The sequence below is a fragment of the Scyliorhinus torazame genome, chromosome 14 (assembly GCF_047496885.1).
Source record: "Scyliorhinus torazame isolate Kashiwa2021f chromosome 14, sScyTor2.1, whole genome shotgun sequence".
NCBI lineage: Eukaryota > Metazoa > Chordata > Chondrichthyes > Carcharhiniformes > Scyliorhinidae > Scyliorhinus > Scyliorhinus torazame.
In genome coordinates, this window is record NC_092720.1 from 127,709,029 (window position 1) to 127,781,117 (window position 72,089).

The 72,089-nt window shown below is 47.5% G+C and overlaps 1 long non-coding RNA gene and 1 pseudogene across 1 annotated transcript; one reads left to right on the forward strand and one right to left on the reverse strand.

Moving 5' to 3' along the window:
• Positions 1 to 16,394: 16,394 nt before the first annotated feature.
• On the reverse strand, positions 16,395 to 52,494 carry LOC140390029 (uncharacterized). Its single transcript, XR_011934538.1, has 2 exons — positions 52,249 to 52,494; positions 16,395 to 17,781 (listed from the first exon to the last, which is right to left on the reverse strand). It is a non-coding gene; the product is annotated as an uncharacterized lncRNA (long non-coding RNA).
• Positions 46,312 to 46,549, forward strand: LOC140390924 (U2 spliceosomal RNA; annotated as a pseudogene).
• Positions 52,495 to 72,089: the final 19,595 nt, after the last annotated feature.

Sequence of the window (72,089 nt, forward strand, 5' to 3'; positions counted from 1 at the left end):
TATTGAGATGGATAGAAAGCTGGTTGGCAGACAGGAAACAAGGTTATGAGATTGGGCGTAGTGTATTGAAATGGATAGAAACGTTAGCAGAGACAAAACGAAGAGTAGGAATAAGAAGGTGTTTTTCAAAATAGCAGGCAGTGACTATCTGGGTACAGCAGGGATCAGTGCTCGCACTAGATTGATGATTTAGATGAGGGACCTAAATGTAATATCTGCAAATTTTGCAGATGATGCAAAGCTGGATGTGAGGGTGAGCTGTGAGGCGAATGCAGAGATGCTTCAGTGTGGTTTGGACAAGTGAGTGAGTGGGCAGATGCAGTATTATATGGATAAATGTGAGGTTATCCACCAAGGCAGATTATTATCAGAATGGCAATCGGTTGAGGGGAATGTGCAATGAGATCGAGGTATCCTTGTACACCAGTACCTGAAGGTATGCAGTAGGCAGTAAAGAAGGCAAATGGTATGTTGGCCTGCAAATGGTATGTTGGCCTTCGTAGCGAAAGGACTTGAGTATTGGAGCAGGGATGTCTTACTGCAATTATACACAGCCTTGATGAATATTGTGTGTAGATTTGACCTTATCCGAGGAAGGATGTTCTTGCTATAGGGGGAGTGCCGAGAAAGTTTACCAGACGTCATCCAGGATGATGGACTGATGTACGAGAAGAGATTGAGTCTGTTTGGATTATATTTGCTGGAGTTTAGAAGAATGAATGGGGTCTCATGAAAAACTATAAAATTCGAACAGGACGAGACAGGGTAGATGCAGGTAGGATGTTCCTGCTGATGGGGGAGTCCAGAACCAGGGGTCACAGTCGGAGAATACGTAAGCCATTTTGGACTGAGATGAGAAATTACTCCACCCAGAGACCGGTGAGCCTGTGAACTCTATACCACAGAAAGCAGTTGAGACCAAAACAATTGATGCATTCAAGAAGGAGTTATGTATAGCACTTGGGGCTAAAGGGATCAACAGATATAGGGGGGAAAAGGCCCTGCTCTTGCCCGCGCCCCCCCATCTCTGCTCCGCGCCCCCCCTCACCGCCTCCCTCACCGCCCGGGGCGCTGCCAGCACCCCCCCCCCCCTTCCATCTCGCCTGCCCTTGACTTTCTATTTTGCGAGATTAAGTTATACAGACAGCTGGTGCGACTGAAATGCCAAACCTGTGTTCAGACCTCTCTGACTTCGGAGGGGGCGGGGTGACACATCCAGAAATGTAAGCAACATTTAAACAATGTTTTATAAGGAGATCAATTTAAATAATTACTGTCATAATTGTGGAATTGTTGAACTGAAGAAAAATAGAGATGTAACTTAAAAACATTAGTAGTTATGTTGAAATTGCACAATGTGGTATTCGCAATAAAAGATGGCTATTATTTTAAGAAAGGCATGCACTATTTAAGTTAAGGTTTCGGAACTTCCTATGAACATCTTATCGCTAATATTCTACAACCCAATTTCACCCTTCTTAAAAATGTTATCCCTGAATTCTAGATCCCAGGCAACTCAAGTCTTATTGTCGATGGATCTTCAGCAGCACTGACTTCTTTAGCCTTTTCGTAGTAGTGCACTCCCTTCAGACTCTAAATTTGACATCGTCACTGTGTGGGTTGTCTGCAGCCAGAATTGAAGAGTGCAGTGTCACGTCCCACTGTTGACCCTCTGTACACCCCTAAGCTGCTGACTTTTCTTTTTAAATTACTAGTTGTCGACTAGTTTAAAAGAAACAAGTCTACTATTATTTCTGCGCCGATTCTTACCGATGCTAGTTCAGTATATTCATGATGCACTTTTATAAGCTAACATCGATACAGTTACCAATGAATTGAATTTGCCGCCTGTCTGTTCAGTTGTGTAGCCAATGGTTATTCTTCAAATCTTTGGCCTACTCCGCTGTCTCTACTGCTCTTATTTTACTGTCGTCGGGAAGTTTTGACTAGGAAATTAGGAGTTGCTGGTTTAGATTCTTCACATGGGAAAATCTGCTTTTTCACTACTGAGGTAAGTCTTTTCTACAATCCAAAGCATTCCACGTGTGCTTTAGTGCAATTCATGTGTGCGTGTATGAGTGAGAAGGAGATTGTTTTACCACAACTTGAAGGCACATTAGTGGGAGAAGATTTGTAATTTACTTCTTTTGAAGCACTCCTCAACCATTAAGTGCCCCATTTAAAAGGGCCTATGCTGGTCGATAAGGTACCGCACAAAAGCCTACTTAATAAGATAAAAGCCCATAGTATTGGGGCTAATATATTAACATGGACAGAGGATTGACTGACTGATAGAAAACAGAGTGGGATAAGAGGGGCATTTTCAGGATGGCAAACTAACCAGGGGAGTACCACAGGGATTCATGCTGGGGCCACAATTATTCACAGTATATATTAGTGATTTGGAAGAGGGGAAGTCCTATTGCCAAGTTTGTGGATGACACAAAAATAGGTGGGAAGGAAGTGATGGGAATGACCGAGTGTCTACTGAGGCGTATAGACAGGTTAGGTGAGTGGGCAAATACTTGGCAGATGGAATATAATGTAGGAAAATGTGAAGCTATACACTTTGGTGGGAAGAATAAAGGAGCTGAATATTATTTAAATGGAGAAAGACGGCAGAAAACTGCCGCACAGAGGGACTTGGGGTCCTCGTGCATAAATCATAAAAAGCTAGCATGCAAATTCCGCAGTTACTGGAAGCAAAATGGAATGTTGGCCTTTAACACAAAGGGAGTGGAGTATAAAAATAGGGAGCCATGCTAAAACTATACAAGGCACTAGTTCGATCACAGCTGGAATACTGTGAACAGTTTTGGGTCCTAATCTAAGGAAAGATTGACATTGGAGGCAGACCACAGAAGGTTCACTCGATTGATTCCAGGTATGGAGGAATTTTCTTTTGAGGAGAACTTGAGTAGGTTGGGCCTGTACTCATTGGAGTTTAAAAGAATGAGAGGTGACCTTATTGAGACCTATAGGTTTCTCAGGGGGCTTGACAGAGTAGATGTTGAGGATGTTTCCTCATGTGGAAGAGTCTAGGACCAGGGGGCATAATCTCAGAGTAAGGGGTCGCTTATTTAAGACAAAGATGAGGAGGAATTTCTTCTTTCAGAGGGTAATGAATCTGCGGAATTCTTTACCACAGAGAGCTGTAGAGGCTGCGTTGTTAACCATGTTCAAGGCTGAGCTAGACAGATTCAGGGAATCCAGTGTTATGGGATAAGGTGGGAAAGTGGAGTTGAGGATCATCAGGTCAGTCAAGATCTCATTGAATGGCGGAGCAAACCCAATGGGAGCTACTTGAAGGCCTACTTCTATTCCTACGTCTTATGGTCCATAACAGAAACAAGTAAAAACTTTAAAGGAAACTTAATTCAAATTAAAATGACATTCCACTTTTTGTTGATGCACTCCAATTCCTGTCCCCATCCCGATTCCCTCAAGTCTCAGAATGTCTCAAACGCACTGGCGGACACTGTGCTCCTATTTGATTTGATTTATTATTGTCACATGTATTAGTATACAGTGAAAAGTATTGTTTCTTGCATGCTGTACAAACAATGCATACCGTACATAAGGAAGGAAGGAGAGACTGCAGAACATAATGTTACAGTTATAGCAAGGTGTAGAGAAAGGATCAACTTTATACGAGGTAGGTCCATTCAGAAGTCTGATGGCAGTAGGGAAGAAGCTGTTCTTGAGTCGGTTGGTACATGACCTCAAACTAGGGTCACACGAGCATGGAGGTAGCTTTGGAGGAGAGGCAGACAGTCAGGTCAAATGAACTCCCTCAACTGCATATTGCCTGGACCTATTGATGGCCATTTTGCCCAGGCCCAGGAGCAGCCCAGTGAGGCGATCTCCTGATCTGCCCCACCCCCCACTCTTGCACCAGGTGGCCAAAGATCAAGCCAGCACGCAGATCTTAAGGTTCAGACAGATCTACGCCCAATGTCCGTTTCACTACAAGAATATATAATCAGCATCCCAGTGAGGTCCTCATCAATGATGCTATTTTAACACCAGCCTGAGCAGGGGAACCAGAAGAAACAATTTAAGATAAATTCTGGGACGTTTCCCTGCCCTACAGCCTTCACCTGCACAAGGGGAAACTTTGTGCTTGCTGAAACATGGCACCTTTGTTACCTTAACCTAAAGCATGGAATGATGTGTATTATTATTTATAATCCAGCCTCTACCACTGCCCAATTGCAGCAAAAGGATGACAGATCGCTCTAGAAATGCAATCATCAATTGTCAAAGTGTTTTGTGCATGGAACTCAATTCTTTTATTGTGGATTATTAAAATGCCCCCACCACTCTAACCAGCAACCTCTCTCTCTCTCTCTCTCTTCTCCCCCCCCCCCCCCCCCCTCCCCCTCTCCCCTCCCCCATACCCGTTGCAATGGTTGGAGTGTCCCTCATATGAATTCCTCTGAGTTAGCCATCCTGGTGAAATCCCTCCTGAAATTGCGATCCTCACATTAACTTAACTCTGGACATATTCCTGGAGCTTTTAATCACATGACCTTTCAACCCGTTCAGCTAATCATTTCCCATCTCCATTACTTTTTATAATAGTAAAGCTCTTCAAACATAATGTAATAAATGTTTTTTAAGGGTGGCATGATGGTTAACACTACTGCCTCACAGCTCCAGGGTACCGGGTTCAATTCCGGATTCGGGTGACTGTCTGTGTGGAGTTTGCACTTTCTCCCCGTGTCTGCGTGGGTTTCCTCTGGGTGCTCCGGTTTCCTCCCACAGTCCAAAGATGAGCAGGTTAGGTGGATTGGCCATGCTAAATTGTCCCTTAGTGTCCAAAAGGTTCGGTGGGGTTACTGGTACATGGGGACGCGGTGGAGGCGTGAGTTCAAGTCGGGTGCTCTTTCAAGGACCAGTGCAGACTCGATGGGCAGAATGGCCTCCTTCTGCACTGTAAATTCCTTGATCTAAAAAAAGCATGCACATGACTTTCTCTCAGGCTGCACTCCGCAGTGTCTTGGAGATTGAGCTATAATCCTTGGAAACTTCTTGTCTGAGCTTGGAGAGTTGTCAACCCTTGCCCTAACTGCAGATCTTCATTCATTTTGTACCCAACTAACAAGAGGCCAGTCCAATTTTCTGCACAGTGGCTGCTGCCTTCCACTTGGATCCTGGCCTAATTTGTGCTGCACTAGATGATTTTTTTTACATATGCCTGTGTGTGTTTTGGTTTGAGCATTTATCAAAATCTTTTGAATTTCTCAAAGCTAAATCATTATCAGAAAGGGTTTCCCGTTGCAAGAGTTTCTACCTTGATTAAAAACGTTGTATTTGTTGAGAAGTTGAACAAAGTAAACCATGCAGGCATTTGTACTATAGCAGTACTAAATGGGGGTCATCCTCCTTGCTATAGGAGACAAGTCTGCAACTCAAGCTGAAATGGCACCAATTTTTCTGTGGCATAACAAGGGGCAGCTGCTGGGCCAGTGTTTGAGGACAAGTCATAGATTCATAGAATCATACAGCACAGCAAAGGCCGTTCTATCCATCGCATCTGCACCGGTCAAAAACAACCCCATTCTAATCGCATTTTCCAGCATTTGGCCCATAGCCTTGTATGCCTTGGTGCACATCTAAATACTTCTTAAATGTTATGAGGGTCTCTGTCGCCACCATCCTTTCAGGCATTAACTTAACTCTTGGACATATTCCTGGAGCTTTTAATCATGTGACTGTCCCCAAAATTCCAAACTCCCACCACCCTCTGGATAAAAAGGTTTTTCCTCACATACCCTTTGAACCTCCTGCCCCTTACCTTAAATCTATGCTCCCTGTCATTGACCCTCTCCACCAAGGGGAAACGTTTGTTCCTCAACTCGATGTCCCTCGTAATTTTATACATCTCAATCATGACTCCCTCAGTCTCCCTGCTCCAAAGAAAACAATCCAATCTCTCTTCATAACTAACACTCATCAGCCCAGGCAACATCCTGGTAAATCTCCTCTGCATCCTTTCCAGTGATATCGCATCCCTTCTATAATGTGGATTCCAGAACTGTACACAATACTTCAGCTGTGGTGTAACCAACGTTTTATACAGTTCCAGCTCCCTGCTCTTAAACTCTATGCCTCGGCTAATAAAGGAAACCATACCATATGCCTCCTTAACCATTGTATTCACCTACTATGCTACCTTAAGGGACTGGTGTACACGCACACCAAGATCCCTCTGATCCTCGGTGCTTTCCAGGGTCCTGCCTTTATCCTGCCCAAGTGCATCACCTCACACTTACCTGGATTGAATTCCATTTGCCACTGATCAGCCCATCTGACCAGCCCTTCTATAATCCCCCTGTATTCCAAGGCTATTCTCACAATGTACCGCCCCACCAATTTTTGTATAACAGCCGCAAACTTACTGATCAACCCTCCTACATTCATATCCAAATCATTTATGTAAGCCACAAACAGCAAGGGCCCCAACACTGATCCCTGCGAGAACCCACTGGACACAGACTTCCAGTCAGAAAAACACCTCTCAACCATCACCCTCTGTTTCCTGCCAAGCAGCCAATTTTGGATCCAATTTGCCAAATTTCCTTAGATCCCATGGGCTCTTAACCTTCGCTATCAGTCTCCCATGTGAGACCTTGTCAAAAGCCTACCTGAGGTCCAAGTAGACTACATCAAATGCATTACCCTCATCTGCATACCTGGTCACCTCTTCGAAAAACTCAATCAAGTTGGTGAGACGTGACCTCCCCTTAACAAAACCATGCTGACTGTTCTCAATTAATCTCTGCCTCTCCAAATGCAGATTAATTCTGACTCTCAGAATTTCTTCCAATAGTTTCCCCACCACTGAGGTTAGACTGACTGGCCTGTAGTTTCCTGGTTTATCCCTTGCTCCACTCTTGAATAATCACATTGGCTATCCTCCAGTTCTCCGGCACCTCTCCTGTGGCCAGAGAGGAATTAAAAGTTATTGCCCGCACCCTTGCTATTTCCTCCTCTGCCTCACTGAGCAGCCTGGGATACATTTCACCTGGAGATTTGTCTACCTTTAAGCCTGACTGACCACTCAGAACCTGTCAATGGTTTTATTACAGTCCTTTAATTTTATTACTGTCCTTCACCTTGATTTCTATACCCACACTGTCCCTCTCATGAGTGAACACTGACACAAAATATTCATTTAGAACCCTACCTACATCCTCTGGCTCCACACACAAATTACCACTGTGGTCCTATTCTTTCCCTAGTTATCATTTTACCCGTAATGTACTTATAAAACAACTTAGGATTTTCCTTTATTTTACCTGCCAGTATCCTTTCATGTCCCTTTTTGCTCTCCTAATTTCCTTTTTAAGTTCCCTGTTGCACATTTAGGGCTTCTGCTGCTTTCAACCCTCGATATCTGCCATAAGCCTCCCTTTTTCTCCTTATCCAATGCTGTATATCCCTTGATATCCAGGGTTTGCTGGATTTGTTGGTCCCACCCTTTTTCTTGATTGGAACGTGTTGGCCCTGCATTCTCCCTATTTCCTTCTTGAATGCATCCCACTGTTCTGTCACAGATTTATCTAAAAGTGTCCGCTCCCAGTCCACTCCGTCCAAAGCTCGCCAATTATGTTACAGTGATATAGAACGTTGGTTAGGCCACATTTAGAATACTGTGTCCAGTTCTGGTCACTGCACTACCAGAAGGGCGTGGAGGCTGTGGAGAGAGTACCGAAAAGGTTTACCAGAATGTTGCCTGAAATGGAGGGTATTAGCTATGAGGAGAGATTGAATAAACTGGGATTGTTCTCCTCAAGAGAGATGGAGGCTGAGGAGCCACCTGATAGAAGTTTATAAAATTCTATGGGGTATAGATAAGGTGAACAGTTGGGAGGCTTTTTCCCATGGCGGAAATGACAATTACAAAGGGGCACAGGTCCAAGGTGAGGGGGGATAGGTTCAGTGGAGATGTGCGGGGTGTGTTTTTTACACCAAGGGTGGTGGTGGTCTGGAACGCACTGCCAAGTGAGGTGGTTGAGGCAGATACATTGCGACCTTTAAGACTTATCTACTTATCTAGATAGACATGAACAGATGGGGTATAGAAAGATATAGGTGGTTGGTCTAGATTGGATACATAATAGGCGCAGGCTTGGAGCGCTTGTTCCTGTGCTGTACTGTTCTTCTTTTCCATAACAATGTTGAATCTAATGGAGTAATGATCACTGTCTGCAAAATGTTTTCCCCATTAATACTTCAACCACTTTCCCAGGTTTGTTACCGAAATTTAAGTCCAGAACCGCCTCTTCTCTTGTAGATCCTTCTACAAACTGGCTTAAAAAGTTATCCTGGATGCATTTTAAGAATTCCACTCCCTCTAAACCTTTCACTCTTTGGCTTCCCCGCTTACATTGGCAAGTTGAAATCCCCCACTGTCACTACCCTATTACTATTACAATTCTCTGAAATTTGCCTACATATCTGCTCTTCTATTTCTCTCGAACTGTTAGGGGACCTGTGGAGCACCCCCACCAATATGACTGTTCCTTTTTGGTTTTTAAGTTCTACCATATGTCCTCAGTTGAAGAGCCATCTAAGGTGTCATCCCTCCTTACTGATCTAATTGATTCCCTGATCAAAAGTGCGACACCCTGTACATCGCCTGATGATTCTGTATCCTGCAAAATTGAGCTGCCAATCCTGCCCCTCTCTGAACTATGTCTCAGTGACAGGGATAACATCATAGCTCCATATTTTAATTTGTGCCCTCAATTCATCTGCCTTGTTCGTCAGACGCCTCGCATGAAAATAGTTACCATCCAATCTTGCAAAACTCCCTGGTGACTTAACTGGTCTAGACATTCTAAGCTTTCCTGACTCGGTGTCATCTCTAATTTGTGCGTCTATCCCTGCTGAATCTTCTCTCAGGATCCTAGTCCCCTGTCAAGTTAGTTTAACTAACAATAGCACTAGCAAACCTCCCTTCAAGGACACTTCAATTCAATTCAGGTGCAAACCATCCCCGAAAATGGTCCCAATGCCCCAGAAATCTAAAGCCGTCCTTCCTGCACCATCTCTCCAGCCACGCATTCATCTGGACTAACCTCCTATTTCTATACTCTCTGGCACGTGGCACCAGAAGTAATCCAGAGATTAATCAAGAGTCTAAGCAGAAGGACTTCTGGTTGCGGCTATGCCTAGGTAGGTCGCACGTTCGGCAGCTCCCGCCGGGAACGGACTTTTCGGCTCGTCAGGGGGGCCCCAACGGCAATTGTTCGATGGCTTCCAGTGTGGGAAGGTGACAGCAAGGTCCCCCCGTCATTATATGGATTGGACCAGGAGTGGAGCGGCTAAAAAAGTGATCCTGGTGCAGCGGAAAGTGGGAGGGAGGAAAAGCAAGATAGCGGTGGGTGGAGACCAAGCAGCGTGGGCGCAGTGGTCGCAGGAGGAGCAGGAGTTTCTTAAACGCTGCTTTGAGGAGCTGAGGACAGAAATGCTGGCGCCAATGAAAGCGGCGATTGAGAAGCTTGTGGAGACCCAGAAGGCCCAAGGGGCAGCGATCTGGGAGGTGCGGCAAAAAGCCTCGGAGAACGAGGACAAGATCTTGGGCCTGGCGGTGAAGGTGGAGGCGCACGAGGTGCTGCACAAGAGGTGGGCGGAAAAATTTGAGGACCAGGAGAATAGGTCGCGGAGGAAGAATCTTCGGATTCTGGGTCTCCCTGAAGGAGTGGAGAGGCCCGATGCCGGGGCGCATATGAGCACGATGCTCAATTCGCTGATGGGCGCGGGAGCTTTCCCGAGGCCCCTGGAGCTGGATGGGGCTCATCGGGTCCTGGCAAGGAGACCCAAAGCCAACGAGCCGCCAAGGGTTGTAGTGGTGAGGTTCCACCGCTTTATGGACAGAGTGTGTGTCCTAAGATGGGCCAAAAAAGAGCAGAGCAGCAGTTGGGAGAACACGGAGATCCGAATTTACCAGGACTGGAGTGCGGAGGTGGCTAAGAAGAGGGCTGGTTTTAACCGGGCTAAGGCGGTGCTCCATCGGAAGGGGGTGAAGTTCGGGATGCTGCAGCCAGCGCGATTGTGGGTCACGTTCCAAGATCGGCACCACTATTTTGAAACGCCTGATGAGGCATGGAACTTTATACAGACCGAAAAGTTGGACTCAAACTGAGGGTTTTCGTGGGGGGATGTTTACTGTGTTTACTGCGTTTGGGGAATGTTCTTTTTGTTTTGGTGCTGGGTGGGGATGGGTGAATGGATTTGATGTGGGGGCTGTGGGAGAGTGTGGGTGTCAGTGCTGGAGGGGCAGGGCCCCGCGGATGAAGAGGGGGGGTGGAGGCCCGGGGATGGAGAGATGGGGTAAGGCCGCAAAAAGGAGCTGCGCCAGAGGGGGCAGGGCCAGCTCAGGAAAGCGCGGGCTTTTTCCCGCGTTGGGGAAGGATTTGTGGGGGGTGGGTGGGCGGGGGGGGGGGGGGGGGGGGGGGGGGGGGGGGGGGGGGGGCGGAGAGGGGGGGGGGGGCGGAGAGGGGGCGGAGGGGCGGAGCCGCCCCCTCTCCGCCCCCTCTCCGCCCCCTCTCCGCCCCCTCTCCGCCCCCTCTCCGCCCCTCCGCCCCCTCTCCGCCCCTCCGCCCCCCCCCCCCCCCCCGATCCGGCTGATAACTTGGAATGTGAGGGGCCTGATCGGGCCGGTCAAGAGAGCCCGGGTGTTCGTGCACTTAAAGGGACTGAAGGCAGACGTGGTTATGCTCCAGGAGACACATCTGAAGGTGACAGATCAGGTTAGGCTGAGAAAGGGATGGGTAGGGCAGGTCTTTCATTCAGGGCTGGATGCGAAGAACAGAGGGGTTGCAATACTGGTGGGGAAGCGGGTGTCGTTCGGGGCACTGAATATTGTAGTGGATAATGGAGGTCGATATGTGATGGTGAGCGGTAAGTTGCAGGGGGTGCGGGTGGTACTGGTGAACGTATATGCCCCGAATTGGGATGATGCCGGATTTATGAAACGCATGTTGGGTCGGATTCCGGATCTGGAGGTAGGAAGCTTGATAATGGGGGGGAGGGGGACTTCAACACGGTGCTGGACCCAGCACTGGACCGTTCTAGGTCCAGGACGGGTAAGAGGCCGGCTGCGACCAAGGTTTTCAGGGGGTTTATGGACCAGATGGGGGGAGTGGATCAATGGAGGTTTGCCAGGCTGCTGGCCAGGGAATTTTCCTTCTTTTCCCACGTCCATAGAGCCTACTCCCGGATAGACTTTTTCATTTTGAGTAGGGCGCTAATCCCGAAAGTGGAGGGAACGGAATATTCGGCCATAGCCATCTCGGACCACGCCCCGCATTGGGTGGAGCTGGAGTTGGGGGAGGAGAGGGACCAGCGCCCGCTATGGTGCCTCGATGTGGGCCTGTTGGCAGATGGGGTGTGCGGGCGGGTGCGGGGGTGTATTGAAAGATATTTGGAGGCCAACGACAACGGGGAGGTGCAGGTGGGGGGAATCTGGGAGGCGTTGAAGGCGGCGGTCAGGGGAGAGCTAATCTCCATTAGGGCCCACAGGGAGAAGAGAGAGGGGAGGGAGAGGTTGGTGGGGGAGGTTTTAAGGGTGGGCAGGAGGTATGCAGAGGCCCCCCGAGGAGGGGCTACTTGGGGAGCGACGGAACCTCCAGACGGAATTCGACCTGTTGACCACGGAGAAAGCAGAGGCTCAGTGGAGGAAAGCGCAGGGGGCGGCGTATGAGTATGGGGAGAAGGCGCGTCGGATGCTGGCACACCAGCTTCGTAAGAGCGAGGCAGCGAGGGAGATTGGTGGAGTCGAGGATAGAGGGGGGAATAAATAAGGTATTTAGGGACTTCTATGGGGATCTGTACAGGTCTGAGCCCCCAGCGGGGGAGGAGGGGATGCGATGATTCCTGGATCAGCTGAGGTTCCAGTAGGTGGAGGAGGAGGAGGTGGCTGGTTTGGGGGCGCCGATTGGGCTGGAGGAGCTGGTTAAAGGATTGGGGAGCATGCAGGCGGGGAAGGCTCCGGGGCCGGATGGGTTCCCGGTTGAATGGATGCGGAGAAGACCTTTGATCATGTGGAGTGGGAGTATCTTTGGGAAGTGTTGCGGAGGTTTGGGTTCAGGGAGGGGTTCATCAGTTGGGTCAGGCTGCTATATCGAGCCCCGGTGGCGAGTGTGGCTACGAACCGGCGGAGGTCGGAGTACTTTCGGCTGTACCGGGAGACGAGGCAGGGGTGCCCCTTATCCTCTTTGTTGTTTGCACTGGCAATTGAGCCGCTGGCCATGGCACTGAGGGAGTCCAGGAAATGGAGGGGATTGGTCCGGGGGGGAGAGGAACACCGGGTGTCGTTGTATGCCGATGACCTGTTGTTGTATGTTGCGGATCCAGTGGAGGGGTTGGCGGAGGTCATGCGGATCCTTAGGGAGTTTGGGGACTTTGCGGGGTATAAACTCAACGTAGGGAAGAGTGAGCTCTTTGTGGTGCATTCGGGGACCAGGGAAGGGGGACAGACGAGCTACCGCTGAAGAGGGCGGAAAGGAGCTTTCGGTACCTAGGGATCCAAGTTGCTGGGAGTTGGGGGGCCCTGCACAAGCTCAATTTGACGCGGTTGGTGGAGCAGATGGAGGAGGACTTTAAAAGATGGGATATGCTGCCACTCTCACTAGTGGGTAGGGTGCAGTCGGTCAAAATGACGGTCCTCCCGAGATTTCTCTTTGTGTTCCAGTGCCTTCCCATTTTGATCCCCAAGGCCTTTTTCAAATGGGTAAGCAGGAGCATCATGGGATTTGTGTGGGCGAATAAGACCCTGAGGGTGAAGAGAGTGTTTCTGGAGTGTAGCAGGGACAGGGGGGACTGGCGCTGCCAATTTGTGTGGCTATTATTGGGTTGCCAATGTGGCGATGATCCGTAAGTGGCTAATGGAGGAGAGGGGGCGGCATGGAAGAGTCTAGAGATGGCGTCCTGTTTGGGCTCGAGCCTGAGGGCGCTGGTGACGGCACCGCTGCCGCTCTCGCCGACAAGGTACACCACGGGTCCGGTGGTGGCGGCGACGCTGAAGATCTGGGGGCAGTGGAGGCGACACTGGCGAGGTGGGACCTCGGTTTGGTCCCTGATTTGGGAGAATCATTGGTTCGTCCCGGGAAGGATGGAGGGGGGTTTTGGAGCTGGCATCAGGCAGGGATGAGAAGAATGGGGGACCTGTTCATCGATAGGACGTTTGCGAGCCATGGGGCACTGGAGGAGAAGTTTGGGCTACCCCCGGGAAATGCTTTCAGGTACATGCAAGTGAGGGCGTTTGTGAGGCGGCAGGTGAGGGAATTCCCGCTGCTTCCGGCACGTGGGATTCAGGACAGGGTGATTTCGGGTTTATGAGTTGCAGAAGGCAAGGTTTCGACGATTTACCAGGAGTTGAAGGAAGAGGAGGAGGCCTCGGTGTAGGAGTTAAAGGGCAAGTGGGAGGAGGAGTTTGGGGAGGAGATAGATGAGGGTCTGTGGGCTGATGCCCTGAGTAGGGTTAATTCTTCCTCCTCTTGCGTCAGGCTCAGCCTAATACAGTTCAAAGTTACTCACAGAGCGCATATGACAGGGGCGAGGTTGAGTAGGTTCTTTGGGGTGGAGGACAGATGTGGGAGGTGCTCGGGGAGCCCGGCAAATCACGTCCATATGTTCTGGTCGTGCCCGGCGCTGGATGGGTTTTGGAGGGATTTTGCGAGGACTATGTCCAAGGTGGTGAACGCCCGGGTCAAGCCGAGCTGGGGATTAGCATTATTTGGGGTATCGGACGAGCCGGGAATGCAGGAGGCGAAAGAGGCCGGTCTTCTGGCCTTTGCGTCCCTGGTAGCACGGCGGAGGATTTTGCTACTATGGAAAGATGCGAAGCCCCCTAGTGTGGAAGCTTGGATCAATGACATGGCAGGGTTCATCAAGCTGGAGAGGATAAAGTTTGTCTTGCGAGGGTCTGTGCAAGGGTTCCTCAGGCGGTGGCAACCGTTCCTAGACTATCTCGTGGAGCGTTAAGAGGAGGTCAGCAGCAGCAGCCCAAAGGCTGGGGGGAGGGGGGGCTTCTTTTGTGGTGGCGTTTGGGTGAAGGTGGTTTTTTCCCCCCCATTTGTGTTTTTAAATGTTATCTGGGGGGGTTATTGTATGTGGGGGAAATCCAATGTATAATTTCTGATTGTTGTGATTTTGTTGTTTCTTGTTGGGGGAGGGGTTTGTTGAAAAATTTGAATAAATATATACATTTTTTTTAAAGAGTCTAAGCAGAAGGTGCAGAGAATGCCTGTAGGGAGACAAAGGGCAAATAAGGTGTATTCCCAACGCCTAATATTACCCCAAGTTAGCAATTGTCTGCTCCAGCATGGACATTGCAGGCTCTTGGGAGCATATGCTCAGAAGAAAGGGATCTGTCTCACCTGTGCTAGCTGCTCTGTGGACCACTACAAGGTTGTTACCTTCCTGCACCTCCATAAACCACTGCAAGGTTGGTCGCTTCTTCCTGCTGGGTGCAGCACTGAGGTTGCTGCCTTCCTACTGCTCCATGCGTGGGCGCTAATGCTAACACTTGGTCTGATTTTACACAGCTCGTGAATGTTTGGCAATCTGCAGCCAGCAGTGGTGGTCCCAGAACCAGCACAAATCTTTGGACTTTTGAGGCACTGGAATTGGATTGGGAGTGCAGAGGTTGCAGGTCCCTTACCATGCTCTGATGCCAAGATTGGAAAGATTGCTGCATTTTGCAGAATGGAGATACCAGAAGAGGCTGAAGAAGACAGCAGACGCTGATCAGCATTAGCCATCACAAGACCAGATGTGGCAGGATGGTCTACGTATGTGGTGCACTTCATAAGGTCATCTGCAACAATGACTTTGCGGTTGGCAAGTACCAACTGTAATGTCATGTTGCTTTTCATCTTTATTTAGGAAATGGGATAACACATCAAATAAATATGCCTTATGCAACATTCAATGAACTGAGATATTTTGTTGCTACTTTCCAGTGTCTAAGGGCACCTTACCTGTTAAAGGTGTAGCATTAGACGAACCTATTCTTCAACTTTGCGTGGAGTCTGTCTTCACCCTTCTCCCATGTTGAGAAACAACAAGGTTAAGGTTCAGAAGGAGGCCATTCAGCCTATCGTGTCAGCTAAATACTCTGGTCCATAGCGCTGGAGGTGACAGCAACTCTAGTGCATATGTAAGTATTTTTAAATGGGATAAGGGTTTCTCTCCCTCGGACCAGTGAGTCCCAGACCCCTAGCACTCTCTGGGTGAATACATTTCTCTCAACTCCCCTTCTAATCCTCTTCAAATAAATTTAAATGCTTTAAATCTATGCCTCCTGGTTTGCTGACGTCCCTGCTCAGGGGAATGGGTCTGTCCTATCCACTCTACCGAGGTTCCTATTCACACCTTTGTTAAATCTCCTTTCTGTTCCAAAGAAAACCATTCCAGCTGAGAAAGATTCAATTTTTGAAAACATCTTTGTAAATTTGCTCCATACCCTCTTGCGACTGAGGTAATGGCTGTTTTCATTCTACATCCTTTCTGGGATGTGGGCATCACTTGCAAAGCCAACATTTTTTGTCCATCCCTGGTTGCCTGGCGCAGAACATTTCAGTGACTAGTTATGAGTCAATTACATTGTTGTGGGTCTGGCGTCACGTGTCGACCAGACTAAATAAGGATGGCAGAATCCCTTCCCTAAAGGAGCATTCGTGAACCGAATGGGTTTTTATGACGATCAATGAGAGTTTCACGGTCACCGTTACTGAGACTAGTTTTAAATTCCAGATTTATTGAATTTAAATTGGACAACATAGCAGAGGGAACATGATCCCAGCAAAAGTTAGCAGCATCGAGAGATAAGGGATTTAGAAAGGTGAAGCTGGGTTTGTTCTCCTTGGAGCAGAGAAGGTTGAGGGGAGATTTAAAAGAGGTGTTCAAAGTCATGAAAGATTGTCATCTTAAAAACAAGACTGAATGAATTAACAGGTGCACAGACCATAGCAGATGCTAATGGGCTGTGGGCATGCAGAGATTAAGTGATCCAAACTAAGGACACAATATAGAAAAATACTCATGTTTTGGATTTCTTTTTCTCACGTGGTCTTTTCAGTAATCCAACATACTTGCTTTGTCAGATTTGGGCTTCCGTCAATTGTCAAACTTTCCATTTTTTCCCACTCCATTCCTAATTTTGCCATGCAATAAATCCTTAACTGCATTGATGCCAACTCTTCTGCAAGCTTGGGGATTTTGATGGTATTGCTGTATTTACTCGCTATAAATATGGCAGTCAATAAGGTTGCACTTTTGTCTAGATATTGATATTATATTGCTCTCAGAGTCTCCAGTTATCAAATGATACCACAAGGCTCAACCGGATATCGATCAAAGACCCAACAACCAGTTAGTTATTTCAAGTTCAGTAATACTTTATTTACACACAAGATTAACTTATACATGCAACATAAACACTACGAGCTAAATTACACCTAACCCTATAAGAACCTGTACTTAACTTCTGGTCGTGGTGCTGCAGTTGGGGATAGACGTGGCCAGAGTGCCAGGTCCAAAAGAGATCGAACACATGGCAGTGTCTCTCTTTATCCTTGAGGGTTTCACGCTCTTTTGGGCGGTCCTTAGGTTTGGACCCAATAATTCGGCAGACTTCAATCACTGCCTTCGATCTGAGCCAATAAAGGGCGGGTGCCTTGATGGCTGGGCGTGTCCTAAGCGGCCATTGACCTTGCTGTTTATGCTTCCTGAGCAAAGGGAGTGGCGCCGATGTGTCTGGAATTATATCGGATACCTGAGTACCAGTCCTTTGTCTTGGGGAAATGGGTCATTAGAATGCAAATCGGCTGGGGGTTTCGATGCTGTCTGGTTCTCTGCTTACAAATATACATTTAGGCTCTGAGCCTGCCTGAATCTTGTATTGGCCATATTTCCCATGAGTCTTTGCAAATGTCCATGTTTCTTTGTAAGTGGCCATCCCAGATGGCTACAGTCCGTCCTCTTGATCCTAAACGCGAAGCGTGGTGAATCACACTACTAAATTTTCATCTGTTCTGTGCTGTGCCGGGTACCCTTAATCAAGGACAGGTTCTATACTACTCTGTCCTATGGATTGGAACATTTACCTAAGTTTTTCATACATCACACATCTATAAAAATTCTAAGGGGGCACTATAACATTCAATCATTCATTTAACTTCTTTACACAAAGGGGAACCTCTAACTGTCCTTACCGAAACTACACTTATGCTGCTAGCTAATAACCAAAATAACTTATATTACAGTACAAAATAAACAATAGCAGCATCACATTTCGACTGAAACTTATCACATTTACAGAAAATGCAACTTTTATTGAAAACCGCGGAATTTAGTAGTCAGAAAAAGGGTTCAAAAAGTGTGTGGGGTCTGTTGAAGTCCGAGAAAAGGGGCTCTGAGTGTATATATTGGGGAGCAGGAGGCTCTCCTTCGCCATTTCCGAAGTCTAAGTGTCTGAACGACACTGCATAGTATTGCAATAACTAATAGGGCTTCTACCGTGTATGAGAGGGAATACCATTTTATGATATTATCGCACCATGTGGGGGTATCAATGTTTATTTCCATGTGAGATGTGGCGTCCGGGCTAGGGGTATTGTGTGGTATGGTTGTGTTTGGGGTCAATTTGCTGTGGGTTACAGGGGCCGTCAACGCGCGCAACTGTAGGGATCCAACGATGATCATGATGGAGGTCATGAGTTCTGTCTTCATTTTGCCTTTTGTTCTTTGTAGCCTTGTATATTCCTGGGGGTGCAAGCATAATATCTATTATTACCTTTGTTTAATATCTCTTTTGTCCGTTTCTCCTTAATATCAATTTCCCATTAGAATTATCACCATGTGTGATTCCCACTTTTTTTTTAAAAAAAAACAACCGTTTTGGAGACGAGACATCCGAGAAAAATAATTCTGTCACAGTGCGAGCAATCTCGCCGCCTGTGGTCGATGTGTTGAGTGGGCGGACAATTTCCTGTCCAGTGTTGAGGTAGTTTTCCATAACAGCAGATTTTGTTTCAACCAAGTGTGTTGAATATATAAATAGCAGTTGGGGGTAGCGACCGAAGCAAAAAGACCTGTGGCAAAGTGCATTCTTTAAACCACGCTAAAAGAGTTTTGAAAAGAATTTGGGACATGTAATGGGTGGAATCCCCGGGTAGGGCGGTGATCAGTGCCGTTGCTCCACTACCCGAGCTTGGCTGACCAAATACATAGGGGGCCCTCCGGCAGGGCAGGGATTAGTGCCGTTACTCCACTGCCTGGGTGACCTTACAAGAACGGATCGAATTTGAATATCTGTGGACTTCCGACAAACTTGTTCCTTTAACCATTTTGGCGTCAAAAGAGTAGTTATGACTGCATCAAGAAATTTAGCATGAGATTGAAAGAATAAACTATCAAAAAATTTAGTGAGAGGTCGACACATAGTCATACAAAAGACAAACATTCAACATTTAAAAATAACAAATTAAAGAAACAAAAGTGGGCAGGCTCCATCAGAAAATAGGACACCATAAATCTCAATCGGTTCCTTTCTCTCATCATCTGGACACCTCAGGGTTCCATTCCGAAAAGGGTCATAAAGGGGTTAGCATGGTGGGAGTCAGACTCTGAGTCATCACCATCTCCCGGTTGCCAAACTCTTGTCTGGCGTTTCTGTGCCATGGCCGCATGGGCCGTCGTGGGATCCATTTCATCATTTGTCAACCGACGAGTTATCGCGGTGCCATTGTTTCTTGGTAAAGGGGGAAGTTGTATCGTCGGGCGGTGGTCTGGTTCTGGTTGAGGCAAATAAATGGTATCTGAGGGGCCAAACATATCTTGGTCGGTGTTACTGGGGCTGTAGTGACTGGGGCCTGGTCTGTTTTGCCATTGGTCGGGGATCTCGAGTAAGTCCGTTGTGCTGTCGCTCTCGCTATCGGCCGAATCAAGACCGAGGTGGAAACTCGTCCCTGGGTCAAAGTCATGTCTGTGGACGTGCTGTCCTGGCTGGGGGAGGGTTGGATTATGTTGCCAGTGGGCGGGTTGTCGTTGTCTGCTATTGTTTGTGAAATGTGGTGTGAGTGGCTGCATTGCGTTCCATAAACCTTAAGTTGGTTTATATGAAACCATCCTGATTTTCCGTTTGAATACATAATTTTATATACTGAGGGGCTTACTTTATCAGAAATCGAGTAGGTCCTGCAAATTTGGGGGAGAGGAATGAACTCAGATTGTATAGGGAGACCTTCACCTGCTGTCCAACTGTATATTCTACCGGGTGTACTGTTTTACCAAAGCAGGCCTTACTCTGCTTTTTCCTAGCGCCTAGTCAAACAGCTGCAGCGAGCTGTACTGCTTTAATATTTTCCATTACTTGTTGGACCGCTTTTTCTCGGCTAAGGGCGATGACTGTGGGGATGGCCAAATCAAGTCCAAATAAATACTCGGTACCCTTCATGGGTCATCTGGTCATAAAGCTGTGGGGGGTGTAGCCTGTTGAACTCGACACTGTGTTTCTAATAAACATCAGTGCAAATAGGAGAACTGTGTCCCATGTCGTGTTGTGCTGTTGCACCATTTTCCTAATCATTTTTAGGGTTCGGTTCATGCATTCCACAATGCCGCTGGATTGTGGGTGATGGGCAATATGAAACTTTTGTTTAATGCCAAAAATTGTGAGAACATCTTTCATCACAGTTCCTGCAAAATGAGACCTTGGTCCGACTCAATACTACAGGAGAGTGCCCATCTTGTAAATATTTGTTGAGTTAGAATTTTTGCTGTCGCTTTAGCCGTGTTTGTCCTGGAAGGAAATGCTTCCACCCATTTCGTGAAGGTATCGATCACTACCAACAACACATATTTAAAACCATTTCTGCAGGGGAAAGGGGACCAATATAATCTAACTGCAAGTTCGTCCATGGGCCATTAACAGGGCGGGTGTGTCTTTGCTGACCTTTCTTTGCGTATCTGTCTGGGTTGTTCTGAGCGCAAATTAAAGTTTTCAATGTAATGGGTGACATCTGGTTTTAAATCGGGCCACCAGCAGAGGTCTTAGGTGGGCTAGGGGGGTTTCTATCCTTTGATGTCCGTGTCTGTCATGAAATTGACAAATAATCTGGTTCCTGTCCTGGGTGGGGACCACATAAATACTATTCTTTAATATAATTCCGTCCTGAATCGTTAAAGTGTATTTGAATTTGTTGAAGGGTGCTGGGTAATCACCTTTTAAAATGTCCTTAAGCGTGTCATCTGCTTGTTGCGCCTGTGCTAAATCTTGAATATTGGTCTGTGAGACCTGGACTGCAAGTACTGGGGCACTCTCGGGGCGGGTGTTGCCAAAAGTGACCATGTCGTGATCCAGCTTTTGCTAGGGCGTCTGCTTTTACATTACCAGGTGGGGAGGAACGATGATGGCTTCTAACCTTTATGATGCCATATTTGCGGTCTTTAGCTTCTTCGAGAATGTGCTTTAGTAATGGCGCTGAGGGTAGGGTTTACTGTCGGCGGATATAAATCCTCTAGATTCCCACGGGCAGGAATTCCGTCAAACTGTTGCAGACATATAGACTGTCCGAATATATATCTGCGGGGGTCGGGAACAAATTTGGATGCTGTACAATGTATGCGATGGCTGCTAACACGGCTGCCTGCAAACCTAAATGTCCTGGTAACTTTAATGATATCTCCTCTAATGCGCATCCCTGCACGTCTTCTACATAGATGCCACATCCTGTAATCCTTTTCCCATTATCAATGGTGGAGGAGCCATCTACATAGATTTTTAGAGAATTATCTGTGGCTGGGTTCTCTGTGGTCTGATGTCTGCTTTTGTCAGTAACGATTTAGGAATAAAGGGTCCTGTGTTGTGCCTGGCTGCAATGATTTCACACTCGTGGGGTTCCTGCATACTGTAAATTATCTGCCAAAAACGTGTGTCTTTGTCCTTTTCACTGTGATGTCGCGTCCTTGTAGGAGTAGGGTCCAGCGCGCTGCTCTAATTTGGCTAACTGTACCATCCTTCAGCCTACTGTCTAACAGTAGCTGTGTTGGGGTGTGCTCGGTCAAAATGGTTACAGGGTTGTGTCCTGTTATGTACGCGAAGTACTGAACAGCCCAAAAAACTGCGAGCAAGTGCCTTTCGTAGGCTGCAAATCCTTGCTCTACCCGATTTAAAACTCGTGAGGCATAGGCTACAGGTCCTAAACGGCCGTGCCTTTCCTGGAGAAGTAGGCCGAAAGGGTTCGGTCGGTAGTCACTACCTCTATTGCATATGGGGAGTGTGGGTCTGGTGCCTGCATAGCGGGAGCTGTACCTAGGGCACGTTTTAGTGCATTGATGGCATCCATGTGCTGTGGAAGCCATTTCCATGGGGCCTGTTTCTTAAGGAGTTCGGAAAATGGGGCTGCATTTGTGGCGAAACTGTCTATATGGTTCCTGCAATAACCAACCAGTCCTAAAAATGACCGGAGTGCTGTAACATTATGGGGCAAGGGCAATTTAACAATTGAATCAATACGTTTTTGCTCTTACCTCACGTTTACCATGCGTTATAACTGTTCCTAAATAAATGACCTTTTCTTGGAGAATTTGGGCTTTTTTGGAGTTGACTTTACATCCAATTTCTTTTAGGAGACCTAATAGTTCAGAAAGAAGCGAAATGTGCTCTTCCTTGGTGTCAGTCTGTAGGAGCAAGTCGTCCACATACTGAATGAGGCATTCGGGTCGGGAAAATTTCGATAATCCATTCGCCAATTGTCTGTGAAAAATGGAGGGGGAGTTGTGGAAACCTTGTGGAAGGCATGTCCACGTGTATTGCTGTACCTGGAAGGTGAACGCAAATTTATACTGGCAATTTTTATCCAATGGAATGGACCAAAAGCCATTGCTAATGTCCAGAACCGTAAAATATTTTGACTGTAGTCCCTGCTTTAACATGGTCTCGGGACTCGTGGCAACGGTGGGGGCTGCTAATGGAGTTACTTTATTGAGTTCTCTATAGTCGATGGTCAGTCTCCATGAACCATCTGGTTTTATTACGGGCCAAATCAGGGCATTGTTTGTTGAGGCTACGGGCCGGATTACACCTTGATCCAATAAACTTTGAATTACCGTAGCTATTTCTCCCTCTGCTTGCTGTGGAAAACCGTATTGTTTCTGGGGCTTAGGATCAGGACCTGTAATGGTGACCATTTCTCGAATTTTACCGCAATCATGCTTGTGCTGGGCAAAAGATGCTTTGTGTTTCTTTAAGACTTCCCTAATTGTTTTGTCTGTGGGAATGGTTTGTGGAGCAAACCAGTAATCTCCCACTGTGCTAATCCTGTGTTCGCAGTCTCCTACTGTGAGTGTGGCGGGGGATCGTGCTGCTCTAGCCATTTTCCACACACACTTATTCACGGGGTCAAAAGAAAGATTGTGTGAGCTCATGAAATCTATCCCCAAGATATGCTCTGCTGTCTGGGGTAACTCTACTAAAACGACTTGAGTGCTTGGTTCGAATGTTACCAATCTGAATATCCACAGGGGCCGTAATGTGTCCCTGCTGGAGGAGTCCTGTAAATCCACTAAGAGTGATAGTGTCTGTAGTGGGCCATATATCTCGCTGGTACATTGTGGAGGAGTTTAACGTGGTTCAGGACCCTCCTGTGTCCCAAAGGAACTCTACGGGGTGTCCCGGGACTGTGCCTGTGACTCCCGATCTTCCGGACTTGTCCCAGAGTGTGTCGCAGACCCAAGTTGGGGAGTCCGAACACAGTCAATCGATGCCATTTATGGCCAAATTATCTGAACGGGCGCTAACTCTGGATAGGCCTGGCATTGTTCCTATGTGGGGTATTTGCGTGCTGATTCCGTTGCTGGTTCGGGGGGGCATTGCATTCTCGGGCGTAATATCCCTTCTGTACACAATCCCTGTGCTTTATGGTGCTGTGTGTCATTTCTACTCTCATTTACCCATGCGGGGACTTGGTGTGTCCTTACTGGATTCATGTTTGCTTCTACCTTTCCTGCTCTGCCTTTTTATGTAGGGATTGTTCCCAAGCTCTAGAGAGTCTCTTCAGAACCCACACTTCATTGTGTGTGGCGTCTATGGGGTCATAATTTGCATATGCTTTTTGTCCTGCATCTGTGGCGTGGGAGACTAAAATACAGGTCCATTTGGCCGTATTGTCTGCAGTTAAATGGCCGCGGGCTAAATCTCCAAATACTGCTGTGAAGTGTATCCAGAGGCGTCCAGCAAATGCTGTTGTTTGCTCTCCTTTCTTCTGCCTACATCGGTTGAGTCCTTCTACGGGATCTCCTCTATTATAGCCAATTGCATCTAGGACAGCTGTCTTCCTATCCTAGAGACTACCTCCTCCTACATTTTGTAGGTCGGGAAGGGCTGAACTAACAGATGGGTCAAGGCTCATTACTATGGGTTTCACTTGATCCTGTTTGTCCAGACCGTGCATGACTGTCTGTTGTCTAACTCGCTCAAAGAAATGGTGTGGGTATGATGTGGGTTGAAAGGTTTCTATTTTATCACGGGCATCCCTTAACTGGGTAATGGTTAGTGGGGTGATGTACACAAAATCTGTCAGTACCCTGCGTTGCGTGGTGACTGGATTCATTTGCAGTCGGTGGTGCTGGTGCTTTCCTTTTCAGGGCCTGGGGGGTTCTATTCTGAATCTCTGTTCCGTTTACGTATCGATGGGCAGTTTCATTAAGTTCATGCCAATCGGGGCCATCTTCCTGGTCTAAATTTGGTCCAAAGGTGTCTCTGAAACCATTTTGCACTGAGAGCAGTGACTGTAACCGTGAAATTCGCTGCCCGCATTTGGCGTGGTCTGCCGAACTCTGCCTTTGTTCCGTTGTGGAACTGTGGAGTGCTCGTAGGGCTGCCTTTAAGTCCTTGCATTGCTTCTTTAATTGCTCTACTTGGTGTTCCGTTTCTTCCCTTGCCAAAACTGCGCGTTGCGTGTCTTGGTAGGCCTTATCATATTGTGTCTGAAAGCTAGCCAAGATTGGTGTGCCCGTTTGACATCAGCCATCTCCTTGTATTTCGCTGTTAGCTGCTCTCGGAGTTGCTCATTTACTTTTTTGCACTCACTAACTTTTCCCTCATTACTCTCTCTACAAGCTTTCTGCAGAGCGTCCTCACAACCTCCTCTGTGCCTCGCAATTGTGCCAAACAGGACATGATTGCCATCGGCTTACGAACTTTACCTAAACACTTTTTATGGATCTCGGTCAGGTTATCCCACCAAGTTTGTCCTGTACTACCAGGACCTGTCTCTTCATTTGCACAAAACTCAGACCATAGGGGCCATCTTTTCTCCTTTAGGTACTTCCTAATTTCTTCTTCCCATATGAGACACTGCTCTGCTCTATTGGTCGCTGCGACCTCTGGTTCCTGTGGGTACATAAGGCGTTCCATTGCCTTCATTGCCATTTCTATGATTGTTTTTTCCTACCGTAATCTCTGTATCTCTACCGTGAATTTGGGACAGGGGGGAATGAAGCGACGATGCAATCAGCGGGTATGACTTAAGCTATTTTCCGGTTCACACAACTCCCAAAAGTTTTACGCAACAAAATGTAACGAGTTTACCTTATATCCCTGTTAGTACGCATGCAAATTACTACACACTTCCAAATCTTGGAGGTTTGATCAATACTGGTCTTACACTTGTGGTTTCTTTCACTTTTCCATTGGGTTTCTAATTCAAACGTTTTGTGGGTTCTCTCGGAGTGACAATCACTTCTGGGTCGAGTCTCATCTGGGTCGCCAATAATGTTGATGTATTTACTCGCTATAAATATGGCAGTCAATAAGGTTGCCCTTCTTTTGTCAAAATATTGATATTATATTGCTTTCAGAGTCGCCAGGCATCAAATGATACCACAAGGTACAATCTGATATCGATCAAAGACCCAACAACCAGTTAGTTCAAGTTCAGTAATACTTTATTTACACACAAGATTAACTTATACATGCAACATAAACACTACGAGCTAAATTGCACCTAACACTATGACAACCTGTACTTAACTTCAGGCACCTGGCTTAGATCATAGGAACAGTGGCCTTTGTTCAAATCTGGATCTGCTGGGTCTGGAGAAGTAACTGCGGTTCAGCTGGGCTCATCCATCTGGTAGTGAGCGTTGAACTTGGACTTGCTTCTGGTCGTGGTGCTGCAGTTGGGGATAGACGTTGCCAGAGTGCCAGGTCCAAAAGAGATCGAACACATGGCAGTGTCTCTCTTTATCCTTGGGGTGTTTCGCGCTCTTTTGGGCGGTCCTTAGGTTTGGACCCAATAATTCGGCAGACTTCGATTACTGCCTTCGATCTGAGCCAATAAAGGGCGGGTGCCTTGATGGCTGGGCGTGTCCTAAGCGGTCATTGACCTTGCTGTTTATGCTTCCTGAATAAAGAGAGTGGCGCCGATGTGTCTGGAATTGTATCGGATACCTGAGTACCAGTCCTTTGTCTTGGGGAAATGGGTCATTAGAATGCAAATCGGCTGGGGGTTTCGATGCTGTCTGGTTCTCTGCTTACAAATATACATTTAGGCACTGAGCCTGCCTGAATCTTGTATTGGCCATATTTCCCATGAGTCTTTGCAAATGTCCATGTTTCTTTGTAAGTGGCCATCCCAGATGGCTACAGTGGTGCCCCGACTGAAAAAAGGCGACTGAGCCTTTAATATCTTTAGCATTGCAACTCTCATGGGGCCCAATGTGAAATAGAAGAATTTGTGTCCCTAACTTTTCAACTGCATATCCAGGTTCTTGGCGATATCCTCAATACATTCCTCAATATTTCAACCATGACGAGAAAATGTTTCCAAATACTTATTCTTGTCTGGATGCAAAATCATGGCAGATTTTCCACACGTTCCTTTCTAAATTCTTCTTCAGAGTGATTTTTTATTCTTGCTGATTTTGTATGCAATCACTTTGTTAGAGTGAAAATATTCACATGAAGGCCTTTGAATGAGTAAAGAAGCAGTTTATTATATCAGAGCTCTGGGAGAAAGATCTGTGGCTCCTCAGCCTTTAGACAGCACTCTTTCTCACTTGAGCTAAGGTTCACACAGGGTTAATATACAGATTTTAAAAACAAAATTAGTTTGTAATCGCATTTACATACAGCCAATCAACTTTATTCGCATCACAATTCATTACATGCAACTGGTCACTTCTCCATTATCTCAGTCCATGCCATAAATGGTTCGTAACCTACAGCCTCTTCCTGTTGCTAATTTCTCAGCTTGTAGCTAGCCGGGCAGTTATAGATAACTTAAGGCATGCAGACCTTGGACAAAGTTTGTCAATAATCCATTGTTTTGAAGTATGCACCTGGTGATGAGTCATTTTTTTTGCACAGAGCTGCTATTTTCAGTAGAAGACACAGAAAATACATTGAGCTGCAGGGTTAGATATAATTTGCAACATGGTTAAGAATTAGTTATATATTGTAAAAAGCAGAATTCCCGCATGAGTGTCCCACAACCATATAATGTGAGACACAGAATTTTCCCACCAACAACTTATCTATTTCTCCTAATTCCATCCTGAATTGCTGATAGTGGGGTGGCCTTATTTTAAGAGGGACACACTTGCATCGGAGGCAGTTCGAAGAGTGTTCATTCAGTTGATTCCTGGGATGAAGGGCTTGCCTTATGAGGAAAGGTTGATCAGGTTGGGCCTGTACTCATTGGAGTTTAGATGAAAGAGAGGTAATCTTATTTAAACAAAGGTTTCTGAGGGGACTTGGCAGAGTGGATGCTGTGAGAGCATGTTTCTCCCAGTGGGGGAATCTAGAACTAGGGGGCACCATTTCAAAATAAGGGATCTCTCATTCTACAAAGGAACAGGAAATAGGTGCAGGTGCCTCCTCATGCTTGCACCGCCATTCAATTAGATAATGGTTCATCATCTAGGTCAATGCCATTTTCTGGCACTATCCCCATATCACTAGAGAGCAATGGAAGCTGGGTCACTGAGTAAATTCTCAAGGTTGAGTTAGATTTTTTTTGATCTACAAGGGAGTTCAAGATTACAGGAATGGGCGAAAGGCAGGAATGTGGAGTTAAGGCCACAATTAGATCAGGCGTGATCTTATTGAATGGCAGAACAGGCTCAAGGGGCCAACTGACCTACTCCTGCTCCAATTTCTTATTTCTGTTTGTTCTGATGTTCTCAGTTCTCTGTAAAAGGTGCACTTTTGCATACAAATATCCATGTCATCAGCTCCGTTTGCTTATTTTTTGGCAGACCTGTTCTAATATTTGGATGCATGTTCACTCTCAAAATGCCAATTCAGATTGTATCCTTTGAACTTTGCCAGACTTTGAAAATTAAGCACACAACCTTTCCACTCACATTGGGAAAACAAAATTTAGACAAACCCACTCTTTCTTAAATATTTACCATCTACCTTTCTCTTCTTTGATGAGCTAATTCCCGAATTTACCATAGGGTTCAAAATTCATATAAATATCACAAATCGCATGTATTTGAAATAAAATTCCCCAAATTGTACATTTTCATTGGGTTCTGCTTTAGTTTCGGATAAACTGGTGAATAGCCAATCGCTCCATTTGACCTACACAGCCCATGCCCACGAAACTGTTTCCTTACTCTGCTCCAGATTGAATACCATTGACATACTTTGAGAATTTCGAGCTAAACTCCAATAGTAAATGCCCACCATTCACAGGTTGAGGCTATTCCATCAAAAAAAAGTTGGCTAAATGTGGCAAAAAGAACCTTCAAAGATGGAGAAGGGGCGGCATGTGGCACAGTGGTTAGCACTGGGACAACGGCGCTGAGGAGCCGGGTTCGAATCCCGGCCCTGTGTCACTGTCCTTGTGGAGTTTGCACATTCTCCCCGTGTCTGCGTGGGTTTCACCCCCACAACCCAATTGAACCCACGCTAAATTGCCCCTTAATTGGATAAAAAAATAATTGGGTACTCTAAATTTATTTTTTAAAAAGATGGGGAAGAGGAATAAACGTACATTGTAGATAATAAATTGCTTCTTATTAGTGTTCTTCAATTAAAAATTTTACATAGCTGACCAGTAGTGACCTGTTTAAATAGTTCATTATCAGCCCATCAAGTCCTTGTCAGCTCTCTGCAGAGCACTCCAATCAATCCAATTGCACCACTCTATCTGGTAGCCCATGAAGTTTTAGTTCCCTCAAGTACCCATCCAATTCCCTTTCAAAATCTTTAATCGTCCCTGCTTCCGCCACCCTCATAGGCACAGTGAGTGGCAGGTCATTACCACTTGTTGCGTAAAAGGTTCCTCCTCACTACCCCCTGCATCTTTTGCCCCCAAACTTCAATCTATCTGCCCCTAGTCCTTCTACCATCAGCTAATAGGAACAACTTTCTTTTGTGTGGCTTTTACAAACCTGTCATAATCTTGTATGCCACTATCAAATTTCCCCTGAACCAGCACATGACACTGTTCAGGGGCTGGTGTAGTGCAGAGGGTGAACCTTAAGGGCTGGTGTAGTGGAGGTGGGGTGGAGAAGAGAGTGTAATGAGGAGGTTGACCCTATTTTAGGGCTAGTGTAGTGGGGTGTGAAGCTGTTTAGGGGTTAACACTACAGGTTGTATTGGAAGGAACAGAAGGAATTAACTTGCAAGCCTTTAATCGTGTCCCTGAGGTGTATCCTATGTACTATGAATGACTTGTAAAGCTGTGCTTGCCATGTACAGAAACCTGACAAAGCTTTACATGTCTTCAGGTTCCCCAAATGGCAGTGCGATAAATAATCAATAACCTGTTTTGGATGATGTGTAGCTCGGGAGTATTGTTGGCCAGGACAGTGAACGAATTCCCTGTGCTTCTTTGAATAGTGCTGCGGGACCTTTAATACTTGATTGAACTACAGGTACAGAGGCCTATAGGATAGAAATGCCTTTTCATAATCTGCCCCAATAGATGTCAGTGTTGTAGTGGGCGTTGCTCTGGAAGTTGGAGCTGGTATAGCTCTGGTATTCTGAAACAAATTCCCCATTTTCAAGAGAGATACCAACTGACTTCGGCTAGTGACCTTTTTCTCTTCAAAAAGTTTAATTTATTCATAAAATATCAAAAAGTGCATTTCAAATTTGACATTACAGAAAGTGCAATAATATTCCACTTTTCTCTGTGGAATATTTTTCACTTTTGAGGTGCCTCAATACAATTCATAGCGTATTCATAGAATTTACAGTGCAGAAGGAGGCCATTCGGCCCATCGAGTCTGCACTGGTTCTTGGAAAGAGCACCCTATCCAAGCCCACAACTCCGCCCTATCCCCAGTAACCCCACCCAACACGAAGGGGAATTTTGGACACTAAGGGCAATTTAGCATGGCCAATCCACCTACATATAATACATGTAATATTTGCTATATGCATTCAATGTCAGGCATACAGCCATTAGAGGGTCAACAAAGTTACCAGCTGTCAAAGCACTAAGGCAGGCAGGTCTTAAGCCTGTGGCCTTTCTCCATTGAACATTTGCAGTGGCTGCCCCAAGCTTTAATATGTCCCTCAGCAACTACATAAACTATTTAACCTCTTGTTAAATTTTCTCAAAATAGCAGAGAGCTCCACTCTCTCGCCTCCACTCAACACAATGCCTCAGTCCCAGCCTCAGAATAGTATTCTCTGTTCACTGTACTATTTTAAATTTAACAATCCACACCTATCCCAATAGAAAATCTCACTCAGCAGGTTAGGCAGCATCTATGGAGAGAAACAGTGAATGTTTCAGGTCAAAATCCTGTCATCAGAGTCCCTGCTATTTTTATGCACCTAAGGATGAGACTGTCAATTATTTGTGCTGTGTGAACTGGATGGAAACGAGCTGAACTCATTTTAAACAGAAGCTGATCGACCAGCAAACTTTCATCTGAACTCTAACAAAGGTAGGTGAGGTAAAGGTGCAATGTCCTGAATATTACAAAGTCCACCTCACCGAATGTCTTGTGCTGATCACCATTCTCAAGCAGTCAGTCCAGTTTTACATTACTGTTTTATTACCACTCGAGACACCAATCTATTTCCACAATGTCTTGGATATATGACTCTCCACTTAATGTTGCTCTGAGCTAGTGCCACTTCTACTTGCGAGCTCCAGCCACTGCTGCACTGCATGGGAGCTGCACCCACGGCTTGCTCTATGTGCGAGCCATGCCCACGGCTGCTCTGCCCGAGGGGTCCCATCTCCTTGTGGTTGTTGATGTAGCAGCTTCGTGGTGTGTAATTTTAAGTGAGAGAAAGGCAGCACACTCTGGATCGGGTATGGGGAGGTTGAACACATTAAACACACTTTAGAAAAAGGTAGCAATAAATTGAAAAAGTGGATAAAATACCAGGAAATGGCTGCTCTTTTATTGTGATCCTTAAGGATTTTGGGTTATTTACAGCGATCTCCTGTTGCAACCTAGAAACTGGTGCTGAATCTGTTCATCAGCTTTATAACTCTGAAAGTTGTGCAAAACCTGACAATCTCTTCTCTGTCTATTGAGCAGACCTTAATGCCATGGAATACTGTTACTGCGAAGTGATGTGCACCTCCCAGTGATTGTGGACATGATCAGCATTTCCATTAAACGTTGCGTTGACCTCTACTTTTTCTGATATCACAAAAGTTAGTTTCACTGAACCTCACATTGAGAAAAACACGATGAATTAAAACCAAAGGAGTCTTCACCCAGCCCCTCAGCACATTCCCCGACTTGATGAGAAATATAGCTAGCTTGGTTACATCGCAGTTGAAGGTAATCTGTATAGTTTTGAGTCTTGGGGCTGTTGATCAGATACGTTTGCTGATCTCATTTGAGTTTTGGCAGATCTCCGCTGGCTATTGTGGCCAGAGAGTTGCCTTTGTGGACAATTTCACGTCCGAGGATGGAACCCACTCCCGATGGCAGGTAATGTAGCCCTGCCGCTTCTGTGGTGGAACTGCTTCCAAGGGAGTCAAACCTCCATCATGGAGCTTGGGATTACATCGTATTTGCAGGACAGAAACAGGCCATTTGGCCCAACCGGACCAAGCTAGTGTTTATGTTCCACTTGAACACCCTTCCACATCTGAATCTACCAGCATTATCTCTATTTGCTGTTCACCCATATACGTCTCCAGCTCTAAGTGTATCTATACTATTCAATTCAACCACTCCCTGTGCTAGCGACTTCCACATTCACACCATTTTATGTTCTATTGGAAAACCAGTTTCTTCTAAATTCCCAATTGAGTTTCTTGGTGACTATCTTATATTGATGACCTCTAGCTTTGCTCTTCCCCACAAATGAAACCACTCTCTTTCCATCTACACTATCAAAACCTTTCAGAATTTTAAAGACCTCTATTAGATTACCCCTCCGCCGCCTTGTTTCCAAGAGAAATGAGACCTAGCTTGTTATTCCTCTCCTGCTAAGTATACTGCTACACTCCTGGTATCACCCATGCAAACCTTTTTTTACACCTTCTCCCGTGCCTCTAAATCTTGCTTATAATATTGCGAGCAGAACTACATGGGATACTCCAGGAGTGGGTCTGACCAAGGCGCAATATAGCTTTATTGTAACTTCCCTACTTTTCAATTCTATCGCTCTAGGAATAAAGCCTAGTGCTTGTTTTTCTCTTCCCTTCCCCCTCCCCCCCCTCCCCCCCCCCCACCCCCCCCCCCCCCCCGTTGACCTGCATCACTACTTTTAATGACCAGTGTATTTGTGCTGCCAGATTCCTTTGTTCCTCTACCCCAAGTAGATTCTTGCTTTCTAAGTAATCTTTCCTGCCAACTGATAATTATGTTGAAATTCATTTGCCAATTATATGCCCATTCTGCAAGTTTGTTAATATCTTCTTGTAATTTATTTGCTCTACTCCTCCAATTTGGTGTCACCTGCAAATTTAGACATTGTCTATTATATTCCACAGTCTATATTGTTAATATAAACGATGAACAACAGTGGGTGCACCACTTCCTACCTTCTGCCACTCTGAGTAACTACCCTTATTCTCTGCTTTCTGTCTGTATTGTGTGCTCGAATCAAACCTGTTGGTGCTGATCCCCGAGCCCATGTCCAGGCAGGCTGTTATCTCATTGGTGACCTTTTGACAAGAAATCTCTGATCTGCACCAGTGAGACATGTTGTGCAAGCTAGAATATCTAGAATATTTGTAAATCTCACTCCTCCATTAAGAGGAAAATAAAACTTGAATATTATTTATTGATTTGCTTACTGTGAGGGCTAGGTTTTTGCCATTTTGCCCAGTCTTCTGGGCTATGCTGCAGCTGTGGTCTGCTTCCAGGTCTCCACCTACGTCACTTTGATCAAAAATGGTATGAGAGCAGCCTGGAGAAGCACACCTTCCCACTATGGAGGTACCCAGTAGCTCCTAAACCATCAGACCTAAGTTTGAGGAGCTTGGCTAGTGTTGTTTGTTAATGGAATGGAGACATTTTCATAATCTTCATTCATTTGAGGACGAGAGCTGTTTATTGGGTCGATGACAACAAATTTGGGACTTTGTTGAATATAATTTATTGTGGTGAGTAAAATATTAAGCATTATAATTTTAATCTTGCTAATTTTCTTGTGATTCAATTAACCATGTTTTTTTAAAAAATTGCTATCTCTTGAGCCTTTGAGCCCAGTTAACTAACCCTGCTCCCCGCTGTTGATATGTCCAATGCAAAGTGTGGATCTGGGCAGTTTATACCAGCAAGGGGGGGTGGGGGGGGGGTCAATCTTTGGCTTGTGTTGAGTCAGCTGATCTCAGGCTGGATGATGGTTGGGTCCAGTAATTATCCTCAAGCCTCTGAATTTGGGAGGAGGGAAACACTGATTGTTCCTGCCCTTGATTGCTGCCCGGTGCCTCTTCCTGAGCAGTGGGAGGCTGAGGATAATGGATAAAGACTATTCCATTGTGATGTCGTCGCTGCTCTTCTCCCCCCCACCCCCCCACCACCACCACCACCACCACCCACACACACCACCACCCACACACACACAGCTGAACAATCGTTTTGCAGTAGTTGCCGATGGTGGGGGGAAGGGAAGGGGAAGAGAGTAGAGTTCTCCATTGGTTGGAGTCATACCTAGTCCAAAGGAAGATGGTTGTTTGCTGAGGGTCAATCATCTCAGACCCATGACATTGCTGCAGCAGTTCCTCAGGGTAGCATCCAAGACCCAACCATCTTCAACTGTTTCATCAATGATCTTTCCTCCATCATATGGTCAGAAGTAGGAATGTTTGCTGAAGATTGCACAAAGTTGAGCACCATTCATGGCTCCTCAGATACTGAAGTATGTGTCTGTGTCCAGCTGTATTATCCAGGTTTTGGCTGATAAGTGCCAAGTAACATTCATGCCACACAAATGCCAGGTGATGAACAGCTCCAATAAGGGAGAATCTAACCATCTCTTTTTTTTAAATTTAGAGTACCCAATTCATTTTTTTTTCCATATAAGGGGCAATTTAGCGTGCCCAATCCACCTACCCTGCACATCTTTTGGGTTGTGGGGGCGAAACACGCAAACACGTGGAGAATGTGCAAACTCCACACGGACAGTTACCCAGAGACGGGATCGAACTTGGGACCTCAGTGCCGTGAGGCCGCTGTGCTATAACCATCTCTCTTTAATATTAAATGGCATTACCATCACTACAAACGTTCTGGAAGTTACCATTGACCAGAAACAAAAATGGATCAGCGATATCAACACTGTGGCTATAAGAGCAGGTCAGAGGCTGGGAATTCTGCAGAGTATCTCACCTGGCTCCTCAAAGCCTGTCCACCATGCGCAAGTCAGGAGTGTGATGGAATACTCTTCACTTGCTTAGATGATTACAGTTCCAACAACACTCGAGAAGCTCAACATCATCCAGGATAAAGCAGCCAATTTGATTGGCACTCCATCCACCGCATTAAGCTTTCACTCCCTCCACTACCATTGCATGGTGGCAGCCGTGTGTACCATCTACAAGATGCATCACAGCAACTCACCCAGGCTTCTTCAACAGCACCTTTCAAACACGCAATTTGTAACACCTAGAAGGACGAGGGCAGCAGATGCATGGAAATACCACCACCTGCAAGTTTCCCCCCAAGCCACACACCACCCTCACTTGAAACTACGTCAAATTTCCTTCACTGTCACTGGGTCAAAATCCTGAAACTTATTCTCTACCAACACATGGACTGCAGTGGTTCAAGAAGGCAACTCACCAACACTGTCTCAAGGTCAGTTAGGGATGGGCAATAAATGTTGACATAGCCAGCGACCTCCACATCCCATAAGCAAATGAAAAAGAAAATTATGCCAAACAAACAACAGAAGCTCAATTGCAGGTCTTCCTGCGTTGATTTAAGTGTATGCTATGAAGCCTAATGGAGGCCACCTTTAAAACTGTTATTTTACCCATATCTGGCATTGTTGACACTAACAGTTCTTGGTGTTCTGATTTAGGATTTATCCACCAATAAAGCCACAAGACTAAGAACAGGTCTCACCAAAACTGGCTCAAAGCTCAAACGGGACAAAGCCGTGAGTAAGAAATATAAGTGCAAGTAGGCCTGTGATGTCTTAGCTTTGAGGGCGTGGATATCAGGGCCAAAAGGCCGCATGTAACTCTGTGGTGGTGGTTTGGGCTCCCCTGCTACACGTTGCCCTACCTGGTGCACATAATGATCAACCCAAGCCGGCAGTGGATTAATTGATTCTTCGTAGTTAATGATATAAATTTGTGAATTGAGACACAAGTGAAGGAAGAGTCTTCCCTCATTTTCTGAGGTGGCCAGTTGGCGGTCATACAGCTTTAATCCCTACCTGCAGTCTTCTCACTTCAGGCTGTGATATTAAATCCCCCCCTCCCCACCCCAGTTAAATCTGGCCACAGTATAGGGCTGCTTCAACTTGCTTTCTATTTGTTGCTTATCTGTGAATCAACCTTAAGAAAATACACTTGAAATTGGTGCTAGTCACCCTCCAGTAAATCTGGTGAGTGCTGATGTGGACTGAGAACACCAAAAGTATTGGTCCAATGTATGCATTGAGTATTTAACTGCATTGACTGTACATAAACACAAGTAACTTTGAGTTTGTACATTCCTTGGTTGTGGAAGGAATTTCTGCATTGGCAGTTACTTCAGTGCCTGTGAATGGTCCAACTTATCCTCAAGAATACGGTGCTATGGAATGGTGGGAGCATTTGTTTCCTGATTGGTAATTCAACAGCAGCAACAACTTGCATTTATGTAGCACCTTTAACTTAGTAAAACCTCCCACAGAGCCTTATTAAACCAAAACTTGATTCCATGCCACGGATGGAGATATTAGTAGAGATAAACCAAAGTTCAGTAAAAGTAGGTTTTAAGAAAAATCTTAAAGTCGGAGATTAGGTTGGAGAGATTTAGGGAGGGAATTCCAGACCTTGGGGCCTAGACAACAGACTGTGAAGGCACAGCTGACAATGGTGCAATGGAGTAAATTGGAAATGCACATGAGACCAGAATTGGGACAGAAATACTCATCCAGACTCAAAACATTAGTTCACTTCTTTCCCCACAGATGCTGAGATTGTCAGCATTTTCTGTTATTGTTTCAGATTCCAGCATCTGTAGTAATTTGCTTTTATCTTGGGTTAGAATTGGGGGTTTGCAGCGCAGGAGGAGATTTCAGAGATTGGGAAGCGCAAGGCCATGGAGGAGTGTGAAAACAAGGATGAAAATTTAAATGGAGCGGTTGCTGGACTGGGATATGGTGTAGGTCTGAGACCATAGGGTGATGGATGAATGGAATGTGGTACGAGGTTGGATAAAGGCAGCAGCGTTTTGGTGCGTTCAGGTTTACAGAGAGTGCAATGTGGGAGGTTGTGCATTGGAATAGTAACATGCTATAAGCAACCATAGCTTAGATTGTTCACATCATGGGGCATATGCTGTAATTGGCTTTTACATCTCCAGGCTAGGGAGGAAAAACTCAACCATGGCTTCGCTCCAAAGTGGTGTTTAATAATTCCTGCTAAATGGGCGAGTGCCTGTTAGGTGAAGAGAGCATTGGGCTAAGCTATCTTGTAAAGAAAAGATGCTGAAGGGTTACCAGCTGTTGAATTGGGCCCTCATTGTAGGTCGTGGCCTTAAGAAGAAGGAAAGAAAATGACTCTAATTTGTTAAAATGGCTGATATTTGCATAACAAGCATTCTCTGCCTCAGCGGCAAATCTCAGTGGAAGAGAAAACCTCAAATTTCCCATATATACATACAGAATAATCATCAGGTGCCACAAAGCTGAAGGCTCGCGTGACTAAGGATTTTTAACTGAGTGCCAGACGCTACTGAAATTATGGAAAAGCATCAGGATGACCGACACTCGGCTCGAGAAGAGAGAATTAAAGTTAGATAGCTCTGGGATCATAGAAGAGAGGCAGTGACAAGGCTGTGAGATCATGAAAGAGAGTCAGAATGATGCAGCTGTAGGATTGAGGCAGAGTGACGGTCTGCGTTAGCACTGAGGAAACAACTGAAGAGCGTATCTGGTTAACATACAGTCTGAGATTGAGGAAATTCACCCACCTCTGGCAATAGGATTGCGACTAACAGATCTCTGACTGTGGACTCTCACTTGACTGAGGTAGTGGGTCTGAGCATCAAGCACGGCAGCCTGGTATTTGGCTTGTCAGGGAAACAGTTAACCGATCGTTTAGATTTTGTGCCACAGGTTGAAGTTTGGGAATTGGGAAGACAGGTGGAAAGGAAGCTGACAACACTGTGTAACATTGGCTTGGTAAGTATATGGCTAGTTCTAGAAACCTCTGTGAGCTGTGATGGTTGTTAATGGCCCACTAGGCCAGAAGCCCTCAATTGTTGAACCTGAACTCTTATTTCATTTCTACGTGTTGGTTGAGCTTTGTTTGCATGATTGACAGTGGATAGAGGTTGCTGTGGGTAGCTTCCACCTACCAAAGATGCCAATGCAAGGACCACAGATTCTCAATGAACTTCGTCGCATTAAGGAATGTACCTGTTTTAATGTTTTCTTGTTTTGGAATTTGTACTCATTTTATTGTTATGTGGTTCACAATCACATTGAATTTTACTACAACACAATTGATTCTGTGAGCATTCTGTTCAAGAGCATATTGTCCTGATCCAGCTTCCTGATCTCGTACAGACTACAAGCCTTTTACTGGAGTGAATCCTTAGATGCTGTATCATATATTTCAATTAATATTGTACAGAATAAACTATGAAATACAGTTTGGGTGCCTCTGGATTGCTTTCCTCTTTGTTTTGACGTTCCTGACAGTTTAACCACGACAGCGCTAGGAGTTCATGTACCCGTGGGGCTGACAGAAAAATGGGACTGACCTGTCTGGGCCCCAGCGAGGAAGCGCTGCAAGGCGGTGGGACTGAAAATAACGAGGCCATTTGGTGTGCCAGTTTACTGACTCCTTTCTCGACATCGGCCCATGAAGCAGATTGGCAGTTAGGTTTGAGTAAGTAACAGAGGCCAACTGGGACTTACCAGTCGGCCTCCAGTTTCCCAGTGAGACAGGGTTTATCTATCCGCCTAAAGGCAGCACCCAGCAGCAGTCTGGGGTGCCATGCTCTCCAGGCAGGCTTAGAGTCCCTCCCAGCCTCTCTGGATGGGGTACAGCCAATAACTGCCTTGGAGAGGGGCTCCCAAACGCAGTGATGGCCTTGCTGTGTTTACTATCTTTTATTCAAATTCTTAAAAAATAGCCAAGAAGGCACCTTCTTAATGAAGCACCCTCTCAATTACTTCCTCATTAATGGAGCCAGTTGCATTGCTGAAGCTGGAAGGCCTCTGATTCAGAATCTGTCTCCTTGTAAATTTAAGGGGATGCCATAGTTGAAATTCCAGGTGAATGAATGTTTCCAACCCAGCCATGAGTTTGTGACCAGGAAATAATAATCTTTATTGTCACACGTAGGTTTACATTAACACTGCAATGAAGTTACTGTGAAAAGCCTCTAGTCGGCACATTCCGGCGCCTGTTCGGGTACATGGAGGGAGAATTCAGAATGTCCAAATTACCTAACAGCACATCTTTGGGACTTATGGGAGGAAACCGGAGCACCCGGAGGAAACGCACACAGACACAGAGAATGTGTAACTTGCAGACTCTGCACAGTCAGTGACCCAAGCTGGGAATCAAACCTGTGATCCTGGCACTGTGAAACAACAGTGTTCACAACTGTTCTACCATGCCACCCTGGAAACACCCTTGGCTCCTTTTTCCTATCCCCAAGGCAAAGTTTTGATCCATGTTGTCTGCATTAGCGGTGCAGTGAATGCACCCCCATCAGCCACATCTTTCCCCAGGTCCACCCACCTCAGTGTGGCAAAGCTAGCTCTCGGTGGGATGCAGGCTCAGCTGCCAGGTGGAGAGCAGATACTTCCCCAAAAGAAGTTCTCCCTTGAAGGGGAGCATTGGCTTGCTGTGTGCAAGCTGGAATGAGGATGCCTCGCCTCTTCCTTTTCTCTGCACAGCAGAGTTCTCTTTTCTGAGTTCATTGTAAGCAGTTTATAGAGGAACTACAGAATTCAGGTCCAAATGGTGAAAGATCACTGCTAACCTCCAGCTCTATCTTGTGCTACAAACAGCAGCACATGCATCTCCAGTCTGTTTACTCCGGAAAAACAAATTCTATAAAAGCATTGATTCGTACAAGCTCGCTGGGCTTTGTGACACATAAGACAGAATGGAACTCTCATTAATCTGGGTTTTAGGTTAGGAGCCCTGATTGCTCGGCTTAAAGGAGCCAGGATACAGTAGAATCTGCACCAGGGCTTAACAGAGTGCTCAATAACAGATGTGCTGTGTGATGGGTCAATGGTTCACTGGCTACAATGACTCTGCTCCATTATTTGTTTATATTCAGGTAGGTTTATTCTTCCACCAGCTCGGAATTTCCCACATTACAGCAACAGGCCTCCGCAGCGTGACTCTAATGCACTTAGAATTCAGAAGCTTAGTGTTACCACGATGGGCTAGTCATCGAGCACTAGAACATGTAGGCCTTAGAGGAGAAGGTGGTGTAGGGCAATGGTTATATTTGGTGGGGTGCAGAAAAGTCCAGAATTGCGCTTGGAAAGAATTTACATGAACCTATCATCGATTGTCAAAAAAATATCTGGGAACAAAATCTGTCATCCTCGCATGGTCTGGCCTATATGTGACTTGATGCACAACAATGTGGTTGACTCCTAATCCTCATTCAGTTGTAACAAACTGCTACAAAACCTGAACCTGATGGACTGCAACGGTTCAAGAAAGCGGCTCACCACCACCTTCTCAACAAAAATTAGGGATGGAATCGCATCTCGGCCTTTTGGTAAGATGAGAGTGAGGTCCTGGTGTAATGCCTGGATCTGGTATGTCTCTCTTGTGGGGACAATGAGTTGGATTTAATTTGAATTGGTTTTTGGAGCAGGCAAGGAGCTGGATTAAGGATTTGCCCCTGTTCACACCCTGAGCTCTGGGTTTGTAACTCTGATAAAACAATTATAAAAAAAAAAGAAATTGGGGATGGACAATAAATGGTAACCTAGTCAGCACTGTGGGCTGTCCTCCACAATGCTGCCCCTAGTCCTACTTTGGAGAAGTGTAGTCTAGGAGCCTTGCCAATGTTGACATTAAATGCAGATTTTCTTCAGTCTTTTAACTACTGCTGGAATTATGATGAGGCCACATTAGCATTGATCATACTGATGTTTCTAAGGTTATTTTCATGTATACAGGTGTTGGGAATCTCAGCCATGCTATAGCCATCACTTGGGGAATGGGGTGCTTTGGGGTGAGAAGGTACCATCAAGCACTGTGTTGATTCAAGCCCTCAATTTGTTAGAGAATGACAGAGGTTTGCTTTGTTGCATGGCATCCCAGTTTCTCAGCCTCATGATCTCTGTGTCTCTCAGCCTCAGATTTTCAGTTTCTTGGAGACTCCGGATCTCTGAGGCAGCAGTGGAAGTGCTGCTGAACCCCATTCGCCAGAGAAAGAGAGACCCAGTTAGAACAGGAGCTGTGACTCTCCTGAAGGAATGCTGCCAGCCCCTGTAGAAAGTGGTATCTATGGCAGTGGGTGCCAACTCCACAATCCAGTGCATAGCAACATGGTACTGCGAAAGGTTGGATGATCGTACCAAGTGGGATAAGAGGAACCGGCCACGTTTTCAGAAGTAGACTGCAATAAACATGTCTCAGCTTAAACTCTGCTCCCTTAATCCTCACTCTGAAAGATTAGTTGCTTGCCATCCATACCCAAGGGTTTTTTTACCTCCACCACAAGTCTTGCAGGTGCTCCTACAGTCACATCCACCTGTGTATCCACTGTTCCAATAGCTTCATGTACTGTGTCATTGCTTGGCTGTTGTACCTTTAATGATCTCCATTACAATCTGACTGCTAACACTTTGATTTAACTTCATATCATTCCGTCTTCCTTCATTCTCCTTAATAGTAAATATAACCAGAGTAGGATTGGCCACAGGTGATCGACCCCTCACCATCTGACCCTCTCTTGTTCCACTTTAGGAAGAACCCTTGAAGCACCTGGAGTATCAGTTGCAGGTTTTTCCTGATACTTTCCTCCTTTTCCTTGTCATCCTTCGACACCCTGAAACTTCCGTGTCACTCCATCCGTTGGAATTCATGTGAACTTTTCTCAACAACCCAATCTAACCTCTTCCTCTCCATGTCCTACTCAGATATATTAAACCAATGGACCACCGAGGAGGCAGAAAGCCTACCAGGAACATCCACTTCCAGCTGTGCCAGAATGTCATCGCACACTGTTAGTCACCCTTTCTTTAGTGTTTTGGGTTTTATTGGCCATGCTGTTTCTGTGGTTCTTTAATTTATAATGTTGCTATTATGGTTAAACTCAGTTTAAAAGTGATTGAACTTTTATTTCTATTTTGCCAATTCACAACCTTGGCATGGCCCAAACACTTTACAGTCAATTTGCAACTTTTGAAAAGAAGCGACTGTGACAGTGAATCTGAACAGCGCAAGATCCCACAAAGTGTCATTAATAAAATAATCAGGCTTTTGTTTTTGTTGACGTTGGTCGAGCGATAACTCTTGGTCAGAACACCAGGATAACTCTTTGATTAGTGCCATGTAGTCTTTCATGTCTACCTGAGCAGGTTTAAGAAGCAGGGTCTTGGCTTAAGATGGCACCCACAATAATACAGCATTGCCTCAATAAAAGTGTTTATCAAATCATATATAACAGCACAAAAACAGGCCATTCGCTCCATTGTGCTGGCACTTTGGTAGAGCTATCCAATTAAGCTCATGTCATAATATACACCAGTATATTATGGTGCACACACACACACTGATGGACATGCAGTGGGACCAATCAGCATACACAACACCGCAGCCAATCACCAGTGAGAGCACACGCACTATAAAGGGGACAGGAGAGTTCCCGCTCATTCTAGTAGCAGCCAGCTCGGAGCACAGAGCTCACAGCCTGCAACACAGACATTCACCATATGCTGAGTGCATCACCTGGTTAGGACTAGGCAAGGGTCACAGTTAAAGCTGGTATTGCATTTACCCACAGTTCAAGTATGTTAATATAGTTAACCTTATAATAAAATCGAGTTGCACCACTTCGTGTTGGTGACCTGTTTGTGATCCAGAACACCCAACACATCAGCTCACTCCTCTGCTCTTTCCTCCTAGACCGGCAAATATTCTCTTTTCAAATATTCAACCAATTCTCTTATGAAAGCTACATTGAATCTGCTTCCACCACCCTTTCAGGCAGCACATACCAGATGACTCGCTATATAAAAGAAACACCATGTCACTTTTGGTCTTTTTTTCCCAATCACCTTGCATCCGTGTCCGCTGATAACTAACCCTTCTGAAATTGTAAGCATTTTCTTCTTACTCTTCTCAAACCCTTCAGGATTTTGAACACCTTTATAAAATCTCCACTTCTCCTTCTCTACTCAGGTGATCCACCCCCAGCTTCTCCAGTCTCTCCACATAAAGTCCCTCTTGTACATTCTCCCAGCATCTGCGTGGGTTTCCTCCGGGTGCTTCGGTTTCCTTCCACAGTCCAAAGATGTGCAGGTTGGGTGGATTGGCCATGCTAAATTCCCCCTTAGTGTCCAAAGGGTACATGGGGTTCCAGGGTTAGGGGATGGAGTAGAGAGGGTGCTCTTTCAGAGGGTTAGTGCAAACACGATGGGCCAAATGTCAGCCTCCTGCACTAGATCTTCCATGGATTTTCTGTTATCTGTTATCATTCTGGTGAATCTCTTCTGCAGCCTCTCCAAGATTTGACATACTTCCTAACGTGTGCTCTCAGCATTGAATACAATACTGCAGCTGAGGCCTAACCCGTGTTTATAAAATTTTAGCACAGTTCTTTGGGCTGGTGCCTCCCCTAATAAATGGACCCTTTCTCAAGCCTTCACCAAGATACTTACACTTAACATTTTAACCCTGATGGGTCTTTTCATTGGGAATTTCAATATTTCTACTCTGCTTCTCATTCTAATCTTGCCTCCCTCTGAATTTGCAACCCTCCCTTCCCTCTGTTACATCCCTAACACTGTCAAGGATCTATATTTGGTCCCCTCCTATATCTTATCTACATGCTGTCTGTCAGTGATATCATCTGAACACAGTCATTTTTCACATTTACGGTGGCTCAGTGGTTAGCATTGCTGCCTCACAGCACCAGGAACTTGGGTGACTGTCTATGTGGAGTTTGCATGTTCTCCCCGTATCTGTGCGGGTTTCTTCCGGGTGCTCCGGTTTCCTCCCAAGGTCCAAAGATGTGCAGGTTAGGTGGATTGGCCATGCTAAATTTCCCTTGGTGTCCAATGATGTGTAGCTGAGGTAATGTTATGGTGATAATGTGAGGGTGTGGGTCTGGGTAGGGTGCTCTTTCAGAGGGTTGGTGCAGATTCGAAGGGCTGAATGGCCTCCTTCTGCAACGTAGGAATTCTGTGGTTCTAAGGTACACTGATGACACCCAACGCTACATCACCACCATCTTTCTTGACCCCTCGAATGTCTCTAAATGATCAAATATTGAGAAAACTGAATGAAGTTACCAGCTCCATTCCTCCCTCTGGCAACTGTCAGAGGCTCAATAGACTGTCCATAACCTCATTGTCATATTTGACTCCGATATGTTTCCACCCAACTATTTGACATCATCACTAAGATCGCCTATTTCCACCTTTATAACATCACCCTAGGGTGGGATTTTCCACCATCCTCGTGGTGTGTTTTCCGCTGATGGAGGCTGCTCGCCCCAATGGCTGCTGAGGGAATCCTCCGTTCCTGTCGATGTCTATGCTGTTTTGCGTGGCTCCCCCATCACACTGCGGGGTGGGGGGGGGGGGCTGAAGGTTACTGCTGGTGGAAAGGTCTGGAAAATTCGGCTCCTACTCCGCATCTGCCTCAGCCCGTTTGCTGCTAAAACGTTCATCCAAACTTTCGTTACCTGCAGACATGATTCTTCCAATGCACTTCAGGTTGGTCTCCACCAACCTAGATCCATAAAGTTGAGGTAATCCAAAACTCTGCAGCCTTATCTTAACTCGCACCAGGTCCTGTTCCCCAATCACCTCTGTTCTCACAGAATCACAGAAATACACAGTGCAGCAGAGGCCTTCGGCCTATCAAGTCTGCCACGCCACATGAAAAACACCTGGCCTACTACCTAATCCCCTTTACCAGCTCTTGGCCCATAGCCTTAAATGTTATGTTGTGCCAAGTGCTCATCCAGATACTTTTTAAAAGATATGAGGCAACCCACCTCAACAATCGTCCCTGGCAGTGTATTCCAGACCGTCACCACCCTCTGGGTAAAAAGGTTCCCCCCCACCACCCTCAACTTCCTGCCCCTCACCTTGGTCTCCAGTTCCACAATCCTTTCTAATCTCTGTGTTCCTCTAATTCTGGCCTCTTGATATCCCCAATTTTTATCGTTCCACCACTGGTGGCTGTGACTTCGGCTGTTTAGGCCCAAAACTCTGGAATGCCCTTTCTGAACCTCTCTTCCTCTCTTTCCTGCATTAAGATGCTGTTTTTAGAGCTCTTTGACTGAGCTCTTGACCAGTTGCTCTCATATTTCCTGTGGTGCAGTCATATTTTACTTTATAATGCCATTGCGAAGCGTCTTAGGATATTTGATTAAGTTAAAGGTGTTATGTAAATGCAAGCTGTTGTTGTTTTTAAACTTGAGACCGAGCGTTATTTTGTGAATCAGCCTCTACCTTGTTTGGGCAAAATGCCAACACTCTTGATGCTTCCACCAACCTCCCATGTTCTCCCAACCCCCCCCCCCCCCCCCCCCCCCCCAACCACCACCAAACATCAAGCCAACATTTCCCAGACTGTCACTGACCTCATCTCCTCTTGCGATCTTCTCTCCACAGCTTCTAAACGTGTAGACCCCAACCCGTGTGGCGCGCTTCTCAATTTTAACACACAGGACTGCCCTGGTAGACCCTTCGCTTCAGCCTGTTACTGTCCCACTGAACTCATTTCTTCCTCTCTGGACCTCTATTTTTCTCCCTTGTCTGGTCTCTCCCCTCCCTATATCTGTGACTCTTCTGATGCCCACCATCACTTCAATAATTTCCAGTTTCATGGTCCTAAATGTTTCCTCTTCACGATGAATGTCTAATCTCACTCGATGTTTGTCTCCTTTACATCCGTTTCCACCCTGCAATCTTCTATACGAGTGCACCTGATATCATTATTGTTTGCTTTTGGGATGTGAGCGCCGCTGGCTAATTTCTAATTGCCCTTGAGGCAGTGGTGGTGAGCCACCTTATTGAACCTTTGTAGTTCATACGTAGTAGGTATACCCATAGTGCAAATAGGGAAGGAATTCCAGCGACAGTGCAGGAACGGCATTATAGTTCCAAGCCAGATGGTGAATGTCTTTGATGAGGTGACTGTGTTCCTATGCATCTGCCGCCCTTGTCCTCACAACCTCCTCTCCCTCAGTGGCCATGATCGGGTCCTCCTTGTATTCACCTTTCACCCCACCAACCTCCATCATTTCTTCAATCTCTAAACTAATACCACCACCAAACACATCTTTCCTCCTTTCGGCATTCCAAAGAGGCCATGCTGTCTACAACACATGGTCCACCTTTCAATCACCCTGAGCACACCCTCCCCTTCCGAATGCACCTTCCATTTAAATGCAGGATGTGCAACACCTGACCTTTTAGCTTCTCGCTTCCCACCATTCAGGGCCCCGATCATTCCTTCCAGATGATTTCATTATACTTCTTTCAGTTCAGTGCTGCTCATGAGTTGGACTGCTCTACATGGGGGAGACCAAATGCGGACTGGGTGACTGCTTTGCGGAACACCTCTGTTCACACAGGAAGCATGATTCTGAACCTGTCATTTTGATTCTCCATCTTACTTCAACTCTGATCTCTCTGTCCTTGACCTTCTATGCCATTCCAATGAAGCTCAATTGAAGTCCGAGGAATAATGCCTCATCTTTCAATAGGTACTTCACAACCTTGCGGACTCAACACTGAGCTCAACAATTTCTCATAGGGAATGTACTTAAACATGTCCATGTGTAAATGGGAATTGAGGAAAGAACAATCTCCCAGCGTCTTGTCTCTGCGTTTATTGACAATTTGCCTGAAGTACAGCTTCTTACAGGACCTGTGCAGGTCGTGAGCCATCATTCACTCCAGCCCTTCCCTCAGTAATCTAAGATGCATCCCATTCAAACTGGGTGAAATTTCTACTTTGTGGACTGCCAACTTTTTAAGTACCTTCTCTTTAGCTATTTTTATCGAACCAACATCGTTACTGGCCCCAAACTCCTCCACTGCGATATTCAGTAGTAAATACTTATACAAAGTGCACTCAGTATCTTAGCCATGCTGCCTGCCTCCACTTCAGTTCCTAATTAGTCCCAGGCTTCCTTGGACTACTGTGTTTATATAAGGCTTTCCCTGCATGTGCGCTGCTAATCTATTCTCATACTCTCACTTTACTCCTCATTCCTTTCTTTTTAGAGATTGACTATGTTTTCTATGATAAGTTCGGTCAGTGTGGATCATATACTGAAGCCTCTGGAGTAGGCCTTGAACTCAGCACCTCCTGACTGAGGTGAGAGACCTACCTCTGAGCCACGGTATAATGTCATCGTGGGTTACATTTTGCCTTAACATTAAAGCCAGCACACACTGCAGCCAGCTGGTTGCTATGGTAATTTGGAACATTAATTGGTTAGCAAGGAACATAAATCGCTTCTCGGCCTTTTGGCTAAGATCAAGCGTATCGCTTCTTCGCCTTTTGGCTAAGATGAGCGTGGGATCAGGTGTAATGCCTGAATCAGGTATGTCTCTCTTATGGAGACCATGAATTGGATTCAATTTGAATTGATTTTTTGGAGCAGGCAAGGAGCTGGATTAGGGGTTGGCCCCTGTCCACACTCTGAGCTCTGGCTTTGTAACTCTGATAAAGTAATGGGTTAAAAAAAACAAGGCACATAATTCAGCACAACTTTGAATATTTTCACCTCATTGTGATTAGGAAGTCTAAAGGGCCAGATGTCCGTTAATTCACGCGCGTATTTTTTTTTTATAGAATACCCAATTATTATTTTTCCAATTAAGGGGCAATTTAGCGTGGCCAATCCACCTATCCTGCACATTTTTTGGGTTGTGGGGGCGAAACCCACGCAAACACGGGGAGAATGTGCAAACTCCGTACGGACAATGACCCAGAGCCGGGATCGAACCTGGGACCTCGGTGCCATGAGGCTGCGGTGCTAACCACTTGCGCCACCGTGCTGCCCCACTCAAGTATTTTAAGATAAACTGGTTAGTTGGATGGCATTGTGTGGTGTCTTGACAGAGTCATTTCCATACAGCAGGAGCATACACATGAGGGCATGTGTGCGATTACACCAGCTCATGTATGTAGCAGGGATTCTCTTTTACCATCCCCGCACCACAATCTCATCATCTAGATATTGGGCAGTAAGAGGTACGTTCCAGATCGTATTAAATGTGAGGAGTAATTAGTTTAACGATGTTTTCTAAAAGGGTGGAGAGCGAAGAGGAGAGGTGGGTACGGTTTAAGAGAGGAACTCTGGAGAGTGGGGCTGAAACAACCGAAGTCTCCATCACCAATGGCAGGCGAAGAGTGGGCAGGAAAGTGCAAAACGGTGGAGAGTGAGGACCAGATTGTCGAGAGCTGCCAAAATAAAAGCAAAATACTGCCGATGCTGGAAGTCTAAAATTAAGAACCAGAAAGTGCTGGACAAACTCAGCAGATCTGTCAGCATCTGTGAAGCGAGAAACAGTGTTAACGTTTCGGGTCCCTATGGCTCTTCTACAGAACTTCCAAAGCACAGTCATTTGGACTTGAAACATTAACTCTGTTTCTCACTCACAGAAGCTGCCAGCTCTGCTGTTTTTTTCCAGCACTTTCTGTTTTTATGACAAAAGTTGCTGCTGTGCCACCAGGGAGAAGTGGCAATTTGAGTAGTATAAGGCAACCAAAACTGAATAAGTGCACAGAAAATCTTGCACGTGGTTTACGCCATCACTGGCAGGGTGGGGTCTGATAGTGGCCGCAAGGTTGGCTCTACGGAGATCGGGCTTTGGGGTGACGCCCCCTCCCCCCCCCCCCCCCCACCATGGAAATATTAAGGGTATTGTCAGGATGCCAGGGGGCAATGCCCAGCCTTGGTCCTCAACCCCAAGGCCTCCAGCCACCTCCTTACCCCGGATGGTCATCATGACTGGTTTTCCAAATCAGTAGTGATTTGTGCCGGCGTGACCTCACGCAGCCATGGGGGAGTATCCATTGTAGGCGGATGCTACAGCGTAAAGCCATTGTAAGTAAATTTAAATTTAATTAAATCAATGGAAATCATTAATCACATCATCGGCAGGGTGTGGGGAAGATCTCAAACCGAGATCTCGTCAGCGGAAATCCCATTTTAGCCCCCTCACGAGATTTAGCGGCCATAACCGGATTTATGCCCAGGGTGAAGACAGCTGCTAGATCATGACCCATGTTAATAGTTAAGAATAGATTAGATTTGTGATTAAATGAAATAGAGGAAACTGGGTGAGCAATGGAATTATTCCTCCTGTGGGAAAGCAGGGACTGGTTGGGCTGAACCGCCTCCCACGCTGTAGTTGTTATGTAGTTCTGTATATGACAACCCTCCGTTGCAGAGCTTCAGGATTGATGGTATTAAAAATAAATGTTGCTTTATGGGTTAATTTGATAATGTGTGAAACATCCTATAAGGTGTGACTATCCATCAAACTAGAGCACCCCTAAACAAATTAGCAGCTCGCATTCCCTTCTAGTCCAAGGAAGAACAATTTAAAGAAGCAGGTGGTCAGTGGGTGTACAATTGCACCATTTTTAATTTTTTAAAAACAGGCCATCATATTGTATTTTTGGAATGGAAGCATCGCTAACAGAATTTTGCACCCATTTGAACCCGCGCCGAGGAGACTGTCCCATCTGGTGTCCATTAGTTACTAAGCCTCTGTCCTGGATTTTCTCGAGACTGCACAGCCCCACTGTGTCCAAAAGGCAAAATGAGTTGTCAAATCTGGTACACAGGAGGAAGTCATTCTAATGGTTCCCATCATTGTTTGATTAAACTAAAGACATTGGTTTCTAGTCTGAAGATATAATAACAAAATGAGATAACAAGCCACTCAACCACTGATAATTAGCCTTGTTTGTCTTTTAAGCCCTGAGAAAATTTATTGTGTGTTAAAAGTATAGTAATTCTTCCCTATTTTCAACTTTCTTTTAACAAGGGGCCTGACCCCAGTTGATAAAACCCTTCCTAATGCATTCTTGCCATATGAGCTAAGGCCTTGTGTTCAGTCATGATTCGCTTCATTAGTATTTTGTTTGAACAGGGAGCTCTTGGACATATGTACATCTATTTCATTTCTCACAAGCTCCCTTACTGTCTAGATAAAGGTTTCTTGACACCTGCTCGATCAGGATGACGTGCAAAGCTACCCCATTGAATCATAATATTGCTGATTAAAAAGCAGCAAATGTGAAGCATTTTTAATAAAATAATTAGCTTGTGTATTACACCTGCAGGGTGCTCAGGGTCTGGTTGGGTGTTGCACGATTAATTGTCTTCCTAATATCTGCACCTTCATTCCAGAAGGTACCCGAGATTCACCATTGTGTTAAGTCACTGATTTCTTTTGAAGCTTTCTCTTCTCACAGCAGAGGTCAGGCCTGACAACCTCTGTTATCACCCTCCATATTCACCACGCCATTCCAGACAGTGATTGCTGGCAGGCTGTTTCAGTGTGGAAGGGATCAGTCTAGCCTGTTTCCATCTGATATTCACACACCGAAAGCTTTCCTGCAGGAGCAACTGGATAATGGTCAGGCGCGGAAATCCCTGTCTGCCAGCCAAGAAAGACAGACTTGCATTAATATAATTTAGTTCACAGCATCTGATCATCCCAAAACACTTTACAGCCAATGAAGTATTATTGTATTGTGGTGAAATGAGGCTAACAATTTGCAGACAGCAAGATCCCAAAAACAGCAATGAGATAAACAACTTGCTTCACAGCGCCAGGGTCCCGGGTTCAATTCCCGCTGGGTCACTGTCTGGGCGGAGTCTGCATATTCTCCCCATGTCTTTGTGGGTTTCTTCCGGGTGCTCCGGTTTCCTCCCACATGTCCCAAAAGACATGCTGTCAGATGAATTGGACGTTCTGAATTCTCCCTCTGTGTACCCGAACAGGCGCTAGAATGTGGCAACTAGGGGCTTTTCGCAGAAACTTCATTACAGTGTTAATGTAAGCCTACTTATGACAATAAAGATTATTATTATTATTATTAATAACCAAAATGCATGGTTTTAAGTGCCATTAGTTATGCAAGAGGTAAATATTGACCTGGATACTGGTGAGAGTTCGACCACCTGGCTTTGAAATAGTGGTGTGGACACTTTTTCACCCACCTGAGAGGAGAGATTGCAAATCTCCCTCTGAGCTATGCAGTCCTGCAGCAATTTGGAATGAACCACACAGGCGACTTACAAGTGGGTCCATATAAGACAGAGACCATGGATGACTGCGCAAAAAAATTTAACGGTGCTGTGCATTGAAACATATAGGCTATGCACAGCAAAGATAATTTAGAGGGACATTGATAGACCAGACTTCCGTTTAACACCTCATCAGTAAGGTAATTGGAATTGTCTCAATATATGAAGGCATCAAGGGAGCCTGGCTATTGTTTAACATGAAGGCCTGTACCTAACTCCTCTTTCAGTTACATAGAAAATACAGCACAGAACAGGCCCTTCGGCCCACGATGTTGTGCCGAACCTTTGTCCCAGATTAAGAACAAATTAATCTACACCCCGTAATCCATGTACCTATCCAATAACCGCTTGAAGGTCCCTAATGTTTCCACCTCAACTGCCAGTGCATTCCATGCCCCCACTACTCTCTGGGTAAAGAACCTACCTCTGACATCCCCCCTATATCTTCCACCATTCACCTTAAATTTATGTACCCTTGTAATAGTTTGTTTTCCCCGAAGAAAAAGTCTCTGACTGTCTACTCTATCTATTCCCCTAATCATCTTATAAACCTCTTATCAAGTCTCCCCTCATCCTTCTCAGTTCTAATGAGAAAAGGCCTAGCACCCTCAACCTTTCCTCGTAAGACCTACTCTCCATTCCAGGAAACATCCTGGTAAATCTCCTTTGCACCTTTTCCAAAGCTTCCACATCCCTCCTAAAATGAGGCGACCAGAACTGCACACAGGACTCCAACTTACTTACTGGTATAAAACAGAATCCACACTGATCTGTTCTGATCTGATCGATGTTGCATGCGGAACTCGCAAACGCTCACCCTACCCATGGTGTCCACAATTATTATGCTGTTAGGCCTTTGGGATCCTCAACACATTACGTTGCTGAAGTGCCTGAAAGAATAAAGACCCTTTCCTTCAAAATATTACTAATGCCTTCAGAGCTGAGGTCAGGTGACTATTCAGAGTAAATCAACAAGTTTGTAATCAGATTAAGAGGGAGGAATTGTGACCCGATTAAAACAGGTTGTACAGCCAAATGTGGCAGGGACCAAGCTGAATGGTCCCACAGGGCACTCTGATCACATAACTGGCCGTCCCAAACTATCAATGCCTCGGGAGAAACAGAAGGTCACCAGCTGCCGCCCACAAAGTTGCAACACTGCAGGACTCCGAGATCCTGATCTGATGGAATGGGCTGAGGTAAGTGGAAGAAGCATTCAAGCCAGTGTGCAGGCCTAGCCTAACCTAGAATTCCACTCGACTAAATTCCTTCACATTCACTCTCTTTCTGTGGAATTCTTGATCGAAGCAGAACTAAAACGGATAAGCACAACATTTTCACGCTGTGCCTTTGACAGCATTCAGCTGTTTCATTAATTCACTGAGATCAATGCATTCAGGTCTTCTGAGAATGAGTGTAAAATGGAAATTAATATGGTCGGTTCACATTATAATGGTTGTATGTCGGGAATGAGTGTCTGAAAAGAGCAAATACTTAAAGGGAATGCATGTGAATGGCTGCAAGCATTTACTGACCAAGTCACCAGGATTAATGTCAGATCGAATTAAATCTGGTAGGCTGGAAGTCCGTATTGGACAGTCCTGACGGGTTAACTGAGCATTGCTCAGCATGTTACTTAACATTTCCCCACAATTAAACCTTTCCCTGCAGCTGTGGTAAATGTGTGCATGGCAAGTTATCCAATGATGCAGCAGAGTCGACCTAATGAGCCTTTTAAACAGCTGAAATAGCAAAAACAAATCTCATGTTGCTACCAGCTATCTTTTTTGCCTCCTCGGTTCTTACCTCTGACAACAAACAAATTAAGCTTATGAATTACTCTGACACCAATATAAAGACCCTCTGTTCAGCCCTATTTGTTGCTACCCCTTTCCCCAAAACTATCAAGTTTAATCTCTCTAGTTTCAAGCTCATCACCAGAGGTGGACTTGTGAGGCCCCGTGTTCACCTCCATTTCTGCCCTTCCCATGATGTTAGACCCTCCCGACCCCACCCGCCCTTGCCCCACAGAACGCAAAAGTGCAAGCCACTTGATCCATGTTTATAATGCTGTATAAACGCTGTATGAATAATTGTTGAATTGAAATCCAAGCTTACCTCTTGTTAAAATAACGGTAAAGATGGTCAATATGGTAGGCGGCACGGTGGCGAAGTAGTTAGTGTTGTGTTATGCTTCTTCACGTAGCATAAGCTGCTTCCTTGATGTATACTCTGACAAAGGAAGGTTGAGACTTGGAGATAGATTTAACACATTTATTGAACAGTTAACAATTCTCCTACTTGGGTTCGACTCCTGCTAATCTTACTATAGTAACTCGATCTAACTAACCAGTCTGCTCTAATCCATGCGGTGGGTCTGATGCTTCCCTGATCTGCCCCTGTCTCTCTGAGTGTCGCCTAAGGAAAGAGAAATAGCATGTGTGCTCTGTCCTTTTATATGGGTAGCCCCCCATATGGTAGTGTCACCTCTGGGTGTGTCTTGACTGCCCATTGGTCGTGTCCTATCTTACTGACCTATTGGTTGAATGTCTGTGTGTCATGATGTCTCTGGTGCTCCCTCTGGTGTTTATTTAGTTCTAGTATATCTACATTAACCCCTTGTGTATTTACAGTGATGCATATCACCACCTCTTCCCTTTTTTCATGTTACATATTTTCTCTACAGTGTTAAAGAAAATTGATCAAAATAGATACATAAGTGATGACATGTACAAATCATGATGAGTGATGATGACACAATAAGTCCAAATCATATGTATGAGTCCAAAGTTCATGAATTAATATGGTTGAGTGGCTTTCTTGTTTTGTTGGTGAAGTGGTGATGTGATGGTGGCATGTCCTTGTGAACGCCGTCAGTGTCCCAGTGCTTAAGGAACCAAGAAGTGGTCAAATCACTTCGTTGTCTGATTTGGACTCTTTTTTTTTTTCTTATGCTTGTGGTAGCGATGTATGCAATCTGTGTCGTCCTGCCATGGTATGTCATTGTACTGAGCTGAGCAGTAACAGTGTCCCGCGTTTGCAGAGTTGTACCATGTCGTACCAGTCCTAGTTCCATTGTTGTTTTTGTTGTGCTGTTGTCGACGTTGTTGCCTCTGGTACGCTTCTTGATGTTGGCTTTGTTGTTAGATTTGTAGGTTTTGTTGTGTTTGTTGCGCTCAACGACCACCCTCTGTGGATAATACGAGTCCTTCACACAGTTACTCGTGTCAGCATCCTTTGTGGCATCTGCTGTTTCCTTGAGCGTGCCGTCACTGAGTCCGCGGTGCTCCCTGTCTGGAGTCAGGGGCGGGATTCTCCCCTACCCGGCGGGGCGGGGGGTTCCGGCGTAATGGAGTGGCGGGAACCACTCCGGCGTCGGGCCGCCACAAAGGTGTGGAAGTCTCCGCAGCTTTAGGGGCCAAGCCCTCACCTTGAGGGGCTAGGCCCGCGACGGAGTGGTTTGCGCTCCACCGGCTGGCGGGAAAGGCCTTTGGCGCCACGCCAGCCGGGGCCGAAAGGTCTTCGCCGGGTGACGCATGTGCGGGAGCGTCAGCGGCTGCTGACGTCATCCCCGTGCATGCGCAGGGGAGGGGGTCTCTTCCGCCTCTGCCATAGTGAAGACCATGGCGAAGACGGAAGAAAAAGAGTGCCCCCATGGCACAGGCCCGCCCGCGGATCGGTGGGCCCCGATCGCGGGCCAGGCCACCGTGGGGGCACCCCCCAGGACCCCGGAGCCTGCCCGCGCCACCTTGTCCCGTCGTTCCGCCCCATGTCTGGCTTACTTGAATCAGCTTTGGCTTGTCGAAGCTCCCCGTCTGGAGCCCTTTCTGGTTCACCGGAATCAACTTTGGTTTCTTGATGCTCCCCGTCCGGAGTCATTTCAGGTTCACTTGAATCTTCTGGGGTTTCAGTGATGCTCCCCATCCGGAGTCAAAACGTTCAGGAATGCATTTGCTTGTGGAGAGGCTCGAGCGGATGAGGTTTGAAGTAACGTGGTGTCACCGAAGTCACCAGTAGTCTCACTGTGATTGTCGAGTGCCTCTGTACACTAGCTGAGGTGTGTCACATTGCACATCTGGTATGGGAAGTGGGACGCCGTCGTCACTTGTCTCACATACAGTGGGTAGAGCTTCAGTGTCTTCTTGAGCATGGCAGACTGTCATAGTCTTCTTGCTGTGCACTTGAGCATGGTAGACTGTCATAGTCTGCTTGCTGTTCACTTGAGGTTGCTAGACCTTCATGGTCTTGTTCATGCAAGGACTGCGCTCTGGAGTCTTGCGTTGCTTCCATCATGGAGTCTGTCCACGAGCTCGCTGTGGAGGCTTGTGTCACTCTGTGGAGTCTTGCTGCGTTCCCTGTGTGGAATCATGCATTGATCTCGCTGTGGAGTCTTTCATCACTTTCTGTATGGAGACGTACAGTTGTCTCGCTGTGGAGTCTATCATCGCTTTCTGTGTGGAGTCTGGGACTCGTCGTGGTGCGTCGACCACTCTGTGTGGCAGCAGGCCGCTCTCTGTGGGCGTGTACCGCTCTCTGTCTCTTGGCGTCAGGCCGCAGCATAATCCTGCACTCACGAGACGGGATTTCATATATGCTGGGCTGAAGATCGTCAAACCCGAAGAACTCATCCATATCTGTGTCGGGATTCTTCACTGTACAACACATCGCATTGCGGTTTGGATTTGGTACTGGGGTCGCCATCTCCAAAGATGAAATCTTCGTCTGAGTCATAGTCTTCAAGGACCACATCATCACTTTTTGTGTCGGAGCTGTCATTGTGCTTGTGATGTCCAAAGAAGTAATCAACATCTGAGTCGTAGTCGTCAAGGACTAAATCATCTCTTAGGGCGGTGCTAACTGCTTGTTGCAGGGGTCTGCGGAGGTTACTTTCAGCTACTGGTCGAAGTTCAGGCATTGTGCTGTGGTTCCAGGTGAAAGAATTGTGTTTTCCGGCTTTAAAATCTTTTAAAAAACTATTTTGGGACATTTCCCCTTTAAGTGGGCGTGGTCCATGGCGCCATGGCGCTGGTGACGTAGAGCGTCGGAATAGATTGTGCATGCGCAGATCGCTTCTGTACTGTGCGCCGTTTGCGCAACAGCGCATGCGCGGCTTCTCGCCGTCCGCAAATACTGTTTTGCTGGTACGCTTCTTTTGCGGAACTGCGCATGTGCGGCTCCTTTCCCAAGATGGCTGCCAATCAAAACTGCCGTTTTCAGCATTTGCAGGCCTACCTTCGCCTCGTGGTGAGTGTTGGCGCCTCTTTTACCGTTCTCTCTTGTGTTTTCCTCGCAGAATTCCTGAAACCTGTCCAGGAGTGTCTGGAAGTCGCTTGTTTCTTGCCCTTTGGAGTACTTGAAGGTCTCAAAGATTTCTGCTGCTCTTGCACCCGCAATAGTGAGTAGCAGCTTAATTTTCTCAGCATCGGCCACGCTATCTAGGTCGGACGCTACCAGGTAGATCTCGAATCTCTGCCTGAATGCACGCCAGTTGGCACTGAGATTGCCGTGGTACCTGAGCTGCTGAGGAACCGGAATCTCGAACATCGTTCCTGGGTGCTGTTGCTGGTAGTCACGGATTTGTTGAGTTGAACTATAGGGATTCAACAGGTCACTAACTGGTACCATGTTGTGTTATGCTTCTTCACGTAGCATAAGCTGCTTCCTTGATGTATACTCTGACAAAGGAAGGTTCAGACTTGGAGATAGATTTAACACATTTATTTATTTTTAAAAAAAATATGTTTATCCAAAATTTTTCCAACAAAAATTTTCAACCAATTAAACCCCCCACCCCCGTAACAGAAAAGCGAAAGAGAAAAGAACAGAACAAAACATAAACATATCAATCAAACATACTACAGAACTTATACAATGGGTTTCTGCCGCACATAATAACCCTCCCATATGCATTTTACACATACCCCTCGGGAAAAAAAACCTCCCCCGTCCACCCAACTACCCCTCCCCCGCCCCCGAAAGAGACCCCCCCCCCTCCCTGGGTTGCTGCTGCTGCTGACCGACCTCATTCTAACGCTCCGTGAGATAGTCTAGGATCGGTTGCCACCGCCTGAAGAACCCCTGCGCATCGTTAAAACCCTGTATACAACCGACATCCCCCCCACAACCACAGACCCTCAGTTTGAGTCCAACTTTTGTATAAAGGTCCAAGCCTCCTCAGGCGTTTCGAAGTAGTGGTGCCGATCCTGAAACGTGAACCACAATCGCGCTGGCTGCAGCATTCCGAACCTCACCCCCTTCCGATGGAGCACCGCCTTGGCCCGATTAAAACCAGCTCTCTTGTTTGCCACCTCTGCACTCCAGTCCTGATAGATTCGGATCTCCGTATTCTCCCACCTGCTGCTCCTGCTGCTCCGCTCTTTCTTGGCCCATCTCAAGACACATTCTCTATCCACGAAACGGTGAAACCTCACCACTACCGCCCTTGGCGGCTCGTTGGCCTTGGGTCTCCTCGCCAGGACCCGATGAGCCCCTTCTAGCTCCAGGGGACTCGGAAAGGCCCCCGCACCCATCAGCGAGTTGAGCATCGGGCTCACATACGCCCCGGCATCGGCCCCCTCCACTTCTTCAGGGAGACCCAGAATCCGAAGATTCTTCCTCCTCGACCTGTTCTCCAGGTCCTCGAATCTTTCCGCCCACCTCCTGTGCAATGCCTCATGCGCCGCCACCTTTACCGCCAGGCCCAAGATCTCATCCTCGTTCTCCGTGGTTTTTTCACGCACCTCCCGGATCGCCGCCCCTTGGGCCTTCTGGGTCTCCACTAACCCCTCGATCGCCGTCAGCATTGGCGCCAGCACCTCTTTCTTCAGCTCCTCAAAGCAGCGCTTGAGAAACTCCTGCTGCTCCTGCACCCATGCCACTTGATCTCCGCCCGCCGCCATCTTGTTTTTTCTCCCTCGCACTTTTCATTGCTCCAAAAATGCTTTTTTGACCGCTCCGCTCCTAGTCCAATCCATATACTACGGGTGGAGAGAACCTTGCTATCCCCTTCCCACACTGGAAGTCGTCGAAAAATTTCCGTGGGGGCTCCTCTGGAGAGCCCAAAAGTCCGTTTTAGCGGGAGCCGCCGAATGTGCGGCTTAGCTCCGCATAGCCGCAACCGGAAGTCAGATTTAACACATTTATTGGACAGTTAACAGTTCTACTTGGGTTCGACTCTCCTACTAATCTTACTATAGTAACCCGATCTAACTAACCAGTCTGCTCTAATCCATGCGGTGGGTGTGATGCTTCCCTAATCTGCCCCTGTCTCTGAGTGTCGCCTAAGGAAAGAGAAAGAGCATGTGTGCCCTGTCCTTTTATATGGGTAGCCCCCTTGTGGTAGTGTCACCTCTGGGTGTGTCTTGACTGCCCATTGGTCGTGTCCTATCTTACTGACCTATTGGTTGAATGTCCCTGGTGCTCCCTCTAGTGTTTATTTCGTTCTAGTATATCTACATTAACCCCTTGTGTATTTACAGTGATGCATATCACCACAGTTAGCACTGCTGCATCACGGCACTGAGGACCAAGAGGTTTCTGGAAAAAAAATCAACCAGTTTCTAATTTCGGACATCCCATTTCTCTTCCCTCACACAAAATGGGACATATGAAGACATCTTTTAAAAAAATATTTTTTTATTCTTTTTCACATTTTCTCCCAAATTTACGCTCAACAACATACAATAATCAGCAATGAATGTAATGTCAATCCCCATATCAGTAACAACGATCCCATCCTCCCACCAAACCCCCAAACATTAGCCCGCATGTTAACACAAACAAATGACAAAAAGGAATCCGGAATCACTCAAGAATTCCAGCAGGTCCCCTCCCCCCCCCCCCCCCCCCCCCCACGCCAGGGCACAGGGTGGAGAGGTTGAGCTCCATCCTAACAGGATCCGCCTTCGGGCGATCAACGAGGCGAAGGCTACAACATCTGCCTCCGCGCCCCTTTCCAGACCCGGCTGGTCCAACACCCCGAATATGGCCTCCCGAGGGCCCGGGACTTATGAAGACTTCTAAACTGCTTTTGGCCTTCAACCTCAAACACTTCTCTCAAATTTACCATATTACCTATGTTTTTTATTTTATTTAGAACAAAATATTCTATCATATCCAGTGGAACTGATTTTGACCATAAAGGCAATGCCTTCAGGGTAGGTTTCTTCCCTCACTTCAACAGACGAATCAGCAATATCTGTAGTTCCATTGCCATTTGAGAGTCCATTTCTTGTTCAACATTTTCAAGCGATGTGATATCTCCGGAAATCGGCAAGCCAAGTCGTCAAATAATTTACCCATATTTTTGATGGATTAGAATGGATATGCAGTTGCTTCAAACTTTTTAAACTAAAATGACAAATTATATTTTTGCCTAGTTTCATCCTCTTACCTTCAATCTTCTGAGTTTTTGACAATCGGATTGATAGTGTTGCTTCATATTGCTGAAGAAAATGATCTTGATTTTAGCAAATTTTGTGAATGAGCAGGCTTTTGCACAGTCAGTCCCATGTTAGTTAATTCAACCTCTGCATCAATTGGATTAATCTTTTATCCATGAAGCTGTGATTCTGGATTTCAAACAACACTCACTCTACTCTTCTGCCCATTCCCTCATCACAAACTCTCTCTCCCTCCAAAATGCAACCTGCCTCACACTCCCTCCCTGCAATTCTGCAACCCTAGCTAACCCCCCTCACACACTCTGCTCCCCCATTTCCTCACAGTCTCCATCTCCCCACCCCTCACACCCGCCCATTCTCACTAGCTTCGCTTTCCTGGGTCTTCAAGGCAGCTTCCTGCCTCGCTTGTCGCCTCCTCGTGCTGGTAAGGCTTGATTTGGCACTTTGCTGTTACTGTCTGGCTTTCCCTCCTCAGTCTTGGCTGGGTTGAGTCGTCCCTTGCATGCTCCGCTCACTGCTTGATGGCTGCTGACCAGCTGGCTCACCATGGCTCGTGGCTTTCGCCCGGCGCCTCGCGCCTCACCTAGCTGTTGCTGACTGGCCTGCCAAAACAGACGTCGACACAGTGGGACGTGATGCGCAGGCGTGCTGGGCGCAAGACCGAACTGCGCATGCGCTGTGGTGCAACGAACGGCATGACGTCATGACGTGCGGCAACTGCGGAGCCGCACATTTAAAGCGGCAATGTCCGGCAAGAAACCGACAATGCCTCCGCTGTGGCAAGATGGGCCACTACGCTGCCTGCTGCCGAGCAGCTCAACCTGCCAATGTTCCCCAATTCCGACAACCTCGCAGGGACGTGCGGACCATTCAGCCTCCTTACTACGAGTCGTGCCCAGACGATATCCAGACCAGTGACACAGACGACCGGGACGCCTTCCGTGTTGCGGTCATTGATGGGAACCGGATGTCTTAAGCCAGGACCCACCAGCCGTTGCAAGTGAACACTGTCAATCCGGGTGATGAATGGTGTGCCACCCTAACAGTTAACCGATCACCGATAACATTCCGTCTGGACACTGGCGCCTCCACCAACCTCATAGAATGGTCAGCCTTCTACGCCATGAAGGTCAGACCACCAATTCGGCCATCCCGTTGCAAGATGGTCGACTACAATGGGAACGTTATCCCGGCTATGGGATCCTGCCAGCTCCAGGACACACAACACACACACGGCCACACTCTCATTCGAAATAGTCGGATCATCAAAGGACTCCCTGCTAGGCGCACAGGCATGCAAGGTTCTCCACCTCGTGCAACGAGTCCACGCTCTGTCTCCAGAAGGCACATCTGACTTCCCGGATGCAGAATTCAGGGCACAGCTCCACAACCAGGAGGCATTCGAGGGCATGGGAACACTGCCCTACATCTACAGAATACGGCTCCAACCGGACACCATCCCGGTCATTCACGCACCTCACAGGGTCCCAGCGCCACTCAAAGACCGCCTCAAGCAGCAGCTGCAGGATCTCCAGGACCAAGGGGTGCTGTCCCGGGTCACGGAGCCCACGCCATGGGTCAGCTCCATGGTGTGTGTTAAGAAGCCCTCCGGCGAGCTCCGGATCTGCATTGATCCAAAAGATCTCAACAACATCATAATGAGGGAACACTACCCCATACCCAAACGGGAAGAGATCATGAGCGAAATGGCCCAGGCTAAAATCTTCACAAAACTGGATGCCTCAAAGGGTTTTTGGCAGATCCAACTGGATTAGTCCAGCCGAAAGCTGTGCACCTTCAACACCCCTTTCGGCAGGTTCTGCTATAACAGAATGCCATTTGGCATCATCTCGGCATCCGAGGTCTTTCACAGGATCATGGAGCAGATGATGGAGGACATCGAAGGGGTGCGCGTCTACTTGGACGACGTCATCATCTGGTCCACCACAGGAGCACATCAATCGTCTCCAGCGCGTCTTTGCGCGCATACGGGAAAACGGCCTGCCCCTCAACCGAGCCAAGTGTTCTTTCGGCCAAACCGAGCTGAAGTTTCTGGGGGACCACATATCCCGGTCAGGGGTCCGGCCGGATGCAGACAAGGTGGGTGCCATTACAGCCATGCCGCAGCCAGCAGACAAGAAAGCAGTGCTACGCTTCCTAGGCATGGTCAACTTCCTGGGGAAGTTCATTCCCAACCTTGCCTCCCACACGACGGCTCTGCGCCACCTAGTCAAGAAGTCCACGGAGTTCCAGTGGCTGCCCGCACACCAGAATGAATGGGAGGAGCTCAAAAGTAAGCTCACCATAGCCCCGGTATTGGCGCTTTTCGACACATCTCGTGACACTAACATTTTGACTGATGCCAGCCAGTCCGGCATTGGGGCGGTACTCCTACAGCGGGATGACACTGCATCATGGGCCCCGGTCGCCTATGCCTCGCGGGCCATGACCCCACAGAACAGCGCTACGCGCAGATCGAAAAGGAGTGCCTGGGTTTGCTGACCGGAATAGACAAGTTCCATGACTACGTGTATGGTCTCCCTCAGTTCACCGTGGAAACCGACCATCGCCCCCTGGTCAGCATCATAAATAAGGACCTGAACAAGATGACCCCTCGCCTCCAGCGCATCCTACTTAAACACAGGAGGTATGACTTCCAACTGGTCTACACCCCAGGAAAGGACCTTATCATTGCGGATGCCCTATCTAGAGCAGTGAGCACACCGCCCAATTCGGAGGGGTTCGTCTGTCAGGTCGAAGCGCAGGTGGCCTTCACATCGGCAAATCTGCCAGCTGACGACTCCAGTCTGGCCCGTATTCGCTGGGAGACTGCGGCTGACCCCCTTCTACAACGTGTGCTGCGCCACATGACGGGAGGGTGGCTCAAAAGACAGTGCCCGCAGTTCTACAATGTCCGAGACGACTTGGCCGTCATTGATGGTGTCTTCCTAAAGCTGGACCGGATTGTGATTCCGCACAGCATGCACAAACTGGTCCTAGACCAACTACACGAAGGCCATCTGGTGGTCGAGAAGTGCAGACGGAGGGCCCGAGAGGCGGTATACTGGCCGGGCATCAGTGATGACATTGCCAATATGGTGCTCAACTGCCCCACCTGCCAAAGGTTTCAACCGGCGCAACCTCCTGAGACGCTTCAGCCCCATGAGCTGGTGACGTCCCCCTGGGCGAAGGTCGGTGTGGACCTTTTTCACTCGCTCGGCAGGGACTATGTAATCATCATTGATTACTTTTCAAACTATCCAGAGGTCATACGCCTGCACGATTTGACATCGTCCGCTGTCATAAGGGCCTGCAAAGACACCTTCGCTCGCCACGGCATTCCGATTACTGTCATGTCGGACAATGGGCCCTGTTTTGCCAGCCAGGAATGGTCATCCTTTGCTGCTTCGTATGGCTTCACACACGTGACGTCCAGCCCTCTGCATCCCCAGTCCAATGGAAGGGCGGAGAAGGGCATTCACATCGTCAAGCGGCTCCTCTGCAAGGCTGCTGCTGCCGGATCAGATTTCTGCCTAGGCCTGCTGGCCTATCGCTCGGCCCCACTAGCCACTGGCCTCTCACCAGCCCAGCCGTTGATGGGTCGCGCCCTCAGGACCACTGCCATCCATTCTGGTACCCACAACCAACCATGCTCCGGTACTACACAGAATGCAACAGCAGCGCGTTCGCCAGAAGATGGCATATGACACACGGGCAACTGATCTTCCCGCCCTGGCGCCTGGAGACGACGTCCGCATCCACTTACCAGAAGGTGGCTGGTTAGCACCTGCCGAAGTTCTCCGACACGTGGCTCCCCACTCGTTCCTGGTTCGCATGCCTGATGGATCCATTCGTAGGCGCAATCGCCGGGCTCTTCGCCTACTTACACGCTCGCTACGGGAGCTTACACCGGCACCACGCCCTCCTGTTGTTCCTGATATCGACTTTGTGGAGCTTCCTGCCACCATGCCCCTTCCGTCGTCGCCTGTGGCCAGGCCCATTCCTCAGCTGGTGGATCCAGACCCACCCTTAAGGCGGTCAACCCGAATTCGTCGCCCACCTACTAGACTGGACTTATGAGCCTGTTTGTACATTGAACTCATAATACAACTGTGTTAATATGTTTCTGTTCTTCCTTGTCGTTACAGGAATTTGTTTTGTCGCTCAACATTTCCTTGTTCTTTGTTTATGGTACAACCTCGTTGCTGTGTCGCACTCGCCATCGCCCCTTGTATATAGTTTAGCCCCATGTTCATGCTGTAGATATTGCACACACACACATCCAGCTGCACTCAGTACACATCTCTATTTATAACCACATAGGCACATGTTCTTGTAAAAAAGGGGGGATGCAATGATATTCAGGTAAACATCATGGTATAAACATACATACATACTAATGGACAGATCAACGGACCAATCAACACACACACAACACCACAGCCAATCACAGGCAAGAGCATACACACTACAAAACAGGGAACACGACACTTCCCGGGCATTCCAGCAGGAGACAGCTCAGGGCACAGAGCTCACAGCAAGCCACTCAGACATCCACCATGTGCTGAGTGCCACTACAAGATAGTATTAGGAATAGGTCCACAGATTCAAGGGTTATGATCGAACCTCAGTAACCAGTTTACCACTGTAAATAAATGTTGGTAATAAAACTGAGGTGTACCATTCGCAACTGTGTTGGTTCGTCTGTGTAGAATTTACATAGATAGAATTTACATAGAATTTACAGTGCAGAAGGAGGCCATTCGGCCCATCAAGTCTGCACCGGCTCTTGGAAAGAGCACCCGACCTAAGGTCAACACCTACACCCTATCCCCATAACCCAGTAACCCCACCCAACACTAAGGGTAATTTTGGACACTAAGGGCAATTTATCATGGTCAATCCACCTAACCTGCACATCTTTGGACTGTGGGAGGAAACCGGAGCACCCGGAGGAAACCCATGCACACACGGGGAGGATGTGCAGACTCCACACAGACAGTGACCCAAGCTGGAATCGAACCTGGGACCCTGGAGCTGTGAAGCAATTGTGCTATCCACAATGCTACCGTGCTGCCCTTGGTACCCTGGGTAGCAGAGTACCCAACACATCACCCCTCCCCCTAATACCATCAATGCTTCTAGCTTGCAAGGCACCATGTTGCTCAGCACTCCTTTCCCGTCCAATGTGTTGTCACTCCCCAAATCTGTGCCATCCCTCTCTCATCTCCGTGTCTGAATCTCTTCACTCAGCTTTCTGTTCCTAACACAGCACTGCAACAGCAATAACCAAAGTCACAATCCCATGCATCCAGCACCCTGTTCTCGCTGATCTTCCAGCTTCCTAAAGCCTCGTCCCTGCATTTAAATCTCTGCATTTCCTCTCCCACCTATACGGCAGCACGGTAGCACACTGTGGCTTCACAGCGCCAGGGTCCCAGGTTCGATTCCGGCTTGGGTCACTGCTGGGTCACTGTCTGTGCGGAGTCTGCACGTTCTCCCCGTGTGTGCGTGGGTTTCCTCAGGGTGCTCCGGTTTCCTCCCACAGTCCAAAGACGTGCAGGTTAGATGGATTGGCCATGCTAAATTGTCCTCAGTGTCCAAAAAGGTTAGGAGGGGTTATTGGGTTATGGGGATAGGTGAGGGCTCACGTGGGTCAGTGCAGACTCAATGGGCCGAATGGCCTCCTTCTGCACTGTATGTACTATAACCGTCTGTGTCCCCCAAGCTCTCCATTCACCTGGCTCCAGCCTCTTGCCGTTCTCCTTCCTCCATCCCATCATGGGTAACTGCTTGGTCAGCTGCCAATGGTCTGTATATGGTCTGAGATTCACTCCTAAACCTCTCCTCACCTCCCGCTCCAGTGATACTGCTTAAAAACTAACCTCTCTAACTAAGCATTTGGTCATTGCCTCCCTTCTTGAGTTTGCTGTCCATTTTTCCTTATGTCTTTGTGAAGTGCCTTGTGCTGTTTGCCTATGTTGAGATCACAACGCAAGTTAAAGTTGTTGCACTAACCAATATGGCTAAAGAATGAAATGATGGAGGAGAGGTGTGAGAGAATCAAGGGACACATTGTGTACAATTGATCGATGTCGCTTCATCAGAGGCACCTTATACAGGAAGCATGGGAGAAGCTAAGAGAACAGATCAATGCTGTGCTCAGGACAGCTGGCACATTACTCGGAAACAATGCCAGCTCTGAATAAATCTGGCAACATTATTTTGTTGCATAGAATATTACAGCATAAATTGAGGCCATTCAGTCAATCATGCCTATGCCAATTCTAGAAGATACAAAATATGAGCAGGAGTAGTCCATTCAGCCCTTTGAGCTTGCTCTGCTATACAATATGATCATGGCTGATCCTCTATCTCAACACGACACTCCTGAACTCTCCACACGCCCCATAGTACATTTAGAGTTTAGAAATCTATCTATTTCCTTCTTAAATATATTCATTGATTTGTCCTCCACAGCCTTCTGTTGTAGAGAATTCTAAAGGTTCACCACCCTCTGAGTGAAGAGGTTTCTCCTCATCTCAGTCCTAAATGGTCTACCCCGTATCCTGAGACCATGATGCCTTGTTCTAATCCACCCCCCAGCCAGAGGAAACAGCGGGTGGGATTCTCCGTTTCAGAGACTATGGGCTGGATTCTCTGATTTCCAGGCTATGTCCGGAGGATCCGTGGCATTTTATGTCAAATAAAAATGGCGGCGTCCCAGCACCGACCCTCCGATCGGTGAGGGGCTTGTAGCCGCGCCACGTAAAACCCCTGGCCTCCGCGGCAAAAGAAACGGCGGGAGAACTGCCAGGTCCGTGGCCGTGCAAGTGTACGGCGACGGCCTGCAGCAGTCACGCCGCACAACATGGCGCCGGAGTGTGCGGACCCAACCTGCTAGATAGTGCCCCCTTCGGACACCCCCTCGCCATCCCCCCACAGGCTCCCACCAGTCCCCCTGTCCCTTGCCGAAGCCCCCCCTGGCCAGCAGCACCGCGGCTCTGGACACAGTCCGCAGCCACCACATCGGGTTCCCGCCCGCTGAGACCATACGTCCCCCTCCCGGTCGGGAACTCGGCCCATCGGGGACGGAGCACCAGGGGAGGGCCTTCAGCTGACGTCCTCAGGCTGTCCCAATGGCGTATGGCGCGTTCCTCGGTGACACCGATTTGGAGGAGGCGGAGCATTCAAAAACCGACACCACCCCCGTTTCCATCGGAAAAAGGGATTCTCCGCCCGATCGGCGATTACAAAATCAGCGTGGGGGAACGGAGAGTCCCGCCCTATGTGCTGACGCCGGGAATGATTTGGTGGTGTTCTACAACCACGGAAGCAGTGCTGGACCTGGAGCAATTCAGGATCCGTTAATGGGGCTAGCACCTGTCATGATATTCATATTAACATATCATGGTGCAATCACACACACACACTGATGGACAGATCAACGGACCAATCAACACACACGCAACATCACAGCCAATCACCAGTGAGAGCACACGCACTATAAAACGGGGAACACCACAGTTCCCGCTCATTCCAGCAGGAGACAGCTCAGGGCACTGAGCTCACAGCATGCCACTCAGACATACACCATGTGTTGAGTGCCTCTCTAAGATAGTGTTAGGGCTGGGTCCACAGGTTAACGGGTAAAGTACGAACCACTGCCATGAGTTAACAGATGTTGTTATCAAGAGTAATAAAACAGAGTTGTACCATCTACAACCATGTTGGTTCGTTTGTATAGCGGAACACCCAACACGACATAGTACCAGGATTGGAACCCAGCAACTGTGAGACCTACCTGCACATCTTCAGAGATCCGCCATCCTGCGCCATGGACACCATCAGCCCGCCGCAGCCGCTCCAAATCGCTGGAAACCTCGGCGTCAACTGGAAGCTGTTTAAACAGCGCTTCCAGTTCTTCCTCGAAGCCACAGAAAGGGAGAATGCATCGGACACCAGGACAATCGCCCTCCTCCTCTCCACAGCAGGGCAACACGTCATCCAGATCTACAACTCTCTGGTATTCGCGGAAGGTGAGGACAAGACGAAGTACAAGACGGCCCTTCAAAACTTGAGCAACACTTCAGCGTGGAAGTTAATGAGAGCTTTGAGAGGTACTCTTCCAGCAGCGCCTGCAGGGTAAGGATGAGCCTTTTCAATCTTTTCTGACACACCTCCATATCCTCGCGCAGTCCTGCGGCTATGAGGCCACCTCCGACTCCATGATTCGGGACCAGATAGTTTTTGGGGTCACCTCGGGCACCCTACGCCAGCAGCTCCTCAAAATCAAGAGCCTCACCCTAGCCACCGCCATCAAAACCTGCGTCCTCCACGAAAGCGCGACCAACCGGTACTCCCAATTCCAGGCGGCCGAATCGGCACGGCAGGGGTCCTACGAGGCCGAGCGGGTCCAGTCGATCGAGTTCCTCCCGGCCCACGGCCCGGACGAGGGCGGTCATTTCGCGCGCTTTCCGCGGCCTCCCGCGCTTGTACGCGCCAAAAGAGACGCCAACGCAGAGGGACGTGACGCGCAGGCGCGCTCTACGCAGGACTGAACTGCGCATGCGCGGTGGCGCAACGAACGCCATGACGTCATGACGTGCGGCAACTGTGGATCCACACATTTAGAGCGGCAATGTCCAGCCAACGCTCCCCAATTCCGTCAGCCTCGCAGGGACGTGCGGGCCATTCAGCCTCCATACACCGAGTCATACCCTGATGACGCACAGACCGGTGATACCGACGACCGGGAAGCCTTCCGCGTTGCGGTAATAGACAGAAATCGGATGTCCCCAAGTAGGACCCACCAGCCGATGCCAGTGCAGCGTTAATCCGGGTGATGAATGGTGTGCCACCCTAACGGTCAACCCGAATTCGTCGCCCACCTACTAGGCTGGACTTATGAGCCTGTTTGCACATTGGACTCACTGAATTGTTATGCAACAATGTCAATGTGTTTCTCTTTTTGTCGTTTCAGGAGTTCTCTTTCGATATTTGATGATTGCACTTGTTTTGTTTGTGGTACAACCTCGTTGCTATGTTACAACCTGACACCTTCCTATGTATATAGTTTAGCCTCATGTAAATGTTGTAGATATTGCACACACATATTCAGCTGCACTCAGTACACACCAATATTTATTACCATATAGGCACATATTCTTGTAAAAAGGGGGGATGTCATGATATTCATATATACATATCATGGCGCAATCACACACACACACTGATGGACAGATCAACGGACCAATCAACACACACGCAACATCACAGCCAATCACCAGTGAGAGCACACACACTATAAAACAGGGAACACCACAGTTCCCGCTCATTACAGCAGGAGATAGCTCAGAGCACAGAGCTCACAGCGTGCCACTCAGACATACACCATGTGCTGAGTGCCTCTCTAAGATAGTGTAAGGGCTGGGTCCACAGGTTAACGGGTAAAGTACGAACCACAGCCATGAGTTAACAGATGTTGTTATAAAACAGTAAAAGAGTAATAAAACAGAGTTGTACCATCTACAACCGTGTTGGTTCGTTTGTATAGCGGAACACCCCAACACGACAGCACCCGCACCAGGTGGAACAAGAACAACTCCAATAAAAAAAGGTGTCCGATTTGCCAGGGTCGGGATTGGCACTCGAGAAGTTGACTAGCTGCAGCCGCATATAAGCACTCCACTCTGCAACACACACATCATCCCAGCCCACAAGATGGCAGCAGGTTAAGCGGCCCCCCGGTTTGCGGATGCGGAACTCGAGTACCCTGTGGACACCATGGAGGAGAGGTGGGGCAAGCTGTTCCCCGAGGAGGCTGCCACCCGCCGCCGTACACCAGGCCTGGGCGCAGGTGGCAGAGGCTGTGGGCACCATAGCCCCAACCGCCAGGACCGGGCAGCAATGCCGGAAAAAGCTGCACGGCCACCTCAGGGCGGCCAGGGTGAGTAGCCAGCACCGTGTCCCTGGCACGAACCCCATCCCACACAACTGTAACACCCTGGGAGGGTGACCGAATCCTACACGCCAGCATTCAGCTCACACCTCACCCTACACCACATGCCAGCGCCCATACCGCCCGCCATGGCCGGGTGCCCTGTTCACAAAGGACACCTGCTGCCTGCATCCGACTGTCTAACACTGCATTTTCTGTCTCTTCCCCACCTCCCCATCCCAGGAGAAGGCACGGCATAACTGCAGGGAAAGAGAAAACTGGAGGGGGTTCGCCAGACCTGCGGCTCCTCACCGTCGCAGAGCAGCCGGCACTGGACCTGGTTAGTGGGCCCACACCCATCCCTGCTGGTAGGGGTACCGGTGGCCGACGCCACCCATGCCAGTGGTACGCTCCATGGCCCCCGTCCGGCGCCCTGCTGCAGGGGCTGATGTGGGCATTCCCCTTGGTGGGTTGTGTGATGCCCTGCCGGCGGTGGCACCCAGTTGTGGGTAGGGAGATGGCGCTGGGGTTAGTGGGGTGGGGGGCAGAGTACGGTTGGTGTCGCGCAACTCAACCACGGGCCACGGTGGGTGATCAGTGGGGAGAGCAGCTGGAAGGCTGCCTTGCAGGCCGCTGCAATGGCTGTATGTGCCTGGACATTCTGGTCCAGGAGGACACCCCAGCCCCATGGCCCATCCCCTGGTCACTTCCCCACTATTCTATCCAGCCCTGGCAGATGGGGGGGGCAATTATTATCTTCACAGCTGTATAAATAGGGCTGGCCAATGTGGTGCCGACTAGAGAGAAAACCAGTAGCAAACTACTGGTGCTGTGTAAATAAAGTTACTCTCTGTTTGACTCTACAAACTTGAGCTGGATTCTTTGTGGTGCTCACAAAACTAACCTACTTCCACCCTCTCCCTCAGCAGCCACTGCGCCCGTTTCCCAATTTTTAAAACCACAAGTGAACCTTGCCATCAATAATTCCTCCTGGCGGAGGTGGAGCATTGCGAGAGACCCGGAGAATACCTAGTGTGCCCGTTAATGATATTTCAGCTGCGATTAGTGTACTTGTGACGTAGAATGCATTCACACTGCTGTCACGGCACCGGAGCATGGCATTCCGTTGGGCGCGTAGCGCCGGCCTAATTTTCAGCTGACGCACGATTCACAACCTGATTGTGCCAGGGTGGCAGTGCCAAGGTGCCATCCTGGTAGTGTCAAGGTGTCTGCATTCAAGAGGAGGACAAGGGGGCTGCCCGGGGGCCTCTGATAGCCCCGGAGAGCCCCCAGGTGCCGTTCTGCCTGGTCCACGTATACGTGATCCAGTACTGAATGCCACTTGGCTGGGGAGTCCCTGGGGAGGCCATTAGATGCCGCGTGAGTTAGGTCAACTCTGATGTTTGAAGTATTGATCATAGAAAAAGTTCCAGGGCACTAATAGAGAATGTTTATCTCATATATCATCGTCATCCAGAATCCTGGTGAATGGACCAACCTGCACTGGTGCTGTGCAGTGCCGTAAAAGGCTGACGGACCTGTTGTCCATTTTCAGCAATATTGTAATTTTAACAATATGCACCTTTTCTCTTTGACATTTTCTGGTGACAAAAGAGTTTCTCAGGCACGGCGCCGAGGACCCGGGTTCGATCCCAGCCCTGGGTCACTGTCCGTGTGGAGTTTGTACATTCTCCCCGTCTTTGCGTGGGTTTTGCCCCCACAACCCAAAGATGTGCAGGTTAGGTGGATTGGCCACGCTTAATTGGCCCTTAATTGGAAAACAAATAATTGGCTGCTCTAAATTTATTTAACAAAACATCCACCCGAAAGAGGGACAAGGATCAGAACTTTGCTCCAGTGATAATAACAGGAAAAGTTGAACACTTTTCTTAGGAGCCTGTTGTGAATGGTGTGTTTGCATTGCCATGGAAACAGCCTACTGTGTGATTGCTCCAGGGTGACACAACTGCTTCCTTTCCATGGAACTTATTTCTGAAAGAATAATTCCACATGGCCAGCATGTGCTGACCAGCTGGACTCCCAACTCAACCACTCAATGCCAAACCTTTCCGTGGAATCTTGGCTTGGAAGTTAATGGAAAAAACTATCTTTGAAGAGATAACATTTACTGTTGTGGTTTGCTTGGCTTCCAGCTCATTGTGTGCCAGGGTTTACAAATGTATACTTGTTCAATAATCTCTGTGGTAAGTAGAATTAGATAAACTGGCAACCCCACTTAACCAAGATTAAAAGGGGGTTAATTGTATCGTTGTGACATTTTAATGTGATACGACTCCAGTATTGTCAGTGTATTACTGCTGGACACTGCTCCAGTCCCAGAGATATCAACCACAGCAGAATCGGAGCATTGCTGTAATCCAAATCAGTGCGCCTGTGAGTAGGAGGGTAGGGGCGAATGATGCCTGTGAGGGGGGAGAATGCCATGTGCCATGTACCCGTGGGGCAGCACGGTAGCATAGTGGTTAGCACAATTGCTTCACAGCTCCAGGGTCCCAGGTTCGATTCCCGGCTTATGTCACTCTCTGTGTGGAGTCTGCACGTTCTCCCCGTGTGTGCGTGGGTTTCCTCCGGGTGCTCCGGTTTCCTCCCACAGTCCAAAGATGTGCAGGTTAGGTGAATTGGCCATGCTAAATTGCCCTTAGTGTCTAAAATTGCCCTTAGTGCCGGGTGGGGTTACTGGGTTTGGGGATAGGGTGGAGGTGTGGGCTTGCGTAGGGTGCTCTTTCCAAAGAGCCGGTGCAGACTCGATGGGCCGAATGGCCTCCTTCTGCACTGTAAATTCTATGATCTATAATTCTATGAAAACCTGGGAGTGGGGGGGGGGGGATTGCCCCAATTCCTGTGGGGGGTCCTCCGTGTCTGTAGGGGGATTGGGGGGGGGGGGGGGGGATGTTTGAGAAACAGAGGATTCCTCTGAAATGGGAGGCTTAGGGCAGAGTGTTCCAAAAATTTGTCAGTGTCAGTTTCAGACTGAAAATCGTCGGGTGTCTCTCCAGAAGCGCAACGAGTTTTCACTCCAGATTTTCTGGCACTCTGGGGGCGTGGTTTGCGCTGTCACTCTGGCGGGGCAGGGCCTGATAGAGTCGGCAAGGCCGGCTCCGCAGAGATCGGGCCGCCATATTTAAAGGACCCCCCAGCGTTTAAAACAATCTTCCCCCCAACCCTCCTACAGACACGGAGGACCCCCATCCCCCTCCACAAGCATTCGGGCAATTCCCCCCCCCCCCCATCCCAGGTTTTGGGGCACGTCACTTTACCCACTCACAGGCATCATTTGCCCCCACCCCCCTATTCAAAGGCACATTGATTTGGATGACAGCAACGCTCCACTCACCCCATGGTTACGGGGACCTGTCCCTCTCAACAAGCACGGGACAACCCCCCCCCCCCCCATGGATGCGGGACAATGCTCCACCACAAGCACTGAGGCTCCCCCCCCACCCCCCCCCCCCCCCCACCCCCAACGCAATGGATTAAACTTTCCCGCTATTGTTCTGTTCTTTGTATTTGTTCTTTCAGGATGGTGAAGGTTGTAGTGTTAACAAAGAACAGCAAGCAAACAAAACTAATTTATTATACTACACTAAATTAGATTC